At 41.2% G+C, this 72089-nt stretch overlaps 3 protein-coding genes across 7 annotated transcripts in view; all 3 read right to left on the minus strand.

Annotated features, from left to right (window-relative positions):
• Positions 1-1287, minus strand: part of FAM111A (family with sequence similarity 111, member A) — an 11174-nt gene extending 9887 nt beyond the window's left edge. Inside the window, exons 1-2 of one of the 3 annotated variants that reach the window (XM_011968416.1) lie at positions 1162-1287; positions 1013-1047 (exon numbers count right to left, since the gene is read on the minus strand). The gene's annotated coding sequence lies outside the window, so the exon portion shown is untranslated. Of the gene's footprint in view, positions 1-466; positions 676-763; positions 935-1012; positions 1048-1161 lie in introns of those variants that run through there. The other 2 variants (XM_011968417.1, XM_011968418.1) reach the window with 2 other exon arrangements.
• Positions 1288-8750: 7463 nt separating this feature from the next.
• On the minus strand, positions 8751-28112 carry FAM111B (family with sequence similarity 111, member B). Of its 3 annotated transcripts, XM_011968419.1 has the most exons (4): positions 28000-28111; positions 26583-26627; positions 25588-25754; positions 8751-11089 (listed from the first exon to the last, which is right to left on the minus strand). In XM_011968419.1, exons 3-4 carry the CDS (start codon positions 25666-25668, stop codon positions 8975-8977), a joined length of 2196 nt encoding a protein of 731 aa, XP_011823809.1. In that variant the 5' UTR covers positions 25669-25754; positions 26583-26627; positions 28000-28111; the 3' UTR covers positions 8751-8974. The 3 variants fall into 3 exon arrangements, with proteins under 3 accessions (XP_011823809.1, XP_011823810.1, XP_011823811.1); XM_011968420.1 differs by lacking the exon at positions 25588-25754 and having other exon boundaries at positions 28000-28112; XM_011968421.1 differs by lacking the exons at positions 25588-25754; positions 26583-26627.
• An 11886-nt stretch (positions 28113-39998) lies between these two features.
• Positions 39999-48894, minus strand: LOC105530751 (glycine N-acyltransferase-like protein 1). Its single transcript, XM_011968422.1, has 5 exons — positions 48817-48894; positions 48300-48407; positions 41509-41635; positions 41050-41227; positions 39999-40792 (listed from the first exon to the last, which is right to left on the minus strand). Exons 1-5 carry the CDS (start codon positions 48892-48894, stop codon positions 40375-40377), a joined length of 909 nt encoding a protein of 302 aa, XP_011823812.1. The 3' UTR covers positions 39999-40374.
• Positions 48895-72089: the final 23195 nt, after the last annotated feature.

A 72089-nucleotide genomic window follows, 5' to 3' on the forward strand; every position in this document is an offset into this window, starting at 1 on the left:
CTACAGCAAAGGGATAAAGCAGTGCGGCCTGGGGCCCATGTCCAGCCCACCTAACAGCTCCCCTTAGGAATTTCTCTGTCTCTCAATCTCTCCTTCCTTCCCTCTCTTCCTCCCCCTCTCTGCCTCCCTCCCTCTCCTCCCCTCCTTCACTCTCCCTCTCTTCCTGCTTCTCCCCACCCCAACCCCCACTTTCTGCCTTTCCAGGGGCAAGGGCAGGAGTCGAGGCCAACTCTAAGCCTCTTCCAATCTTACCACGCCGCCCCGCTACCTCCCCACGACCCGGCACACAAGGGGACTTACAGCACCACCAAAATAAAACTTGTGTCCTCCCGGCTCCCCAGATGGGTGGCGCTGTCAGTCCCTGACTTCCGGGCACCCAGCTCCCTCCCCTCCCAGTCGGGACTCGAGCCCGCTGCGGCCGCGCCGTACCCCGTGGAGCACCCCAGCGCTCTATGTGCTCTCTCACTGCGCGCCTCGCCAGCACTGGGCCTGGAAACCAGCGCTCAGTGCACGTCCCGCTCGCATTTGAGGAAGCAAAGACTCCAGAGCTCCAGCTCGGCGGGAAACGGAGCAGGTGGGGCTAGGGGTTTGAATCGCCAGCCTTTTAAGGTTGTCTGCGAACCAATTGGTTACTTTCTTTCACTTTTAAATCAGCCGTGCCTCTTCCGCCTAAACCTCCCACGTACCTCTCCCCTCTTCTGTCTCTCCTTTCTTTTGCTTCTATGCACCACTGGAAAAGCGGGGAGACTGGCCGTTCGGGGGCCTCAGGTAGCTGCAGCGTGCAGTACTTGACGCTGTGTTTATATCAGCCAGCACTGCCAGTCTGAAACAAAACTTTCTGAACTTCCTAATCCCCAGAGCCAGCGTGAGAAGCAGACTTGAGCCTGTTCTCTTCCCTTGAACTTTTCTTTTCCACGAGTACAACAAAAAACAACTCACCTGGGGAATGGCTTGTCTGGCCGATGGACTGAAAGATACTGGAGTTTGTCTTTCTCTTTAGACAGCAACTCACCTACTTCGGAAGCCGATTGGCTGCGGTGGGGATACCTGGTGGCATGCAAAAAAAGAGTGGTTGGAAAGGCAAGGCCGAGTGAGCGCGCCCATCCTACGCATCCACAGCGCTCCTCCTTGACGCCGCGAGCAGGACCCTGTCTCACTGACCTCGCTGCCCACGGCGGTCCTTGCCTCCTTCTATTCTCCGGGTTTCCCCAGTCCCGAGTATTGGAAAGCGTGAACGAAAGCGAACGCGTCCTAGTCGCGGGTAGGTTGGCCTGGGCGGGGCTGCAGAGGGAGCAGGAAATGAAAACTCAGATGTGGGAGGAGCTGAGACGTTGGCGGCAGAGCCACTGTAGCAGCTTGAGTCTCGCGCGCGCGGGAAGCGGAGGTGGAAGTCGGCGCGCAAGAATGCGCCTGTCTTCGCCTGTACATCATGGCTGGGGAGGAGGCGCGGAGGCACCAGGCTGGGGTCTGCAGCGCGCCATCTGCTGCAGCCCACAGGAGGCGCTGAGGCTAGTTGGGTAAGTGGGGACATTCAGGTTTCCCAGGGGGCGGCATCCCCAGCAGATGGGATAGGCCTGGACACTCGGACAAAATCACTAAGAAGCCGCGGATGCAGGAAGAGTAAACGTCCTTGTCATAAATCGATTCTCTAAACGTTCATCAATATGTGGAGACGTTTATGATAGTGATGAAGAAGATGATATGGGCTCTAGGAATATGCATCTGAAAGCTGATGATCAAAGAAGATTGGAGAGGGTTTTCAAGGCAGCCTGCTGTTTAAGAACCTGCATTCTGAGTAGATGTGTTTTGGACAAGGCGACTACAGTCACAAAGGGGACGACTTTTATGCAATCGACAGAGGACTATATGATGTATATAAACAGATAGGGTTGAGTGGTGTGTTGGTAACTACAAAACGCGTGGGAATTTGGAGGAAGGAACTGGCGTTAAATGCATGCACAATACACCAAGGGAAGCTAAAATTACTGCTTCATCTCCTGTGGGTTCTTTGGGGTTTGGATAGAGTAAACTTAAAACATTTGAATGCTGACTTTTTCTGTGATACTCACTTTTGGAATCTGTGCATTCCCACATTCAGAAAGGGTAATCACAGCTAGTACCCAGCATCCAAACAATGGCAGCCAAGAGTTCTACTCTGGAGACAATTTTCGTTCTTTCTTTCTTTCCTTCTTTCATTCCTTCCTTCTTTCTCTTTCTCTTTTTTCTTTTATTCTTCCTTCCTTCCATCCTTCTTCTCCTTCTCTTTCTTTCTTTCTTTCTTTCTTTCTTTCTTTCTTTCTTTCTTTCTTTCTTTCTTTCTTTCTTTCTTTCTTTCTTTCTCTCTCTCTCTCTTTCTCTCCCTTCCTTCCTTCTTTCTTCTCTTTTTTCTTTTCTCTTTGTTTCTCTCTCAATTTTCTCCCTCCCTCCTTCCCTCCTTTCTTCCTTCTTTCTCTTTTGCCTGTTTTACATTTCAATGTGTAAGCAAATGGTGATTAAAGGAAAATAGGCTTAAAATATTCTAAAACAAGGGTGTTAACAATTGAATATATTGATAAAATTTGTTTCCAAAAGGAAGGGTTATATACTAGGTGAGAGTGTAAATTAGTTCAACCATTGTGGAAAACAGTGTGGCAATTCCTCAAAGATTTAAAAAGAGAACTACCATTCAACCCAGCAATCCCATGACTGGGTATGCACCCAAAGGAATATAAATAATTCTTTCAACACATGAACACATATGTTCCTTGCAGCACTGTTCACAATAGCAAAGAATCAACCTAAATGCCTGTCAATGGTAGACTGGATAAAGAAAACTCAATATACCATTGACTACTACACAGCCATAACAAATAATGAGATCATGTCCTATACAGGGACATGGATGGAGCTAGAGGCCATTATTCTTGGCAAACTAATGCAGGAACAGAAATCAAATACTGCATAGTATCACTTATAAGTGGGAGCTAAATGATGAGAACACATGGACACACAGAGGGGAACAACAGATGCTGGGGCCTATCGGAGGGTGGAGGATGGGAGGAGGGAGAGGATCAGGAAAAATAACTAACGGGTACTAGGCTTCATACCTTGGTGGTGAAATAATCTGTACATCAAACCCCCATGACATGAGTTTACCTATATAACAGACCTGCACAGGTACCACTAAACTTAAAAGTAAAGTTTTTAAAAAAGTTTTCAATCTACGAAGTTGAGATTTACTAGAAAGGTTATTCAAATGATTTTGATATATTAAAATATTAGTGCACAAGGAAATAATAAAAAGTTATTATTATAGAAGATATAAAACATGTTCCTCTACCTAATATCTGTGCAACTAAACCTACTATGTACCAAGATATTTATCAACATTCTTTCTGAAATTTTTGTCATTTTGTATAATTTTAATCATATTTCTTTTAAAAACGTTTATGGCATGATAAGTTATGTGTTGGCTTACTGCGGAAAGGGCATAAAATAACAGTTCGTAAACTTTATATATATTTGCAATGAAATACATTTTGGCTTTGGGCAATAGGAACATAACCTGTTTTTGGATAAAAGATTACTGTCACATTTTTTCTTCATTATCCGACATCTTTGTCATTTTCTTAACGTATATTACTAATTACAGTTCCCTACATTTTCAAAAACAAGTCTAATATTGACATTTATTTCTCTGTAGCAAACTTTGGCTATTGTTTTTTGTACTAATTTCCGGCAAACATGAAGTATTAATTTCAGTTACAAAATATAGCTTAGTAAGATCTAAACCAAATAAAATTCACATTCTAAAGTCTACAAACAAGTTTTGGAAAGGTATTTTGGCCATTAAACTTATTTATTAAATTTAACTTTCGTCTTCTAAGGACCAGAGTTCTTACAATTACTGTGCTCCTATTCTATAATCATAGCCTGGGTTCGTTGTCAGTGCTTCATTAAACAGGCTATTTTTTCTTTCTTTTTTTTTTTTTTGGGAGACAGAGTCTCACTATGTCGCCCAGGCTGGAGTGAAGTGGCACAAACTTGGCTTTCACCTCCATCTCTCAGGTTCAAGTGATTCTCATGCCTCAGCCACTTGAGTAGCTGGGACTACAGGATTTCGCCATATTGCCCAGGCTGGTCTCGAACTCCTGAGCTCAGGCAGCCCACCCACCTTGGCCTCCCAAAGTGCTAGGATTACAGGCATGAACCACCGCACCCAGCCAATTTCTTAATTCTTAGACTAAATCTACAGGGGACACACTTTTTCCAACATTAGCTGCAAAGGGTTTTTTTCCTTCACACTTAAGTCACAGTCAGTCAGTAGTTTTTTGTTTTTGTTTCTGTTTTTGGTTTTTTTTTTCTGTATTTTTGTTTCCTTGTTTGTTTGCTTTTATTTGGGAAAACGCCTTTTTTGATAGTAAGAAATTACTTTTTACAATGTGAGGTCAAAAACAGCATGGGGTGATTTTTCTTCCACACCTATAGACACCTTTTTATTCCTGCCTCTTGCTGTAAATAGTTGCACAGTTAAAAGCAGAATGGACTTAACAGAGTATCATTTATATTTATAATTGCTGTATTTGTAATTCTGCTAGAAATGAATTCTGTTATAATCAAAGGTTACACTGTTATCTGAATTCTTGAAAAATATGTAAAAATAATGCTCTTTTGACTTTTCATAGGTTTATAGTCTATAAACACTAATTTTAATCAATAATTCATATCATTTATGATTAATTTTATTACAAGAAACAGATAATAATAGACGTAGGCCTAATTATTTTGTGACAGCTGGTGTGTTTGGAGTATTTGCTATCACCCTTAAATATGATACCCCGGCTGGAAAATATTAATTTGATAATGTACCTTCAAAAAATTATATAAAATATGTAAAAGCATAACCTTATGCACATTTTTAAAGCAAGGCCTTCTTGTAGGAAAAATATTACATCACGCATGAAGATGTTTTGTTTTCTATTATTATTTGAATTTATTTTAAAAGCCATTACTGCTCTGTATATGTGTGTGTGTGTATATATGTATACATATACATACATATACACACGCATATGAAACCAAAAATTCCAGGTTCATCATGTTCTACACAGATTTCCTTTTTTGTTGCCCTAACTTATTCTTAATCATTGGAAGCACTGAAAATAAATACCTGTTTGATAAATCAAGATGTGTGATCAAGGTAAAAATGCCATAGTTATTATACATAAAACTTTCTTATCATTACTTTTGTGGTAACTTTTAAAAGGGGTGGTGGTGGTGTGGGATACCTGGACAAAGTCCAACTTGGCTGCTTGACTGCTTTCACTGGCCTGGCTAACACTTATGTCTGCCCAGGGAAGGAGCAGGGAGTGTGTAGAGGGAAATGGCCTCTGCTGCTGTACTGCTTTGAGTTCCTCTCTGAGCTTGGCATTTACATGTATCTGTTTCATTTAACACTCTCAATAACCCTGTGGGGAAGGTGAGGTTATCTTCGCCGTTTCACAAAAAGCTTTAGCAAATAATTGTGCAGAAACATCCTTATGAGGATTTGTACTCCCATCTGAAACTAGAAGCCAAACTTATTCTATTGAATGATGACTGCCTCTCATATCTAACTGCAAAAAGGCACAGTTGCTTACTCCTTCCTACTTTACTGCTTTCATCCAATCATCTGTTCAAAGTATAAATTTCTGGTGGCAATTTACAAGATCCGGTGCCAGATTCTATGAAGGGTAAAATGTTGAGTCCTGCCCTCAAATAGGGAAGACAGAGAAGGTACACAAATAGTATCATTTCCACAGTGGTTTCATTCATTTAAGAGATGTGTTAATTACTACTTTGTGCCAGGTGTTGTACTGGATATTGGGGAACAGAGGTGAATGAATATGATTCTCACATTCATGGACCCAGAGCAGTTTAATGCAATATTGTATCTAAGCCTAGTGCTTTACCAGGTCACATCTCATAGCCTATCCAATATATTAAAATGCACACACATTCTACGTTAAATACACGTGTTTGCTGTTTAATCTAGTTTGAAGTACTTGAAGAATTGGAAGAACCAGTCGCCGAGTGTGGAAAATTGTTCTCAGATCTTCCCCCTTCCCTGTACACACACCGGTTGCCTGGTGAGTTTGCAGTTCCTCCCCACCCCATCAATGTTGGGCTTTGGGCAGTAGAGTGTAGACAGAACTAACACTGTGCTGAGCTCGACATTGGAAGCCACTTCATCTTTCTGTTTGCCTCTGTTCTGGTTCTGTCATTGCGTGTAAAGAACATGCCCCCGCTAATACTGTCTCATAGAGGGCATGAGGCTAAATGAGGTAGCCTATGGGATGGTCGTGGAGATGTACCTGGCACGAATGCTCCGGAAATGGCATGGCGCCTTTGCCATTATTACTTCTGTTACTACTACCGTGTTACTCTGTTTTGATGTATACTTGTCTAGATGGTTGTGCATGATTTTTAGGTTTTGGATAAATATTACCAAATTACTCAACCACTAGCAGGAAAAGGTGATGTTCATTTCAACTTGAGGTCAAAAGTGTTGCGAGATCGGGATTCCTAGGAGCCAGATCATAGACTCCAGCTCAGTCCAAGACCTGGAAGGCAAAGAACCTCTACGAGGGTAATGCCCTCATAAGGACTCTCCGTTTGGACTCTTAAGGGGGTGTCCACCCCATCAAAACTCCAGAGGCTGCTAGCCTTCCTCCTTCCAGAAAAGGAAATAACCACCGCGCCCGTCCTAGCTGTGGCCGGAGGTTCAAGCGCCCGGGCTGCAGGGACTAGTAGGGGCGCGCGATCTGTAGTGGCCTCCGTCTTCCTTGTACCTCAGGACGCAGAAACCCGCCCCGCTTTCCTCCAGACCTCACCGCCCGAAAGACCCTCCAAGACCCTCTCGGGGCGCCCGCAGTGCTCCTTAATTCGCAGCTCTACAGAATGAGACCAGCGTGGCAGCTCCCTTTCAGGACGGCTCCCGAGAGAGGTGAGAGCAGCCCCTAAAACTCAAGTAGGAAAGGCGTTTCTTCCTAACCGGGGTTGGGAGTGCTGCGCGCTGCCAGCAGATGGCGACAGAGGATGAGCCTGCGGAAAGCTGGTAAGCGGAAGGCGGAGGCGAGGCGAGGACCGACATCCCTCATGCCAATGGCAGCACGGCGTGGAAATGGTTTACCCAGTCCTCAGTTCTCTAGGACAGAGCTTGAGCCTTCTGGGAAACCGCATTTCCCTGACTGAGTGTTGGGGAAGCTCGAGTGGTTAGTGGGGGTGTCAAGTTGGGAAGCTAGACGTTCACTTCCTTGTGCTTCTCTGAGAACCATCTATTGGTCTAAAGGTGCTAGAACTGAGGCTGGTGAGCCCCTTGGGGCCACCTCAAGGGCTAATAAGATCTCAAACGCTCTTCTCTCCGTCCCTTGTGGTATCCTGGATTATTGTGAAAATGTATAGGGATTCCTGGGGAAGGCATAAGGATTAAAATATAAAATATATAGGTTTAAATATAAATAACTTTATATATATATATTTTTCTTGTAAACCAATATACAGTAGGAAGTTTAATTCCTTAACTTTCGTTTTTCTCCCTAGCCTTTTTATAGCCAACAAGAGCAAAAGCACACTGCAATTTCTAAACCAATTGCAGGCGTTTCTGCTCCTTGAAGCCTGGGAATTAATGTATATGCTCAGTCCCTTTTCCCTTAGCTGGCCATTGAAGAAATTGAACCACAGGATTGGACTGTCCAGAATCATTAGCCAGAGTTCATTTTGAGTGGATATCTTTTAGTTCTTCTTCAACACTATAACCAACCTTTACCAAAAGCAAAAACAAAACAAAACAAAAAACTGCAGACACCAGTGAGTTCTGTTCACAAAGAATGACTCCTTATGTCATCACACCAGCGAGGAATGGACCAGCCTCTGATTTTCTCTTCTTGGCTGACTTTATAAGGTTGGATGCAGCCCATGAGGATCATGCAGCAAAGACAGAAAGTGATGGAGAAGCCCCACCTTTAGCTAGTTTGTATGTTTCCACTTCATGTAGCTGTTGGAACACCAGTCTCTCTAATGTGCTCTATGGGATAGCTGTTACCTTCCACTAATTTATATCTATGATATATAAACCTAAAGTATCCTTTTAAAAATTTTATTCAGTTGGAGAAAATTTTCGTGCATGCCAGATATAGTGTTAAGCATTGGGATTGCCAAGATGAATCTAACATTGTCCTCACCATCCATTAAGTCACAATCTAGTAGATGAGTAAAAGTAAAAAAATTTAAAAACAGAGTTATAAACATAATACTGAAGTGAACAGGCTGCAGTGGTAGCACAGAGAGGGCTTCAGGGATGCTGTCACAGAGGTGGTAACATTTGAGATATAGATTCCAAATTCAGATGTGTTTTGCTGTTGCAAAATTCTAGGGTCTATGTGCCCAGTTCCTGATCATTCCAGTGATAATTTTTACCTAAAATTTAGGTGGCAAATGAATTGTATTATAACCACTCGGAACTACTGTGTTTCTGGTTCGTCTTGTGAAACCCATCGTTGGTTCAGAGGCATGGAAGCAGAGGTCATACAGCAGGTAAGCTCAAGCAGTGATATATGACAGGGCTTTCAGAATTGGGGCCGTGAAGAGCAGGCTTTATTTGCATGCTATTTAAAAACAAGTTTTTGCAACTGATTTATCCTATAACACACTTACATGAATAACTCAGTGGAGATTTATTTGCAATAGTAGGATCAGGTGATTTGAGATCTTTAATGTGTGTGGTTGTAGCAGGATTCTGAATATTCGATCTTTGCTGGATGCATAGTTTGCAAATATTTTCTCTCATTCTGTAGGTTGTGTGTTTAGCATGTTGATAGGTTCTTTTGCTGTGCAGAAGCTTTAATTAGGTCCCATTTGCCAATTTTTGGTTTTGTTGCAATTGCTTTGGGTGTCTTTGTCATGAAATCTTTGCCAGTGATTATTGGCATATTTTCTTGAAGACAGCATCTTTTTTCTAACATTCCATGGGTTCAATCTGATGATCTTGAAGCAATGACTCTTGTTTACCTTTCTCTTCATTGTAGGTCTCAAGTTTCTCATCATTTAATAATTTATACAAGCTCTCGTTTGTCTCTTTAATATTACAAAGAATAGAATCGATAGAATAACCAAACTCAATAAGGGCATGCACATTACATCCACGTTGATAAAAATGACCAAAGGTATGCAAAGCAACCAATTTGCCAGATGCATTAAACACTGGGGAGCCTGAAGACCCATCAGAGAAACAAGTATCGTAACTAAGCGTGTGCGTGTCCCAAACCTCTGATAGGAAACTTCTTTGGGTAAACATAGGGTATACATTACTGGTGGTATCACGGAGATCTACCAACCCATCTTGACAATCGTTTGGATATTTTTTCAATCGTTCATTTAGAGGAATCACAGTACAACCATCTATTTTCTTGATCTGGCCTTGGGGATGACCAATTAAATAAATCAAACCAGTAGATGGTTGAGGAGAAATCTGTCGCCATAGTCCTGGAGGAAATGCATTTCCATTTTCTTTTAGTTTTAAAATGGCATAATCTAGAGTTTTATTGGAAAAAAGCCATGGCTCAATGGAAAACCAATTGTCACGAGCAGGGCAGAACTCTGTATAAGTGAAGGTTACCTTAGCACATTTGCTAATTATATCTTGCCACAAACTTTCACATGTGTTTTCACCTGCTATAAGATGTACAACGTGTCGACAGGTGAAAATATAACCACCATTGAAGACAAAGCAAGTAGCATTGCCTGTGTTTCCATTATTGTCCCATTCCATGAACCCAACTGACTTGCTGTGATATGTAAGCTGTTCACAGGTTGCAACTGAAACAGAATTTGCAGTCATTTTTCCAAAGTCCTTTTTATATATGTTGAATTGCTTAGATGGTGAAAGATCCATTCTCTTTTGTTCTTCCTGAAAATATTTTCTTATCCACTGTGCCTCCTCCTTAAAATTCGGATAATGATGCATAATGGCTTCATTCAACATTTGAGAATTCTTTAAGAGGTTAATTGCCTCCTTTTGGACATCCAGATTAATAGCATACTGCCTACTCAGATGTGGTCTCCGCCTAACTTGTGAGTTTATTTGCCAATATTTTCGGGTCAAACTATGAATGTAATAATTTCTAATCCTGGGAATTGTCTGGCGAGTTTTACCTTTAATATAATGGCTTAGATCCTGAGGTAGGAGAATTTGCTCTCTGCTGTGTTCTACATCTTTGGTCTCTCCATCTTTCTCTGGTTCATGGACTTTTTTCTTAGGCTGTATCAGACTCTGGTGATTAACTTCATCAGTGGCATTTTCATTCTGTTTAATTTTTTTATGGATATCTTTCCGTTGTAATTTTTTTGAAATGTCCATTTCTAAGACTTTTCCAGATACTTCATCCACCATGGACTGTTTTCCATAAATTTTCTTATGACCTTCCTTTAGTTTCCATTCAAATTCACCTATGTCAGACCGAAAACGGCCATCCTTGCATAAGGCTCCTTCAATAGTCTCACCCTTCAAGGCATAAATACAAAGTTTACTTCCTTTTTCATGAAGTTCCTTTATCTTAACAATCTTCTTTATTGTCCTTCCTATAGCAACAACATGAAAAAGAATGCATTCCATGTTTGGATTTTCACATTGGCGTAATATGTGTCCATCTTCTTTGCTACTCTTTCTTTGATGAAATGTAATTTTAAAATGAGAATCACTAGGCAGGCACTTGAGAGGCATTCCTAAATTTATATGTCCATCTATTGTCTTTTCTTCATAAACAATAATATTCTTATTAAACTGATTCTTCATCCTTTCACTGAAATAGTCATTAGCACTCAGGGCTGAGTAGATACTCTCACTGGGTTTACCATATGCTGTAAACACACTACGGTCTAATTTTCTGGAGTTTTCATTCAAACTAAAGGTGAAACAACATTCTTTGTTGTTCAAATTTGGATTCTGCATTTCAAGGGCTGTTTCATGCTTGCTGACTTCACTTTCAGGCTTAAAGGTGCTGCTACACTTTCTTATGCCAGATAGACAATGATCAACAGGTGTGTCAGCACATGTCCGCTTCATGACAGTATCCTTAAAAAGGAAAGGTTAAAGAGGTTAAAAGGAATCACCCTTAATAATGTTTTATATTTTTCTGATGATAGAACTAATAGATATTCTGAATAAAAATTGGATAATATAATGGTTAACGAATAATGGAGAAAAAAAATCAATCACTGTTCTATCACCAGAGATATTCATTCTACATTTTATTTTAATTTTTATTTTTTTTCTCTGTATACTTTGATTTTGTTTTCTGATTTTTAAAAGTAGTACTTTGATTTTCAATAAGGGTCCTAAGACCATTTAATGGGGGAAATACCATCTTTGTAACAAATGGTGCTAGAATAACTGGATATCCAGATGCAAAGAAATGAGTTATACCTAACTTGAAGTGGATCAGAAATAGCCCTCTATTATTTCATATGCAGATCTAAATCTTATGTTTCTTAAATACTATGTTGCATGTGACTTTATTTTTCACTAGGCAATGTGTCACTACTTTGCGCATTAAGCAACCTTTGAAACCACAAGCTGAGGGGCTATAGAATATTTCACTGTATAATAATTTGTAATCCATCCTTTCATTGCTGAATATTTAGATTATTTCCAGATTTTTACTCTAAATATGACAAAATTTCCTACAAATATAACATTTTTGTCTGCACATCTGAATATTTCCCTAGGTCATATTCCCAGGAGTGGAAATACCACAACTGAGGATATAAACATATTTTGCAACATATATTTTGCCTAACTGCCTTCCAGAGAATTGTATCAACTCACCCCATCCCTTCTCTCCAGCTGCTCAAGGAGACCAACCACAGTCCTATGGTTGATTCCCTAAAAGGATCTGAGTGTTACTATTTTAAATGTTTGCCAATTGCTATATAAAATTCTATCTAATTTGACTGTTTTTAGAATGTACATTTATTCACTTACTAGTGAAGCTGGACTTACTTAATTTATCTTTTAGCTATTTGAAACATCACCTTTCAAGGATTCCCATTAAAAATCTGTTTAGTTTCTGTTCTGTCAATGGTTTTGATAGCACTAAGAAAATATATTAAAATGACAGATAAATAATAGGATGGAATACATAAATAAATAAATATAAATACTCAAATACAATCAGTTGGTAGTAGCCCAGGATACAAGATATTGAGAATCTGATGGCAACAGAAATGAAAAACGTAAGTAAAAAACATTATATGATAGGAGTCAACATAACTTGGAAGGAAATCATTGTGAAGTCTGAAGTATTGGATCTAGTCTATATAAATAGAGGAAAAAGCCTGGAGAGAGTAAAATCAGAAGGTACAGCTCAGCTTGGATCATTTGGTAGATGAAATGGAATGAGCTTAGGTCTCAGGAATAGTGATTTCCTTTTTGTCTTGGGACTCTCCTATCACCTCATGTTTTCAAATATTTATTGCCCAAATCTATCTCTGCAGCACTGACCTCTCATCTAAGCTCCAGATATTAATATTTTGTTGCCTCTTTGACATCTACTCTTGGATACGTCAGAGACATTTCACTCTTAGCCCCTTCAAAACCAGAGTCATAAAATTTAATTGTGCCCCTCTTCCTGTGTTGCTGAATCTGATAATGGTGTCATTACCCATTTGACTACTCAAGCTAGTATCCTGTGAATAGTCCTCAGTGTCTCCTCCTTTCTCTTACATACTGTGTTTTTTAAAAAATATAAAACATATTATGCAGGCAAAAGCAGTTTATGACACTTTATATTTCATATAATAAACATCCATGTATCTCCTTCCCAACCTAAGAAATAGCACACTACAAATTACATTACAAATCATTAGAGGCATACAGTGTGTCCCTCCTTCATCTTATTTCCTTTTCTCCTTCTCATGGACCACCACTAAGTCTGAATTTGTTTTAAAATTATCATTGTCTTACACTTATTTAGGGACATATACATATGTAGTAAAAGTATAAATAGTACACTGTTTCACTTTGCTGGTTTTGATTGTATATAAACAGATCCAGCTGAATGTGTTCTTCTGTGATTTGCACTACTTTTTTATTTGATTTATTTATTTTTTTGAGACGGAGTCTCGCTTTGTCACCCAGGCTGGAGTGCAGTGGCACAGTCTTGGTTCACTGCAACCTCCCCCTCCCAGGTTTAAGCAATTCTCTGCCTCAACCTCCTGAGTAGCTGGGATTAAAGGCGCATACCACCACACCCGGCTAATTTTTGCATTTTTAGTAGAGACGGGATTTCACCATCTTGGCCAGGCTGGTCTTGAACTCCTGACCTCGTGATTCACCCACCTCAGCCTCCCAAAGTGCTGGGATTACAGGCATGAGCCACTGCGCCTGGCCTGCATTACTTTTTTGAGGTTCATCTTAGTTGATGAAATTCTGTATCCACTTTTACAGTTAGAGATAATTCACTGAAGAAGTAAACTGTTTATACACATTTCTGTTATTTCTAGGGTTTTTCTAATAAAAGCAGTGGTTAATTTTGCTATGAATATCCTCAAATATGTTTCCTGGTGCACACGTACAAGGGTGTCTCTCAAGTATAGACTTAGAAGTGGAATTGCTCAACTTCAGAAATAGAGTTTAGCAATATTTGAAAACATGAGGCAAGGAGAAAAGGAAAATGAGTAATCACCTTTATTATAATAGATATTGCCTTATTATTTAACATAATGGTTGTACCACCTTGCACTTCCACCAATGAGAGAGTTTTCATTATTCCATGTCTTCATCAAAGCTTGGTGTTATCTGTGTTTTAATGTTTCCCTATTTTGTGTGTGTGAAATAGCATCTTATTGAGGATTTAAACAGTAGTTTCCTAATTACTAATGAAACTGAACCCCTTTTCACACTTCAATCTCTAAAATGCTTGTTTATGTCTTTTGTTCATTTTTATATTGGATTATTTGTCTTTTTATTATTGATTCTAGGAGTATTTTAAATATTGTAGATACAAATTACTTATTTATGATACGTGTTAAACGTCTATTCTGAATTTCTTCTTGATTTTTCATTCTCAGGTGTCATAAAGGAGTTAATTTAAATGTTGTCAAGTTTATTAACTTTATATCATTAGAACACCTTTCACAGGATAATTCTGTTTTTTTTTTTTTCTAAAAATTGTAAAGGTTGCTTTTACCATTCAAGTTTTTAGTCGGGAATTATTTTTTGTATATAGCTTGAAGTAGGTATCACTGTTTATTTTTTTGCATGTGGATAACTAATTACTCCAGCGATGCTGACTGAATTGTTCATTCTTTCTCCACTGATCTGTACTGCCAGTTTTGCCACATAAGATTGTTATGGGTTGAACTGTGTCCCCTCAAAACTCACATGTTATAGTCCTAACTCCTAGTACCTCAAAATGTGACCTTATTTGGATATGCAGTTCTTGTTGATATACTTAGTTAAAAATGAGGTCACACTGCAGTGGGATGGGCCCCTAATCCAATACCCCCGGTATCCTTAGAAAAGGGGGAAATATAGACATAGAGACAGACACACACAGAGTGAAGATGAGGTAAAGAGCTGTAGGAAAAACATGACCAACTATAAGCTAAGGAGAGAGTCCTAGAACAGATCTTTCCCTCACAGCCCTAACAGGTAACGAACTCTGCTGACATCTTGACCTTGGACTTTGAACCTCCGGAATCATGAGACAATGCATTTCTGTTGTTTAAGCCACACAGTCAGTGGTACTTTATTACCCCTAAGAGACTACATAGTCTGGACTTTTCTAACAAAATACATGATGCAGAGCCCTCATGATCTAATCACCCACCAAAGCCCCATCTCTTAATGCCATCACCTTGGAGATTAGGATTTAAACATATGAATTGTGGGAGATGCAAAGATTCACACCATAGCACAAACTAATACAAAGATATTGTCATATCTTGAAATTTGTGAGTCTGTCTCTACTCTCTCTGTTCTGTTCCAATGGTATATTTTTCTGTATATTCACCAAATACTGTCTTAAGTTTGAGTTTTTCTACTCATTAGTATATCTTGACATTGATTTATGTCTCATTTTCAAGTCTTCAACAAAATAATTTTCTCCATAAATGGTTAACAAATAATGTTTACATTTCTTCCTAAGTAAATAATATTTTTCTAGGCATTATAAAATAATTTTTGAGGGATTACATTTTCTGATATTGCTGACTAAGCTAAATCCATTGTTTTGTAAATATCAACCTTAAACCTAGCCAATTTCCTACATTATAATCATTCTAATATTTTATCTATAAACCTTTTTTGTTTCAAAAATAGATATGATACCATCTGTGAATATTTCATGAATATACTTTGTTCCCTTCTTTTTAATCCTCAAATATTATCTTTTACTATTTTTTATTATCACACTGTATTGGCTAAATTAAATTTTATTTACCAGCTAAATAAAGGCAGTAATAGTGAGAACTCCTCTATTCTCCCTCATTGTAAAGGAAATACTTATAATGATTCATTATTTAACATGATGTTCCCTGTGAGATTTTTGAAGATGCCCTTAATCTGGCTAAGAAGCCTTCTGGTATGTTTATATTTATATATTTGATAGTAATAGGGGCAGCCAAGATAAAGTAAGCCCATTATTGCCTATTATTTCCACTAATTAAAACTAAAGTCTTTGGAAAAATAAAAAAAGCAGCATCCTGAGCTTCTACTCTGGCCACCATGGAATAACATAGAACTAACTTATACTCCTGCCTGAAAATCCTGGAGAAATGGACAAAATACACAAAATGGTTTCCAAGACATTCAGCATTAGTCAAAGGACAGTGGTACTTGAGAAACAGAAAAACAATGATGCAAACTCTATGACTGCCTGAGCTTACTGCCTGAAAAGAGGCTCTAGGCCATGGTGCAGGGAAAAGAATCCAGACAAAGCTCAGTAGCAACTGAGTTGAGGAAAAGGAACTGAGTTCTGGGAAGCCAATGGGTTTAGCTTTTGAAGGGCAGGAGAAGACTGTACACAGAGGGTCCCCATAAGTCTTCAGATGACTAGTGGTCTGCACATGCATGTGAGGAAATCACCTAAGTCAGGGAAATCAACTACCCAAAAAGATTAGAAGGAACAATCCCTGGAGATCTTACAGGGCTGGGAATAGTTGCTGTTCCCACCAGACCTAGGGAAAACATCATAATTCATGGGGCATTGAGCACAGTAGCAAAAAGAACATTGCCTCAGCAATAGGGAAATATTAGCTCTATAATATACAGGCAAAACATTACAAGAAAAGAAAACTACAGGCCAATATAAACATAAATTCAAGAACTAATAGGTAAATACCAGGAATGCAAGGTTGGTTTAATTTTGAAAAACATATCACTGTAATAAGCCAATTAGAAAAATTAAAATTTCTATATATACATAGAATCATCTCAACAGACATAGAAAAAGCATTTGGTGAGCCTGACATCCATTTCTAATAATATCAGCAACCTAGGAATAAAAAGGAAACTTCTTCAATCTCATGAAGAACACTTATGAAAACCTTACAGGTAACATCATACTTAATGGTGTAGGATTGAATGCATTCCCAAGACTAGAAAAAAAGGCAAGAATGTCTTCTCTGGCAGAATCTCTATACCATTATGCTGGAAGTTTTAGCCAGTGCAATAAAAAACAGAAATAAATAAAAGGCATCTGTATCAGAAAGAAATTAGTAAAATTATCTTAATTCATAGATGACAGGTAATCTATGTAGAAAATTCTGACAATATATGCAAGACTTTTGTCCTAAAATATATTGTAGGAAATTAAACTGGACCTGGCTGCCTTCCCCAATTCAGGTTCTGCTGAATGATCAAATGCAGCCCTGAGGAGCCCCCTTGGAGACAAGAGGGATGCCCCAGGTCTGAAGGAGTGAGGCAGAAGAACAGGACCTGGAGGCAGGGAACCTAAGGATGATTCACACTCACTTCCTAGAACTGAATCAAAAGGAAAATCCCACCTCTCCACACTCAAGTAACAAAAGAATCAGAGGCTCCTCCCTTTGCAAATTATGCCCCCAGTTCCTGCTTTCCAGTGCATTGCAGATGAAACATGGAAGTACCTCTAGTTGGTCCCCTCCCTCAACCAATAAAACTGGTTGTGGGCCACTGCTTCATTTACATAGGGTGTAAACAAAGTAACCAATGAGAAACCTCTAGAGGGTATTTAAACCCCAGAAAATTCTGCAACCAGTGCTCTTGAGCCCGTTGCTCAAGCCTGCTCCTACTCTGTTGAGCATACTTTCACTTCAATAAATCTACGCTTTCGTTGCTTCTTTCTTTTGTTGCTTTGTTTGTATGTTTTTACTAAGCCTTTCTTTAAAATGCCAAGAAGCAGGACAACTTTTAGTGAAGACCCTGCATTGGTAACAGGAGGAGGATTGGGGAGTCACTCCTTCATTCCTAAACCTCAGAAGAAGTCGTTGCCTGGGGTGTGGATTCCTTGAGGGCCATGACAGGGTACTAAGTGGCCTGAGGATTCAGTGCCAGTCCTAGCTTGCCCTGTGAAACCTCTGCGGGAGGCGGTAGGGTCCAGAGGGAGGAAGCACACATCCAGGCTCTGCTACATGTACCACCTACTGTGTGACCTTGGGCTACTTGTTTAACATCTTTGAGCTGTGCTTGGTAAGTGAGAAAATATATGTGAAAGGCCAGGCTCTTATGGGGACCCTTGGTAAGTGTGAAGGGAGTGGAAACTTTTGAGGTAATCGTACTTGCATCCCTAAAGGAGGATTGAAAAACCTGCCCTCCTCCTAATCTCCTCAGAAGCTATCAAAAAAGCAAACATGCCAAACAAATGTAATTGTTCTTTCCACACTTTGATGGGACCTGAGTTCTTAAGGAGGCAGTACAGAAAAGTCCCCTTGCCAAAAAAGAGTGGAAGTGGAAGGAGGGTCTAGGGATAGCAAATTCCAACTAAAACATGTCTCTTCCTTTCCAGGGTTGTGGGAAAGTATGTGTTAGTGGTGGTGGGTTTTCTGCTTAAGGTATAGCAAGATTTCTAACTAAATAGGGTAAATCAAATTATCTGGCTCATTCAGAGGGCAGGCAGCTCCCCTGTGACTTTACCCAAAGACATTCAAAGCAACTGCACATAGTTTGTTTTCCCTCTAAGTGAGAAAGCGGGAAGGTTACGGTTCTCTGTGCATCTCCCATTGAGATGTTAACCTGATTCTATCACTGCCTCAGAGACCTGGTAAAAAATCTGGGGCTTATCAAATGGAGAAATGGATGCCCAGGTCCAGAAGGGCTTTGCCCATGGCCTCTCATGTTCAGAGTCTACTGGAGAGCCAGGACTCCACCTGCCTGACAGTCCCAGTCTGGGTCTGGGTTCTTGCCACCATTCTGCATCAGAATCACCTGTGGGTTTCTTGAAACACAGATTGCTGAGCCCTAACCCAGAGGATCTGACTGAATATATCTGGGGTGAGGCTTCAGTCTGTGTTGATTCTGCCATCCTAGGGGCCAGGCTTTGAGCACCCCTGAGTTAAGACAAAGAGCAGCTGACCAGGCCCAGCTACCTTAGCTCCTCTCTACTCTGAGGCCTTTCCTTGGTGGTCCTCAACTGCCTTCTCTTCAGTTAAGAGTCCTAGAAGTCAGTCACTCTTCCCTCTATAGCTCTGGGCTCCAGAAGAGGGGCACACATGGGAAACGAGGACCTGGCTCTTTTGAATGTCCCTTCACTGAGCCCTAGAATGCTCTGTGGAAAGGGCCTTTGGGATGCAGCATTTCACCTTACCAGGAGGGGAGTGTCTACAATTAAAATTAGAATAAATTATTGGATTGGGTAATCTGAATTCACTGTAGGCCTTGTAAGAGCTCATGTGTGGTCAGGCATATTTGGAGATGCCTGTTATGCTTTGTTGGTAAGAATAAAAGAGTTTTGAATCAGCAGAATTTAGAGCAATATGTTCTGTCAGCAAGTTAGCTAGAGAAACAGAAATGACTGAGGAACAATAAAGAGGAAGGGACTAAGGTCCAGGACACAAGTCAGAGTATAGATGGAATCTGAGCTGAGATTCTAAGATTCTGGAGTCTTCTATGTACCTTCTCAGTCTCGAGGCCTTGAAGCAGAGCAGGAATTGACTATATTCACAGCATTCCCACAGTGAAATTATGCCCAACCCCTGTCAAGATAGCCAAAGAAGCAAATAATGCACCGGGAGGTAAATATCCAAATGAAACAGAGTAGGGGCAGGACTCTGCCTCCACCACCAATAATGCATTTTTCCACACCCGCTGACTACCAGAACTTGCATCTCCACTGGTGCCATCTTCATTGGCTGTGAGACCTTAAAGAAACTAAGAACCATTCTACCATAAATCTCATTCAAGGGAGTTAACTTTATCACTTGCATGAACCCAGGACCAGCAGAATGACCAAACTTTACCTCATTGCTTGCCTCATTATTATGTGAAAATCCCCACCCAGGGAGGGACTTATCCACCATTTTTTGATCATGTGATATAAGTACTAACATGATTTCTCACTGTGCCTGCACACTCTACAGTCCACCCAACACATACAGTGATATTAGCATACCTCATGCTTTTCATGTCAGCTTTTTTTAAAACAGCAAAAAGACCTATCCTTAGGGAGCCATCTGGAGAACTCACTCCAGTGCTGTCTCCTTTGTATTCGAGAACAAGCCCCTAACAAAGCCTTGTCTGGGAAACTCACTTGGCCTTGTGTCAATTTCTATTGCATGGGAGACTAAAAACTTGTGACTGGTAACACAAGAAACAGAAAGTTTTAGTGTGATGGATGCCACAACAGTGGCAGAGGTGGGGAACTGGACGACAGGGTGGGACCTGCAGGTGTTAAAAGCAGAAACAGCATGGGTAGGAGTGGTGGGCTTTGGAACAGCACAGAACCTTCCTATTCCTTGACTTTCTCTACCTTTTCTCCAGATTGTAACAGACTCAACCCTTGTCTTTCCCTGGCCCCTACTTCTAAGCCTGGCCAGGACTGGAAAAAAGAATAATAGCATAAAGAAAGAGAGAAAGTGGCCCCCATCCCACCTCTCTGACCCCTCTTGTCTGATGAGGAAAACCCAGGCATGTTCCTTAGAGATTCCAAGTCTAATGGAAGGGACACAGAAACTGATTAGTGAGTCAACAAGCACTAGACTTATTGGTCAGTTAACAAGCACCCTTCTACCTCTGAACCTTTGTAATTGCTGCTTTCTCTATCTTCAATGTTGTTCCCCTAGATATTTCTAGGACTCACCTCCTCACTCCTTTCAGGTCTCAGATATTACCTTATCAGAGAAGCCGATTATCACCACTTCCAAAACAGCCTCCACCATTCTCTTTTCCCTTCCGCCCATATCAATACACACACACACACACACACACACACACGTGCATGCAAACACACACACACAATTTATTTTTCCTTGCTCCCTCTATAGTGTCAGCTCCAAGAGAACAAGGATATCACCGTATTCACTGGTATATCCTTGGTGCCTGTGATGTACCAGACATGTAGGTTTGCAAGAAATGTTCATTGAATAAATGATCAAAGTGATTGAATGAATACTATGTACTCACCACTGTCCTGGCCCATTAGAGACACAGAAGAAAAAGGCAAAGTTCCTGTCAGTGATAAAGTGCTTGGGTTTTAGGGTCAAAACTCACTTGTCATTTCTGCTCCCTCTCTGATCCCCACAGTTTAAGCCCTACATTCTCCATCTCTCTTTTCCTTCACACCTCTCATCCACTCCATCCCCTCCTCTCTGCCCCTTCAGCTCCCAGTCTCAGGCCACCCCAGGCCCCCTCCTCTTTAGCCTGGATGTTTGTGGAATAGCCTCCACTCTCAACTCTTCTGTCCCTTCAAGCATCTTCCCATCCCTTTTCCAAGGCCCATGAGGCTAGAGTGTTCTGGCCCCTGTTCACCCCTGCCTCTGCCCCACCTTCTGCTGCTCAGCTCCTCTCCCCTTGGTCCCAGCTGTGCTGCCCACTCAGGCCCTGGACAGGAAGCCCTAGACATTCTCAGAGCTTGTGCACTCACCATTCTGTTTGGCCTTCCCTTGGGTCTCTTTAGGGCCACTTCAGGGGCCTCTTGACTTCCCCAGCCAGAGTAGCACTCCAAGGCACACACCTGCCACTTTCTGTTACCTTTGTATGTTCTTGATCCACTAGCAAAAACTTTCTATTTGTCTGTTTCCTGGATAGTCTCTTTCACTCTTTAACATGTAAGGTTCACAAGAGCTGGGACTCTGTCCTTCTTTCACATGCCTAGTCTCTAAAGTAGAAGCTGGTCAACAAAGTTTGCTAACTGAGGGGCCAGGCTTCAAATGCATTCTGAACAAATACCTCCCCTCTGTTTTCTGTCAAATTGGAAAACATTTCCCTCCAGGTGTGGTGAGACTCCCATAAGACGTGTATAATGTGTCCAACAGACTGTTGCATCTGGCATACATAACTTATGATCTTGACCATATAGTTTCCAGGGGACTCTAAGTGTGGGGGACGCTGATGGAGTCATGACTCCGTCTGGGGGATGCTGATGGAGTCGTGACTCCATCTGTGCAGAGCTTTTGTCTGGAGAGGGAGATTCCAGTGCTAGAGGTTTCTCCCTTGAGGAGTTTACGTAGGATGGAGGAAGCAAGGGTTTCTCGTCAAAGCGGCAAGACACACTTCAGAGACCCAGAGGTAATAGCAGAAAGTCTGCTAGGAGGAGCCACTCACAGTTCTCTGGACAATCTTAAAGCTGCATAATGTCAGGATGACTAACCTCTGTCACTTGTGCCTTGTACTTCTGATCTTTCTAGTTCTTATCTTGTCTGGTGACCTTGGAGAAAACAGTGCACCAGTCATATTGCCCCTTCAATCACCCACTCCCTGCTCTGCCTTCATGCACCAGGTTTGCCTATTCTCCCAGGCACCCAGCAGCAAAATAAATTAAACAAGACCAAAATGAATAGAGAATATATCTTGTTCAAGATTGGAAGACTCAACATTGTTAAGATGCTAATTATCCACAATTGTGTTAATTTTTTTACACAATTAACACACAATTCACACAAACACACAAACTTTGATCCAGATATAGCACCATACAAAAAATAAATAAAACTTAAAATCAATTGCAGACTTAAACCTAAAACTACAAAACTCTGGAAGAAAACTTAGAAATGTTTTGTGATCTTAGATTTAGCACAGTTCTCTGATGTAAAAAACAAAAGCATGATCCACAAAGAGAAAAATAGAGACAGTAAACTTCATCAAAGTTGAAAACTTTTCCCTCCCAAACAGGACTAAGAGGATGAAAAGACAAGCCACACAGAGATAAAATATCAGCAATTATCACAAATATTATGAGAAAAGCAATATGACAAAGGACTTGTTTCCAAAATATGTAAAGCCCTCTCAAAACTCAGCAATAACCAACCAGGATAAAAACGGGCAAAATATTTTAATAGACGCTTCACCAAAGAAGATATGTGGATGATATAAACACATAAAAAGATGCTCAAATCATGAGTCATTAGTGAAATGCAAATTAATACTACAAAAAGATGCCATTACATACCTATGAGAATGAATAAATCAGAAAAACTTTGTGTTGAAAAGTGTATGAAACAACTGGAACTCTCACACATTGGTAGTGAGCAAGTGAAATCATACAGCCATTTTGTAAACATTTTGACAATTTCCTATAAAATTAAAGTTATGTCACACACTTTCCATGACAGCAATTCCACTGCTAGGTGGACCCAAGAGAAATGAAAACTAATCTTCATACAAAAACCTGTATGCAAATGTTCACAACAGCTTTATATACAAAGTCCCCAAATGGGAAACAATTCAAATTCTTTTCAGTGAGTGAATGGATAAACAGATTTTGATACATTCACACAGTGGAATGCTACTCAGCAATAAAAAGAAAAACCTATCAATGCATGAACAACACTTATGACACTTAAGTGGAATGTTCTAAGTGAAAGAAGCCAGACTCAAAGGGTATGATTCAGTGTATGTTCCATTTACATGATGTTCTGGAAAAGGCAACACTAGAGTAATGAAGAGATTAGTGGTTGCCAGGGACTGGGGTGAATAGGGGATTAGTGGGGAGAACAGGGAATTATTTAGAGTGATGGAACCACACAAGGAATTATTTAGGGTGATGGAACGGCTTTGCTTCTTGATTTTGGTCATGGTTACATTACTGTAGGCATTTGTTATAGGCCATTCAACTGTATACCAAAAAGATTGAATTTTACTGTCTATGAAATAAATAAATTTAAAGGAAACAATAAAAGTTAAAGCCTTTCAAATAATCTGTAAGACAATTAATTGGGTGTAGGGGTTTTTGTGTTCATTTCTATCACTTTTTTTGTATCTTCTACTTTTTCCACTTTTTCTAAATTTATATTCCCTTGCTTTGTTGCCTCTTTTATTTTGACTTTTCCCTCTTGTTCTATTTTCCAGACAAATAGTTTGGCAGTATTATACCCTCATTCTGTTCTATCATTGGATGCCCTAGACTAGTACTGCCCAATAGAATGTCTGCAGTGATGGAAATGTTCTACATCTGTACTATCTAATTCCACAGCCACAAGTGCTTGTTCTTAAGTACTTGACATGTGATGTAACTGAGAATTTGTACTATTCACCTTTTTCATTATTTGATTTTAGTTAAGTTGAATTTAAATTTAAATTTACATAATCACATGTGATTAGTAGCAACTGTCTTGAACAAAATAGCCCTAAACATTTTAACATTAATATTTAACTTAACAAAGTCCAAAGTGAATTGAGTAACTCCTCCTAAGCAACACAAAGCTAAAGTCTATAAACACATCTCCTTTATTTACAGAAGAAAATCCAAAGACCTACACATGGAATTCAAAGAAAAAAAAGATACTGTAGCTATTCTCCAGAAAGCTATTCTACCTCTCTCCCACTTTTTAGGAGCCATACATGTATGGAAATGAATTCATGCCAGCTTAAGAATATCTATATGTGCCCTCTCAGTCACAAGGTTTTGTGCTGAAATGGGTGAGCTACTTAAACTGGGACAATTAGATGGCAAAGAGAAGTTTCCTCAGGAAACCAGGATAGACTCATTATTGGGAGAGTAAAGTACCGGATACTACTGCAGCTCTATTTGTCACTATGCAGAAAGCCAGTCGGGGATAGCAAGAAAAGCAGAACATAGGAACTGAACACACAAACAAGTCCTTAAAGAAACTGTATACCACTGAATGAAGAGCTCAGCTGAATTCTGGAATGTCCACTCATGTGAGCCAATGAATCCATTTTATTGTTTCACAATTAGAAAATATTTCTACTGGAAATATGGAAAGCTCTTATTGATATAAAGCCTATTTTGATCTTGGCACCATACTACCTTATCAGTACAGAAAGCATTATTTGCATACCACATTCTTGAATTCTCCTTGTACAGCATCAAATAAAGCTATCCTGTCCCCCAAATATGTTTTCCTGTGTACATGACTATACTCAGGCCATTCCTTCACCCTTGATACACTAGTGAAATGTCATTCATTCTTTTTAAAAAATAAATTAGTGTTAGACATACAGAATGCATAATTAATGTACATACTTAATGTATACAACTTGATGAGTATGGAGATACATTATTACCACAATCTATGCCATCAACCTATCTATCACCTCCCAAAGTCTTTTCCTGCTCTCTTATTATTTTTGTAATAAGAACACTTAACATAAGATCTATCATTTTAGCAAGAATTTGAGTGTACAATAGTGTTAACTATTGGCACCCAGGCTGTACAGATCCCTAGAACTTATTCACCTTGTATAAGGAAACTATGTACCGCCTGACTAACACCTCCATTTTCCGCTCTTCCCAGCCCAACAACCACTTCTACACCTGAGTTTGACAATTTTAGATTTATTATTCATTAATAAATCATTTCTCATATGACACTGCTGTAGTTTCCTAAGTCTGAATTAAGCATTCTTCTCTCTGTACTCTAAAATCACTTGTTTATGTCTCAAATTAGTATTATCAGTTTGCATATTTTGAGCAAAATAGTGTGGGTCAAAAACCAGTCTCTGCATTCTGACGGCCTAGGTTCAGATCCTTGCTCTGAAGTCCGTTACTTCTGCAACTATAAGCAAGTTGAGCTTCAGTTTCTTCTTTTGTAAAGTAAGTATGATAATAATACTTACTGCATAGTTCTATTAACTGTTAAATGGAATAATCAATATAATGGGACACAATTCCAGGCCCACAGTGTTTCCTCAGTAAACATTAGCTGATTATTTTTGCCTGTCTACACTTTCCAAGATTTTAAGTGCCTATATTGTTTGTTAGTCATCTTGTTGTCTTAAGACACGTTTAGCACTGTTAACTCATACCCTATCATTTTGCTTTCCACAAGCACTTATGTGTATGAGCTCCCCAAATATAAACTACCTAAGAGAAAGACTTATAACTACCATTGTTTAAGAACTTATCTCCAAGAACCTCATATGGCACTATGGTTAGACTATCACTCCTGTGGGGAGTTGTAAAAAAGTAGACACACCTCTGAAACTTCAGGTCTAGTCCTCTGGTCATCTCCCGTGGCACTAAATGACTTGTTTTCTTCAGTCTTCATGGAATTCATGATGAGTTCAGAGAGAATATAACTAACTTCTACTAGTGGATAAGATGGAGAAACAAGGATTGAATTTATTCTGCCACGTGAAATGTCTAAAAAAACCCAAAAAAACAAGATCTATGAAATAACCACTTTCAAACACTGGACATCAGGTGGTGTGGGACCTCATCTCTAATATCTGAGAAGAAAATCATATGAGGTAAGCCCTATGGACATTTAGCTTACTGTATGCAGTTTCCAAGGCATATCTTAGGAAGGAGAAACAGGCAGAGTCTCACAGTTTCCCTGAGTTGAGAAGACAAGGTGGGAGTTTGGGGAGGCCAGGATGACTGGAACTTGTATGACAGAGTACTAGGGAGAAGAGAGCCACAGGAGCACACAGTATCAGAGATCTGCAGTGGGTATCCCTTGAGGTTTCAGCTTGGTCAATGCATGGGTGGAATGAAACGGTTGAAAAGGAACAGGAAAAGAATTACCCAAAAGGAGTAGATGTAACAATTTCTGAGGCTCATACAGGACTGTGTATAATTTCAGTTCACAAAAATCTGACTAGAAAGCTTCATAATTCATGAAGTATCAGGGAGACTACTCAGAAAGGTATTTCTTCCATAGTGGGACAAAATTAGCACTAGTTCTTGTCCCACCTAAAAAATAAAAGCAAGCTTTGAAAGTATAAAATGGTTTCCATGTAAAATATCAACGTACTAGAATAAAGCTCAAGAATATTGACAGAAATGTAAAAATTTCTGGCATCCAATGTTGTGAAATTAACAACGCTTGATAACTAATAAAAAAATCAGCAAGCACTTAAAAAGTGGATAAATATGACCCATAATGACAGGAAACATCAGTGAATAGAGACAGGTCCAGAAGTGAGAGAGATGATAGAACTGGTAGTCAGAAATATTAAAAGTCATTACCTTGAATTTCTGGCCAAAAAGGAGTAACAGGGACTGGATTTCCACCTAGTCTGAAAATAAAACAAAACAAAAAAGAGCAAAATATATGAAACCATGGTTTGCAAGGAACTGGACATCATGCAATTAAGGACAGTGACAATTGAAATGCATCCTATAATCCACGTTAGCAGACTACCTTGAAGGATTCCAGGCCAGTGTTGCAAGGAAGGGCGGCAAGACAAAGCTAGTTGGAATTCCAGATTTCAGGAGACAAAGCTGAGAGACCAGGGTGACAAGAGGTCACAGGCCACAGACCTGGCGGGAGACCCGCACAGAGAGGGAACTCCAGATAAATGAAGAGGGTTGCCCTAAAGCATCCAGCTGTGTACTGATCAGAGCAGCAGCTGAGAAAACTTCCTAAGGCCAGGAAGGAACCACCCTAAAACTGTCATAGTCGAACTTTCCTCCAGCCCTCTCCCTGTAACCCTTTTAGGGATCCCCATTTCCTCATTTCTAAATTAAGGACTTTGGCTCAGATCAAACTTTTATTGTTCGTGTGAACTGGTTCCTCTCAGCTTTTTAAAAAGGATTCCAGATCCCACCCTCACAGACTCTGATTCTGTATGTCGGGGTGTGGCTATGGAATCTGCACTTTTACCTGCCTCATCCCGCAACTCCCCTCTCAAACGCGCACCACATTGTTTGAACAGCTGCCTCTGTCACCGCAGGATGACCTCAATGCTTTCCTAAAGTCCCAGAACCTATGAAGGTCACCTGTGCTTGAAGCTGTGCTTGCTTACAGAAACAGACTGCATGTCAGTAACCACCATGCTACAAGATGGGAAACGAACTTAGAAGCGCTACCCTAACCTGAATCGTTGCTAATTACCATACCTAAATCTTTGCCCTGGGGAGAAATGCAGCTTGCTAGGTACATGTAGTGTTGGGGTGCACAGGAAATACGAGACTGCCGCACTCAGCGCTTTCTGGAAAGCCCCACCTCTTTCCAGGAATCCTTGCTCTCCAGCTACTTGCCCTAAAAGACCTTAAGAAACACCCCCACACTACACCCCAGGCACTTTGAGCAGGAGCTCCCCTACTCCATCCCTTGATCAGTGAATAGTTTCTGCTCTACTTAAGGGAACCTGGTCTCGTTCTATGGGCGTGAACGGCACTGGGCAGGGATAGGACCCACCAGGGTCAAACGACCCTCTTGAGATTCAGGAAAACCCAGACGATCTCCAGGTATCTTTTCAGGAGTAAAACTCTTGGTCTTTGAAGCTGAGGGGCGGGGAAGGGAATTACCACACTGGCGGCTGCCCAGCTCCCCATCCAAAACCTCCTTGAGTTTGGGCTGAGGTCCTTCTGCCTATTGCTTTTGTCAGCCATCTCCCTAAGAGAACTCCAGGTCCGACCCAGAAAAAGAAAAACCACTCACAGAACCGGAGAGTCTGTCCACACAGTGCACGTGCCAGTCAGCGCCCACCGCTCTGGATTCGCAGGTGCCGGAAAGGCTGCTCTTTTGTAGCTCTCAGCTGAACTTTTCCCGCCTAGAAGGGCGCGCCGGCGCGCGGCAGGAGCCTGGGAATTGACACTCTCGCTGGCCAATGGACGAAGAGTCTCTGAAGGCTATTTTTCTCTCATTGGATGTAAATGACTCATCTCTGGCCTAGGGGATTGCGCGCCAACCCGCCCACCCTCCCTATTTGGCTGGATGACCCACGCGGGTCTTAGCGATCCCTTCCCCCTCACCACTGAGTCCAAGGCCAGCTCCCACCTCCCAGGATAAACTAAGCAATCACTGCCCTGCTCCTTCCCGCTCATAGGCGTCCCCTGTCTCCCAGTGGAGGCCAAGGAGGAGCTGCGCGGCAGCTGGGCCGAGTGGGAGGCGCCTGGCGGTTTCGCGCTTTCCGACTTTTGATTGCCAGCGGGAGCAGCGCGCTGGCGGGAGCTGCAGGGCAAATAACCCGCCAAGTTGCTTCGGTGTGTGGTAGTTGCTGTCGTTCTGCAGCTGCGAGGTGGGCGACGATGGCGGGACGAGCATCCAGGCGGGATCCGCTGACCGCAGCAGAGAGAGCTCCACCTGTATGATGCAGAGACCCAGTCTCAGAGCAGGCTGCACCCGCGTCTGCGTGAAGTCTACAGATACCTGGCCTGCTCTGCAAATGAACTAACTTCGCAGAGGGGCTGGCGAACACAGACAGTGCCAGCCTGGACGAGGAAGTGGCCAGCACTGCTTAGGCCGGGTTCTCAGGACGCGCATTACTGAGTGAGGTACTTTACCCTTCGAATGAAGACTCCAGAGTTCGGCCTCCCCAAACTGATATCAAAGAAGTGCTTTGCATGGGGCTTGAGAAAACATGTTACTGTTTAAGAAAAGAACGTCTTACTGTCTGAGACCCTGAATAGAGAGAGATGCCTTTAAGTATTGGGTGTTATTTTTGAGAAGTTGGTCAAAGAAGGGGAGAAGATGGTTGATTAAGTGGGAGTGGTGACAATTATTTTGTAATTCATAGAAGGACAGATGTTTATGTAAAAGTTGATAGTTTTGGTGGAATAATCATGAACATGTTTCTGAACTTAATGTAAAATATACAGAGACCTCTAAAATCACTGCTTAAATTACACGGGTCTTGTGGTTTTCAGAAAGAGCAAACTTTAGAAGTATAATTGTAAAAATAATGTCATACAGACAAAGAGAAGAGAAAACTTAATGACAGCTTTCTCAAATCGCTGTTATTCCTGAATCATCTGAAAGCAGTACACGTGACTGGCACCAACATACATCAGCAAGTAAATCGTTGCAAAAGGATTGATCTTCTTTTTTGTAGAATCCGGAGGAAAAAAATCTATGAAAAGCAAGAAGTGGTAGAGAATGATGTTGTCGAAATTGCCTGACATCATTGGAGATAGAGAATTTACCCTGGAAAAAGGCACTCCTTAGGGAGGAGCATCTGCACATTCCATTAGCGTAAAGCACCTGGTCGGCCATATGAAGAAGTCTGGATTTTGTCCTAAATGTGAAATTTATTTTAAATGGAGGATTTGAAGCAAAGGAGTAATATAGCCTGACATATTTTTAAAAATCACCCAGGCAGCTGTGCAGGGTACAAACTCTGAGAGGACAAGAAGAGATGTGGAAGGGAGAAGGCAGCTAAGAGTCTATCCCAGGATGGCAAAGATGTTGGAGCCGGCCTCAGATGGTAATGGTGGAAGTGTTAGAAATGGCTGGATTCCACATTTATTTTGAAGGGCCAGACCATGGAATTTGCTTATGGATGTTCCATAAATAAGAGAAACAGAGGGCTCAGTGATGATTCCTGGGCTTTTGACTTGAGCAACTAGAAGTACAAAGTCTCCATTAACTGATATGGGGAAGTCTGAGGAAGGAGATGCTGTGTGTGCCAGGATGGGGTGTGTGTGTGTGTAATTCTTCTTTTGACATGTTGAATTGGAGATGCTAATCCACTCCAACTGAAAAATAAGGAGGGAAGTGGACATTCAACACATGATGTTGCAACCTCCACCTCCTGTATTCAAGCAATTCTCATACCTCAGACTTCTGAGCAGCTGGGATTACAGATGCCTGCCACCATGCCTAGCTAAGTTTTGTTTTTCTAGTAGAGATGGGGTTTCACCATGTTGGCCAGGCTGGGGTCGAACTCCTGACCTCAGGTGCTCTGCCTACCTCAGCCTCCCAAAGTACTGGGATTACAGAGGTAAGCTACCGCGCCTGGCCTGAGAAATATAATTAAAGTACAGGGAAAATTAAAAGGGAGAAGAAAGTTCACAGATATCACAGCAAACGATAAATACAAAAGCCTGCCTTGTTTCCTAGAGCCCCTGTGTCTTAGGTGCCCTGAATTTTACCTCCCAGTGGACCACTCTTGTCCCTTCATAATGGCGCTCCAAGCAGCACCGCTGCACACCAATTCCGAAGCTTCCCTGCTTCTTGAGTTTAGGAAAAGTTATGCTTCTACTTCCTCTTTATTTGCTTATCACTGGAGTAGCAACTGAACCACGCAATTGGGATAAGTAACCTGATGCCATTTTGGGGAGCAATCTTTCATTTCTTCCTTACGTATACAACTGACCCTCACAGAGAAACTGTCTAGAGCAATAGGTCCAGAGTAGAGCTTTAGCTTTGCTTTTCACTTTGCAGCTGTGCTCTGTTGGGCCACCAAGGAAAACTCACTTTCGGCTAATGCTTATATGGGGCTATGGAAGTTGTCTAACATCCCTGGGGACAGAGTGTTTGCCCTGAAAAGGAACATTCCCTTGGCACAGAGCATCGTGTTGGCTGGATTTTAATATAAATATGACAAGAATACTTTTGGCCAAGTAACTGGTGGTTGGGTCATTTTGTGGTTTGCAAACCCATAAAGAGGAAAAGGCCTCTCACGTGGTTGGGAGAGGTGGGAATGGATCAAGCACTAAGGTTAGGTCTGGTGAAGTTAGGGAATAAGGCCAGTGTTTACGAAGAGTGATTCCTTCATGAGCCCCTGAAAGATGCTATTGAACCCTAACAACATTCTGGGAATACAGAGGAAGGCCCCACTGCCTCTACCTTGAGAGCATATCACAGAGAAAGATTTATATTTGGACTAAATTGATGAGAGCTGAGTAGGAGTTTGATAGAAGAGAACAGGGAACTGTCTGAATGTACAATGGCAGAAGTGGCAGGAAAGGCTGAGGAGAATTGTCCTCTGGGAGTGGGTTAGAGATATGGGCCTGGGCACCACATTCTGGAGCTTGCAATGGGGTATGTAAAAGCTTAGATGGGATGGTCTTTTCCTGTCCTGTGACTTCGTAGTGGGCTCACCTCACTCACTGTTGCAAACAAGCTGCCCCCATTTGAGAGAGAGCTGGCGTGGGGTCTCTAAGCCTCCAGCAACCACTTGGGAGCCAGCCTTGAAGCCCTGGCAGCTAACTCTTCCCATGGAGACCCCATAGTCCATTCTGTCTTGGGAAGACAACACAAGCTTGCGGAAGGTAACATTCCCCCTCCAGACTCCAGAGGCTCCAAGGAGACTCGCTATCTTCAAGAAAAGAAATATTCACTGAGCTGCGGATGGAGGTGAACATGGTTTGGGACTAACATGCGGCTGGATGGTTTCACCTCCATGGCCACACAATGGTACTGGGAGATGAATGGGGTAGGGCGATCAAGATTTAGTTCAACATCAACTTCCGGTGGGGCGGTGATTGGTAGTTGACTCATTTTGGCCCAATTTGATATTCACAGTCACCAGTTGGGGTAGGTGTGACTGTTGCTCCCATTTCACAGATGAGGACAGGATAGTTTGCTAGAGGTCACAGGACTAGTTGGGGAAGGGAAAGGGTGTCAGGTAGGATTTTAACCTTAGAACCTCACGTTTTCTTAGGATCTTTCAGGGAGACCTTGGGGAAATTCCTTTCTGTCTTGCGGGGGGGTCTCCATTCCTTATTTGTAAATTAAGGAGTTCTTCCAGTTTGTGATTCTCTGCACTTTAACGTTTAAACGTATCACTTGGATAGGTTTTTAAAAATAAGGATTCTGGGAACCCCAATATGTTTAAGTAGAGTAGGTCTGGGGTGAGGCCCAGGAATCTGCAGCTTTTAACTAACCCCGGCATCAACAAAACTGGCTGAGAAGCTCAGGCAAAGTTTATGATGAGTGAAAATCTTATTGTGAGCTGTCCAAAACACATAACGCTGAGCTCCATCTGCAGAGATCCTGTTTTGATATGCTTGGTTGGACTGTGTCTTGGTAATTTGCATTTCTCAGAAGTGAGGCCAGTCAGCTGGTCAACCACCCCGCCTGTCGCTCTGTGACCGTCCCCGATCGTCCGCGGTGCTTCTTTACTTGCATCTTGTGGGAATGACATCTGCGCAGGCAGCCCCTTTTTAAGCACTGCCACGGGCACGTGAGCCTAGCCCTTAAAATCCCAGCCCAGCCCTGGATTTGCAGATACTCAGGGCAGGGCAAGGCGCCTTTCCGCGTTTGGTGTAGTCACGCATGCTGCCATAAGATGGCACCAGAGAACGCGCCTACCGGGATAGGGCAGGGCAAGGAGGCGGGAAAGAAAAAAAAGCGACGAGTGAAGATTGACATCCCTTAAGTTCAATCTTTGGTTCTCTGACTCCCAAGCTTCCCATTCTCTTAGGAGGCTGCATTTGTGGCGCTAAAAGAAGGGATGGGCGTGGGAGATGCCGGGACATGTGCTCGCTGAAGATACACCTGTTAGTCCAAGGTAACTCCCGCTCGTAGTGGCTCAACCATCTTTGTTAATTCCCCTTCCTCTCAGTTAACTAGGGCTGCTTCACCTGTCTCTAGGCAAACCTACTCCCCATCGCGCTGGGTGTTTTGGAGTTTTTAAAAGCGTCACAGGGTAAAGTCAGCTTTGTGCTTTTCCTTTTCTCAGCAGGTAAGAATTTCTGGCGCTGACAGCGGGGAGCTGCAGGGCGGGAGCGGGGTGAAGAGAGAATAGGGTGAGAGATAACAGGTGTGAAGCGTCTGTCAGTGCCAGGCATCGTGCTTTGGCACCTTCCATTAGTTTGTCCCAATCATCTTTCTATTTAATTCATTTTCTGTTCACAGATTAGGAAACCTCAACTAAGTGGCCCAAGGACAGTTCTTGGATAATTTTAGCTTCTGTCAGACGCCAAAGCCTAAGGTCTTTTATTTTGCAGAGGCTGCTTTGGCAGGATTTCAATGCGCGCAGGTCCTGCCAATCACTGCTCCTCACTCACTGGTCCATCCCGCTGTCCATGCATTCATTCAACCATTCATTTCTTAGGGGCTCCTCTGCAAGGCGTGGGGCTAGTTGCTACTAAAAATACAAAAGAAAAGGGACGCTGATGTCAAGTAGAAGAGATTTTTTGAAAAGGTTTACACAGAATTGAGGTGCTCAGCATGGTTTCGAGCTTTCCCCCCAACATGCTACTGATTCCTATTATGTTCCACATAATATGATGGATTCTGAAGATACAGAGATGGGTGAAATCTATCCTTGCCTTTCAGGAGCTCGTTGTCATAGGCAAGAGTAATCTCTGAGGTTTAATTTTACATACCTACTTTTTAACAAATTGAGCATCAACTATGTATATTCTACTGTAATTAATATATTAAGTAATTAAATATTACACACAATTTCTTATTTTTTAGTTGAAGATTAATCTAAATGGTGCTTCAAGTATGTCCTTTGTTCACCCTAGTGGACCATCGTAGGAGCTTCGTGGATTGCTTCCTCAGACTGCAACCCTACCCCCTTGGTATGTGCTTGGCTCTATTCCTTCTTTCTGTAGCTTTCTGTCAAATGCCAGGCTTTTAGGGAGACTGGTCCTGACCCCTTCCTGTTTTCTCTCCTTTTTACTTGCTCCTATCTGAGGCCTCTTTTCTTGTTTCTTTGTTGTTCTTTCTCCTTCCATCATCCTCTGTGGTCATATTATGTGTTGTTTTTCATACACCACATCTGAGTTTATAGGAAATATGTTTACTGCTTTTTAATAATTTTTGGTTTAGTTTCTGCCTCCCTGCTCCAGAATGTAAGCTTCAAGAGGGGCAGTGAGGAGTTCTTAACACCCATCCCTGACCGAGAAATGGTCCAGGATGGAGCGAGACAGCTTTGCCCGGTACATCCTGAAATCCCCTGAGGTGGGGGTGGGAGTGGAGGGAAGATCAGGGAATGTCCATTCATTTTATGAAGCTGAGGTTGGGTTAAGTCCTATTATATACTGTGATGTTGGTTGTTAATCTCAACCTGAAACCCTCATCACTAGTCATTCACTTTTTACTAGCTTTGTGACCTTGAGTGAAGGTTCAAGTTTACCTTGTTCCTTTGCACCTCAGTTTCCTTATGTATAAAGCAGAAAAAATGAAATTTGGTCATCCTAAAATGTGAGGTCATAGGGAATCAGTCCCTTGAGGGTAAAAGACAAACATTTGTGGATTTATAAGGCGGCAGAAATGATATTCTTCTGAGGGTCAAAGAAAGATATTTGTGGATTTGAGAGTCTTCAGGTATTATATCAGTAGCATATTTACATGCAGAAAATACTGGATAAACAATTTTAACTAATCAAATAGGCACAGAGATCTCAGATAGGAGCAGATAATAAGGTGAGGAAACAGTGGTGAGCAAAAACAATCTGATGAATTTTATGTAGAGGGTTAACTCTAAATGGACAATGATAGGCTCTCTGGGAATGTGTAATAAAAGTTTTAAAGAAGGATTCTTTAAATAGTTGTGACACACTGTAAGGGAAATTCTATGACACCTGGAACTAAAACACCCAGGGATTGGGTTCAGGGGGATGAGGGGTAGAGGAATAAAAGCATTTTGTATCACTTAACACACTCATCTTAATGGGAGGAGGGAGCAAAACAGGGAAATGATTCTACGGAAGATGTCAACTTATTGAGGTGAAGGAGGAAACGGCTAATAACTGTTACTTTATTTTATATAATAGTAAAGAAATTTGTGTTCAATTATGAGCACTAGAAACAAACACTAGTGAGTGAATAAAAAGATAGTAAGGGATTATGATGGATAAGTCAGTTAATAAGAGAACTTGATGGATAAGCAAAGTAATAAGGGTCCACAGTGGAGGCAATTTCCCTTTTTGAAAAACATTATCTTTGGAATATACACAGGATATAATTTTCAAAAGAAACAAAGTGTATATAGGGGAAACAATTTTCACTCATTCTCGAGACACTCAGTCCTTTTCCATAGATAATCTATGGCTATACAAGCATAATAATTCTTTTTCAATATATTTTCTCAGCAACTAAGAAGTTCAGTGTTTGTAATAATAATAAGAAGAGTGCTCATCTGGCCTGAAATATAAAGTTTTACCTTAGATATTTGTCTCATAAATAGTTTTTAAGAAGTCAGGTAATATGCTTACAAGGGGATTACCAAGGCCCTATACAACATGAGTTTGGGGGCACAGGGAGATCAAGATTTAGAACAAAGTTAGGTGAAATCTAGGGCCAAAGGATAGCAGAAGGGTGTGTGTGTGTGTGTGTGTGTGTGTGTGTGTTGGGTGGGGCAGATGGGAACCTTTGGAGAATGGCTGTAGGCTGCTAGTGAGGTGCTATGATCTCTAGGCCTTGGTAGGTCCTTGTGAAGAGACACGGTTCTGAAAGTTTGGCACCCTTATAGGGTTTTTAATGTTTTTGATATCCACAGGAGTGACCCTGGACATCATTACTAAAACTTAAAAATTTCACCCCTGGGCACACAGGTTACCCTTCTTGTGGTGGCATGGCAAAGCTCGATTTGCAAGAGTTTCTTTTGGACTGTCCCCAGTGTATCCCTTTAAAAATAGGAGCTCCTTCAGGGTGAGGAATGAAGAATAAAATATCCCCTTGTAACCTATTTTCTTGTCTTCATTCCAAGGACTCTAGAAAGGCACAGCAGGTTGGTTTTGAAATCTGGGTAATTTTAGTGCTGTCCATTCTCCCAAGTGGATGCCTCTAGTAAAGGTAAAAGGAAATACTGTTTTCTGTGTCAAGGGAAGATTTATATGCAAATTCCAAGACTCAGATGTTATTTCAGAGGAGTTGGTGTCCCTAGTAAAGTAGAACTGGCCAGGTTCATCTGCCAACAAGGTCAATGGTATGAGGCAAATATGAGGAAACTGGCAGATCAGGAGGGGTGGAATCTTGAATTCTAGGTGGAGAGAGGATCAATGTGTTGAGCAAACACATGGCTGCCTTCTTATTTCCTATATGAAATCATGGAAAAGACTTTAGAACAAACAATAAATAAGTTATAGCAGGAAAACAAAGAGCAGTCTTTTGGCCGGAAATAGAAACTGTTAAAAAGAAAAACAAAACAACAGAAATAAAAAACACCTTTAAGTTTGAAAGCGACAGAAGTTAAAAAGTGGAAAGTTGCCTGGAATGTGCTTTTATTGCAGCCTCTCTAATAAACCCGTCCCCACTCTATCTTCGTGTCCTTGCTTATCCTAAGCAGCATGGTGGCAGCCGTGGCATTCATCAAGCTAAAGTGGTCGTTTTTGGCACTTGGGCTTGAGATGGCAGTGAAGTGGCATCGCTTGTCTGGGGAAATGCCAGAGGTTTGTTATCTCACACTATGGAAATTGAAGATGTGGACACAAAAGGAGTGGGTTTAAGAGCGAAAGTTTAATAGGCAAAAGAAAGAAGAGAGAGTTTCCTTGTGCATTGGAAGGGTGTCTGAGCAGGTTTCCGGGTATGGGGCGAGTTGTGGTTGGTTTTATAGATCAGCTTGAGGAGGCAGTGTCTGATTTACATAGGGCTGAGAGGATTGGTTGGAGCAGGTGTGCCGTTGATGCGATACATGAAGAGGCTGGCCATCCCACACTAATCTTTAGTATGCAGATGGGGCCTCTACCTGGCCTGTGCCATGTCGCCTGCACACGTGAAGACAAAGAAAAGGGAATAGGAGGCCAGGTGCCATAGCTCATGCCTGTAATCCTAGCACTTTCAGAGGTCAAGGACGGTGAATCATGAGAGGTCAGGAGTTCAAGACCAGCCTGACCAACATGGTGAAACCCTGCCTCTACTAAAAAAACAAAACAAACAAACAAACAACAAAATTAGCCGTGCGTGGTGGTGGGCACCTGTAATCTCAGCTACTCAGGAGGCTGAGGCAGAGAATTGCTTGAACCCGGGAGGCGGAGGTGGCAGTGAGCTGAGAACGCGCCACGGCACTCCAGCCTGGGCGACAGAGCGAGATTCCGTCTGAAAAAAAAAACCCAAAAAATCAAAACCAAAACAAAACAAACAAAACAACAACAACAACAAAAATGGAAGAGGAAGCCTCCATGTTGAGTATGCCTGGCTTCCAGGTACCCCTTTTCTATTTATAGGTGCCGGCATTTAACTATGCAAGCTTTTAGCTTGCTTATCTGTGCTTGTGGCTTGATTTTTCAGGCTCATTTTTGTTAGAAAAGAAAGTATATGGGGGCTGCTTTTTCATTAAAAGAAAACCCTTACCGAGGGCTCCCTTACCTACACTAACTGCTTAATAATTTCTTTTAACTCCTGTATCAGCAGTGCTTGCTCCTGATAGGTGATGATCATGAGGGGGAACAGGAGCCTCTAGGCTTAGAGACAAGGGGCCAGCGCTCTCCTGATGGAGTGTTTCCCTCCCCAGCACCCCCTGCTGGTCAATTTGACAAACAGATGAACAGAAGTTCTCAAATACACAATAAACAGCCCCAATATCACCAGAAATATCAAGTTGGGATGGCATTTTTTCAAATTGTCGTTATATTTAGTCTGCATCATTTGTTGCTTTCTGAGGGAAGTTTTTTGAGTTCTCCCACTAAGACTGTGGATTTGCATTTTTCTTTTTGTATGTCTGTCAGCTTTTGCCATATATATTTTGTAGTTGCGTTGTGTTGTGAGGCAGATTCATGATCTATGTTGTGGGAGAATTCTGTATTTAGCAGATGTTCATCTTACGTTCTATTTTGCCTAGTATTGATGGTATTACTTTGCTTTTCAATTTCACATTTATTTAGTGTATCTTTTTCCTTTGCATGAACCCTAGTGTGTTATTTCAGATATGCTTACTTATGTACTGACAGTGACCCCCAAATTCATATGTTGAAGACCCAACTCCCAATGCCCTTGGAGGTGGGCCTTTGAGAAGTAATTGGGTTTAGATTAAGTCATGAGGGTGGAGCCCCCATGATGGAATTAAGTCCTTCTAAGAAAAGGGAGAGAGTCTGAGTTCTCCTCTGTCTCCACTATGGGAGGGCACAGAGAGCTAACAGCCATCAACAACCTGAGAGAAGTGGACTGAGAAGAAAACCTCACTAGAGCCTTGTCATATAGCTTCCCAGTTTCCAGAAGAGTGAGAAATCAATTTCTGTTATATAAGTCACTCTATGAAATTTTGTTATGACAGCCAGAGCTGATTAATGCATGTTCTTGGACGTTGTTTTTAACTCAGTATGAAAAACATATATTTTAATAAGAAAATTACCCCATTCATTTTTAGTGTGTTTATTAATACTTTTGAACTTATTTGTGCCATATTTAAGAACTCCTCTTCCTCTTTCCCACACTTGTTTTTTTAATACAAGTGCATGATAAGGTTTAGGAATCACTATCTTAACAGGACCATGAAGGGCTAGATAAGGGAAGCTGGCTTGCATTCAGGGAAGAGGCAGAGGAGGGAAGTTGCCAGCTGGGCTGTGCTAAGATGACCTGAGCCCCAGACCCCGGATGTACAGCCTCTTCTGGACACAGGACATGCCAGAGGCAATATTTTGAAATAGGCAAATTTTATTTCCTTTGTGTCTCTCGTCATCTGTATTAGCTTTTGCCTCTTAAGTGCCAAAATATAGCTGTTTATATATTTCCCCAAGTTCTTGAGTTTATTTTTTGTGTGAGAATTTTCCACCCTTTGAAATCCCAAATGACATGTTTCCTCTCTTTCTCAGACCATGCTTTCATTTCAGTCAATGTAACATTTCAGCCAGGTCTTAGGAGTTTAGAAATCTGATTGGATTGATTCATACTAAGCTGTAACAGATCTACCACAGCCTTCCAAGATGAATTGGAGTTTTTAAAAAACTCCATGACCTACACAATTCTTTAGGTGCTGGAATTGCACACTTTCAAATCGCATCAAGTATAAACATTCAATTGTGTGGAGGTTTATTTTTTAAGGAGAGATGAGGATAGGTGTTGGTTAATACTGCTAGACTTTATTACAAAAGACAATTCTGTCAAGATTTCTTTTGTTTTTTAAATCTAGACAATCAGAAAGAGTGAAAATGCCAATTTTTTTTTTCTTTTTCCTATAGCTGCAGTGTTCACAGCAATCCAAGTTCCCATAATAGGGTGGGAGAGCAAAGCCAAATGAGGCCATGGCTTTTTTGTGAAGTGTATTTCTTTTTTTTTTTTAGATCAGGGATTCAGAAATTTTAATATAAGTGTTCAATTAGAAAGTTATTATGATAGTGCATGGCACGTGTCCTTTCCATCATCTGGATTCTTCCGCTTTTTTTGTCTGGCTCACTCTTACTCACTCTCCAGTCTTCATCTTAGTGGTCACTTCTCTCCAGAATGCCCGTGACCCCTTAAGATAGCAGTGCTGCAAATACCAAAAGCTGAACTTATAACCAGACTCACAGGCAACACCTTGTCCTGTGCCATGCTTCACTAATGATGAGGAAATGAGAAAGGGTAGGAGAAAGGAGGCAAAACAAATGTCATTTCCATCGCAGAGGCCTCAAGGCCAGCCCACTTGATTCTCTGGAGATCCTATTCTGCATAACAATGATGAAAGGTAGCCTGGGAAAGCCATTTGTCTGAGGCTTCACCTTTGATACATTACTAGTTACTAAACTAAGACACAGATTCCATTCTTTAGTGTGGCCATTGCCTCATAAATCCATACATAGCAGGGCTATTCATTTCCAATAAAGTATCCATATAGATTAGGTATATTCTATTGACAATTTTATTAAAGTTCTTCATTTATCTTCCAGATAGTAGATTCTATCAACCAAGTTACATAAAGAGTTCTGATTCCCAGAGGTAAGAACTGAGCCTGGCTTTCTGGTGACATGTTTACTGGTAACCCCGTCCTTCCCTACAACGCTTAAGCATATTTAAAGACTATACCCTCCCCTGCCTCCAGCCTGGATTGTGAGCTCCTCAAGAGCATGGCTGCGTCTTTTAACATCAAGTCTCCATGTGCGAAAGAGTTCCTGCCGTATCACAAATGCCCAATCGACATTTGTAAGTGAAGAAAGCTATTCTGTGGTGTCTGCTTTAATATTAAGAGATGGCTTGCCCAAGATTGCTAAGCAGCTTCATTGTCTAAAATGGAACTAGATTCTGTGGGTAGCAGGTCCATTGGTGCCACTCACAGGAGGCCTCAAAGAAACCCGCCAACCCCACTGATCTGCGGGAGTCTTTATTGTCTTCCAGTACAGAGACGTAAAATGGTATATTCTTCTGACACAGATACTTCTGGTGTCGCACCAGCAGCTGTGCCATGTTGCCTTTCTTTCGGTATTTTTTCATGCAGTAGCTCATTACTACTTCACAAGAAGGGTCCATGGTTATCCATGAGATTGGGGTCCCCTCTGGGCCGAGCACACAGGCTGCTGGCAGGACTTCTATGCAGCGCTTGATGTAACGCAGGCTCCTCTCATTCTTCCCTCGCTTCCAATTGTCATTTACCAGCCCGGAATAAGAGCTATCCAGCTGGGCATAATTAAAGTTGGGAGTTTTCCTGTAGAAAACGTAAAGAAAGACAACAACTTTCATCCCCACTCTTGTAATTTCTGGGTATCATTCCATTCTAGAGATCCCAGGCCGTCTTCTTGTTTAAAGACCCACCAGTGCAAAGTTGCATATTTTGACCATTGGTAACCTTTATTCATCCCAAGCAATGCATTCATACTCTCTTCACTCCAAAACTGATTTATGTGAGTTACAAAAATGTACAAGGAATGGCAATTATAAATGATCAGCACATGATTTTTGTACCTCTCAAATTCATCATCTGGTTGGCCTATCTCTGCCCAGCTTCCAAGCTTGCTTTTATTGGAGGCATGGAGTTTCAGGAAATTTTCTGTAATGAAGAGGCCTGCTCTTGAATGCTCTACCTTCACTGAATTTGAAAATGCAGCCGCTCTTATCTCCTCACCCAAACTTTCTTGAAGACCTGGGAAGAAAGGCAAGAAAGCAATATTGTCAGACGTGGAGTTCTCTACTTACACTGCTCCCACCTACCTGATTAATACCTCAGTGCTTAGTAGTTCTCAGACTTGAGTTTACACCACAATCAGATGGAGTCCTTGTCACACCACAGATTACTCTACCTCTCCTATCCCCCAGTTTCTGTGAGTTTACACATCTAATGAGCTCTCAGGTGATGCTAATGCTATTCATTGAAGACACAATTTGAGAGGCACTGCTGGTTGCCCATTTCTTCAGACTTGTTACCTTGGATTTGGAGTCTCTGTTTCCAGTTTATGATCTCACAATTTTTCAAAACTTCTTGTGATTTTTGAGGGTCTTTGGAGAATATACGATATACATTTGTGTATGAGTCCATGTCGTCTGTCATCTCCTGTATAGGGTGGTGAGAGGTCAGATCATTCCCTTGAACTTTTTCTTCACCTCTCGCTGATTGTAATTATCAGAAAAATGAAAATTGAAAGGAAATTTTTAACACTGGCCCATGATGGCTGCAGTTGGGCACACGGACAATAAAACCCAGGCCTATAAGCTACTGCTGACCTCTTAACTGTGTAACTGGAGTTTGTTAAATATTTAACACTGACAGGTACTGGTTATAAACCTGCTTATCAGATGCATAACAAAAACAGGATGAAAGCAGTCACCCTCCACCAGGCCTTAAGATACCTCACCTTTCTTCCTACCCACTCAACTGCACAGTTACCTTATTTTATATATAGCATCACTGAGAACCCAGCAGAATCAAAGGAATGCAACAATTCCTTCTCTCCCTGCCTCACTTACCCCGTTTGCCATGCGTACCCCCCTGCTATATATACTGTGCCCCATGTAACCTCCTGTGGGACATATTCTGGGTTGAACTCAGTCTGTGTTGCTAGGATTAAGTCCTTAAACTTGAATCAGAATAAATTTAACTGGGAATTCTCTAAGTTTTAGGGCCTACTGTATTACCAGACACCTAGAACCTATAGTGTCCTAGAATCTACAGTGTCCAGGGCTTGAGCAAGATACTTTAGTGAATATAAACATTAAGGAGACATTGCCTTTTCCCAAGGCTACAGGATATCAACCTATTCGAAGAGTGACATTGCCTTTACAGCCAGAAGCCCACAAAATAGAATGAAGTAACTGAATTTTTGGTAGCACTCTGCATAATTTATGTGGTGTTAGACTCAAGGGTTTGAAAGAAAGAGACTCATGATCCCATTCTGGCAAGCCACAAACTTCATGGGACGATGAGTATCTGTTTCTCAGGGGAAATATAAACAATAAGCGTGAGAGTTTTAGCAGTGAATATATTAATATTATGTTGAAAATTATATTGTTAAGAGTAAAATGGAGGATAGTGTAAGTAATTTTAAAGAAACCTTCAAGAATTTGAGGGTGCTTTTATAAATGCAAGTTCCTGAATATGCCCAAGACCAACACCTCAGTGACTTTAAAAGAGCAGATGTTTTAAAAGACCCGATTTTAAAAGAATGACTGAAAATAGCCAAGTAGATAGTCAAGAAATTATAAAAAGAATATCAAACTAGAAAATAGCAAATGGAACAATTTGTAAAAATGAAAGCCATAATTAATGAATTGTAGAACAAGACAGAGTGCAAAGGATATATAAAGCCAAAACTTCATTTTTAATTGGCAAAAATAGAAAGAGGAGAGAGAGAGATAAACTTCTGGTAAGGGTTTTGAAGGAAATACATGAGAAAGAGAAAAAAGAAAAAAAAAAAGGCATGGCGTATGAGCTCTGAGAATGGAAATAGAAAAGAAAAGAAGACTTATAATAGCAGATTATATACTACTCCAAGGCAACATATTTACTGATAAAGAAATGGATGTTATCCCTCAAGAATAAACTATCAAAATTGACTTTCACAAAATAGAAAACTTCAACAAACTAATAGAAAATATCAGAAATTGAATTAAACTACCATTTGAAAAGTGAACAATAATGATGGCCTCTATCTCCATTCATGTTGCTACAAAGGACAATATTTTATTCTTTTCTATTGTTGTGTAATATTCCATAGGAATATACATACCAAGTTTTTTTTTTTTTTTTTAATCCAGTCTACCTCTGATGGGCACCTGGGTTGATTCCACGTCTTTGCTATTGTGAACAGTGCAGCAATGAACATACTAGTGCGTGTGTCATTTTGGTAGAATGATTCATTTTCTTTTGGGTATTTATCTAGTAATGGCATTGCTGGGTCGAATGGCAACTCTGTTTTAAGTTCTCTAAGACATTTCCAGACTACTTTCCACAGTGTGATAATCCTAAGCAAATTAATGATGTAACGGAAAATCAAATATCACAAGTTCTCACTCATAACTGGGAGCTAAGCATTGACCATACATGGACACAAATGTTGGAACAATAGACATTGTGGACTCTACAGGGTGGAGGGAAAGGGGCTGGCTTAGAAAACTACCTATTGGGTACTATGCTCACCACCAGGGTGATGGGATTTGTCTGTACTCCAAGACTCAGCATCATGCAATATTCACATGTAACAAATCTGCATATGTACCCACTTTATCTAAAAGGAAAGTTGAAATTAAAAAATAAAAAGTAGCCAAAATCAGATTATTTTACATTTAAATTCTACATAAGCCAAAACCAAACACATAATTTTAATAGTAGACGTTGGTAACAGATGAAAAGATCCTAATTCCAAGTCTGGTAAAGAAACAACAAAAAGAGAGTTACTGACCATATTGGCTTTTGAATACAGATGCAAAAATTCTGAATAAAATATTCAGTAGCATATGAAAAGAATGTGAACATGAACAGTTTGTTTTAGAAAGGCCAGAATGACTCTGATCAGAAAAGATCTCTTAGTGTAATAAATTAAAGGAGAAAAAAATTACATGAGTATACAAATTGCCACAAAAAGACAAAAATGAAATAACATAAAATTTGCCCTTCATTCTAAATATAATTTCTATGAAAGTAGGAACAACAGTAAAGTGCTCTAGTGAAGACAGAATTAAATGCAATTCCAAATGTAAGTGGTTATAGCTATTTCATTAAAATCAGGAATGAGACAAGGATAGAACTATTATTATGGTTAGTTGGTATTGTTTCTTAGGTTGTGCATTATTCAATAAGGCAAGAAACTAAAAACCCATACAAATATTGACAAAGAAGCAGCAAATTACTTTGTTTGTAGATTACAGTATTACACATTTAGAAAATCCAAGAAACTTCAACAAAAACAAAAACAAATAACACAAACAAACAGGATTTTAAAGAATAGTGTGACATATTTGGAAATCAAGAGTATAAATAGAAAGAAATCACAAAATAATAATCCTCAGAAATAGAAAAGGAAAAATAATTTAAGAATCTTAAAAAAATTTATAAAATATGAGGGTAAACTTAATGGGAAATCACGTAGTTTACCACAGGAAAACATTAATATTTCACCAGATGGCATAGAACACAAAGTGAAAAACATGAGAGAAAGACCATATTTATTGATAAAAATATTTAGTATCACAAAAATATTAATCCTTCCACAATTGTCTAAAAAAGCTCCTCCAATACAAGTCACAATTGCAATAGTTAGTTGGGGTAGTTGGGGAACTGAGAATTTAGTTTTTGTTCATATAGCTCTTAAGTTTATAAGAAATAGGAAAGTAAGAAAATGATTAGTGAAGTGTGATTTGCTTTATTAGATACTAAAACTTGCCACAAAACAGAGAAATAGCATGAGAAAAGACTAGAAACAAATACAAAAATAGCTACAAAATATATAAAAGTGTTATATGACAAAATAGACATTTATGTTTCAGTAGTGGAATGATTTATTTACTAAGTAGTACTGACATAATTAGCCAGCCATAAGGGAGATAAATATAAAAGAATGTTAATTCATGCTATTCAAAAATATATTCCAAATAGAATGAAGTTTGAAACGTCAAAAGTAAAAATTAATTCACTGTAAGACAAAATACAAAAAACTTGTATGATCTTGGATTAGGAAAAATCTTCCTAATTATTAACGAAAAAAAAAAGAAAAAAACAAAGCCTCAGAAATCATAGTGAAAAACATAATGTATTTGATTACATGAAATTAAAAATTTCTTCATGTGGAAATCTCTATCAATAAAATAGAAACTAATTCTAAATTGGGCAACAAATTTGTAGCATACACCTTGTGTTAGTATCCCCAGTATCCAAAACACATAGAGAATTTTAAGAATGACACATAAACCCCTGCGTAAAAATGATCAAACAATATAAACAATTTAGAAGTAAACCCCAAATGACTGACAAACATATGAAAATATATGTTGAATATCACTAGTCAGGGAAATGCAAATTAAATCTACAATAAGATGCCACTTTTCACCCACCAGTTTGGCATAAACTAAAAGATGGATAACATTCAGTGCTGGTGAGAATGTGGGAAACAATTCTTCCACAAATTGCTGATGGAAATAAAGCTGTGGAATCCTTTGGGAAGGTAATCTGGCAGTGCCTACTTAGGATAAGATAAGCTCTGACTTGAAGGTATCCCTTTTGGAAATCAATTGTACGGAGAAAAGTTTCCAGGATGTCAAGACATGTATACCAGGATGTTTATTGAAGCATTGTTTGTAGTGGCAAAGAAGTATGAACAATTTGAACCCAACAGGAGGAGAATGACTGAATAGCATTGCATAGACTCTATGGAATGCCACAGTTATTAAAACGAATACATTAGTGCTGTATTGATTCACTCAAAGCAATGTCCATATGTCAAGGGCAAATTAAAAAGTATGACAGAAGAGATCATAAGTGAATATCCGTTTGTGTGTTAATATGGGCAAGGACACTGATTACCCCAAGGGGTAGAAATGGAGGAGAGGAGGGGAAAGGAGGTGAGGTGTTATTAAATTCTTAAAATCATGCTGGATTTTTCCACTTGTATAATCAGCATATATTATCTTTGTGATTAAAACCCAACAAAGAAAAAGTTAAGTTTTTTCTACAAAAATTCTCCTGCATCTCACCCTAAAAAGTTCTTACTCAAAATCGCATTGACTTTCAATACTGAAAGAAACGTGTTATAATATGGAATCAGACTAGATGAATGTATTTCCAAGTAAATTGCAGCATACTTCATTCTTTCCATTTTTTTGGTCACATATGTGTGGCATGGAACTTCTATATTTTAATATTTTTGTTTATTGACTCACTTTTTTTTTTTTTTTTTTTTGAGACGGAGTCTTGCTCTGTCACCCAGGCTGGAGTACAGTGGCACAATCTCGGCTCACTGCAACCTCTGCCTCCTGGGTTCACGCCATTCTCCTGCCTCAGCCTCCCGAGTAGCTGAGACTATAGGTGCTCGCCACTATGCCCGGCTAATTTTTTGTATTCTTTAGTAGAGACGGGGTTTCACTGTGTTAGCCAGGATGGTCTCGATCTCCTGACCTCGTGATACACCCTCCTCGGCCTCCCAAAGTGCTGGGATTACAGGCATGAGCAACCACGCCCAGCCTATTGAATCACTTTATAAAAACTAGCCTTGTTCAAAGCAATGCATATATGAAGTTACGGTTTAATGGTACAGTTACGTTGCTACAATACACATAGCAACTACAAAGTTACTGAAGTAAAGATATTTGACTTCATACAGTTATTTAGCATATCACGCTTTGAAGAAATTGGACGATGGATTAAATAAACTGAGCATTAATCTTCGATCCCACATTGTCAGGAAGCCAGGAGATCAAAAGAACTCCCTGGGGAAGGTGTTAGGCTCAGCTTATTATTATTTGGGGGCTCAGCGTCTATAACCACATGAAGCTGGGCTGGCCATGAGGCTTCAGTTCACTAACCAGATGTGCATGAAACAGACACAAAAAGGGAAAGTCTTTAGGGCAAAAAAATAGACCTAGGTTTGTATTACTATTTCAGCTTAATCGTGTATTCCTTGTGTGTCCTCAGCCAATAATGGCTAATTATGGCAAATACTATTTAGAATTATGTGCTATGTACTAAGGGTTTGACATATGGGTTCTCATTTATCCTGAGACTACCTTGAGTAATCCTCTGAAGAAAGTCCTCTTATTTTTCCCATTTTAACAGATGATAAAACTCAGAGAAGGGCCTATGGTTATATAGCTAGTAAAAGTGGCAGAGTCCACTGAACTTGAATTCAGATTGGGCAATGCTTTAACATCTGGTATCCAGCAGCTACATGACTCAATATTTCTCAGTGTGGTTTCCTTATCTCTAAATTGAAGATATTAATGCTCACTTCATAAAATTGTTCTGAGGATGACAGTCACTAATGAGTGAAGTGCTTCCACATAGTTGACACACAGTAATTTTGTGTCCCTTCCCTGGTTCCTGAGAAGTAACTTTTTTTTTAAGACAGGGTCTCACTCTGTTGCCCAGGCTGGAGTACAGTGGTGTGATCTTGGCTCACTGCAGCCTCGACCTTCTGGGGCTCAAGCCATCCTCCCACCGCAGTCTCCTGAGTGTCTGAGTATAGGCATGCGCCACTACACCCTGCTAATTTTGTTTATTTTTTGTAGAGATGAGGTCTCACTATGTTGCACAGGCTGGCCTCAAACTCCTGGCCTCAAGCAATCCTTCTGCCTTGACCTCCCAAAGTGCTGGGATCACAGGTATAAGACACCATGCCTGGCCCTGAGAGGTAATTTTACCGGTAGACTTCTGCTCTGGTTTTTGTTTTTAAGTCACTGTTCTGATATCTCAGACACCCAACTTTCCCTGTAAAGTGGCCTCCATTCAGCCCCTGCAGGTAACCCCTGCCACCTCAAAGGGCCCTTAATCTGTGAGCGTCAGCCTTGTCCTTTTGCTCCCCTTCCCCCTCGAACCCTTTCTCAAATGTTTTATGCTTTAGAGGAAGAATAGGAATATGTGGCACTCATGTAAGGTGCCAAGTACTGAAGAAGTGTTTTAAAATACTCACTTTTCCTTTCACCCTATAAAAGCAGCCCTGGTGTCTGAACTGGTCAGTTCCTCAGGCCCTTTGGACCTGCCTGGATCCACCAGTCCCTGTCTGTGTGCCTACCTGTTTTTGAGGCCGGGTAATAACCATCTGATAGTCGGGCCAGGAGTCCACCAACACCTCCATGTTGAAGGGGTTCCCGTGATTGATGTGATACACAGAGCCGTACACCTGACAGAGGGATGAAAGGGAATAAGAGAGGTTGAGATTCCCAGAGATGGGGATCTGGATGTGAAGAGGAAGAGAAAAATGGAGGTCAAGAGACAGTACTGGGACCAAGACAGTGAAGGTGACATGAGCAGCATCTCCAGGACCATGTTGATGGATGTGAAGTCACCAGCAAGCAGGCAGAACTCACAGGTAGGTGTCCTTGTGATGCCAAAGAGCTACTGTGCACTAGCTGGGCACTTGGCAATGCTCTTAGCACTTATAATGTATGAATTTATTTAGTGTCCACAACAACTTTAAGAGGTAGGTGCTAATATTTTTCCAATTTTATTGATGAAAAGACCAAAGGTAAAGGCACAGAAAGGTAAAGAAACATGCACAAAGCAATCCGACACTCCCATTGTTCCCTCACCTTCAGGGACTCAGGGATGCTCCCGGCCAAGGATTTGTATAGGGCCAGCAGCTTCTGGGAGTTATTCAGTAGGATCATATTGTGGGATGCTTCAGACCTTGAGCCCTTCAAGAAGAAACTCTGAAAAGAAGTGAAGGGAAAATGGTAAGAGACCAAATGTGTAAAATGTACTTTATACATTTCCGTTGAAGTAGCACTCATGATGCAGATACTGTTAGTGTCGTCTTCATTTGGAATACACCAAAGCTCAGACAGACTAAGTAAATTTCTCAAATTCTTACAGAGATAAATGCCAGAGTCAGATTTTGAAACCATATATGAATGACTCCAAAACCCATGCCCTTCCTCCCTGCTGGAATGAAGAATCCCATTTTTACCTAAAATATTGGGTTTACTCTCAGCTTCTCTTGATTAACTTAGCCAATGATTTTTTCCCACCTAGGTGCACAAGAAAAATGAAACAAAGGGGGTAGAACACAAACATCCCTGTGAATTTTCAAACGCCAAATTTTATAACTCCTACAATGTTACTGCTTACTACCAGTTCTTTCTGACCCAGTGAGATGTAAGAGGCCTTTAACTGGATCCAAGCCAGTTAATTCCAAGACCACATCCATTCCTAGACCCAGTCCATTTTCTGTTGTGACTCCAAACCCAGTTTGGATCAGAAATTTGCTCAAAGCAACACAGAGCGCTCAAAACACAAATGTGTGAAGCTCCAAAATGCGAGAGGGAGCTTACTTATGATCCTCAGCCACTCTGAGAGATCAATGGACACAGTGGATCATGCCGGTACCTTTCGTGTTTACTCAGTGCTCCTGGAGATACTGGAAGCTCCACTTCAGATCCTGCTTCTGACACCGTCTGATAAGAGAAAAACTTCAGCTGAATTAAATTTAAAGGCATTTAATTGAGCAATGAACAATTTGTGAATCAGGCAGCTTTCAGAATCACAGCAGATTCACAGAGGCTCTGGGGGTTGCCTCGAAGTAAAAACCAATTTATAGACCAAAAAAAAAAGGTGTAGTGACATACAGGAACCGGAAGTGGTGTACAGAAACACTGAGATTGGTTACAACTGGTCGTTTGCCTTATTTGAACACAGTTTGAACAGTCAGCAGTCTGTGAGTGGTTGAAGTATGGCTGCTGGGATTGGGTAACACTCAAGTATTGTTAGAGGTGCACACTACTAGATTAGGTTTTCAATCTTGTCTGATTATTAAGGTAGGTTACAGTTCACCCACAAGGACTCAAATGAAGAAGTACAGAGTCCTTCTCAGGCCATATTTAGTTTGCTTTAACACTTTGTAGCAAAATTCACTGGAAGGATTGTCCAGACATGCTATCTCCAAACCCCCTCCCAATCTTATCTAATTGAGATTTTGCTGGTACCATTCTACTGAAACACTTTTTAAAGCCATCAGTGATCTCTATGTTATTAAATCCAATGGTCAATTATTGCTTCTCATCTTAAAAGATCATCCTTTAATGGACTTTCTTCAGTTGGTTTCCAAGACAACACTGTCTTGGTTTCCTTTATCTTCACTGGTTACTTCTTCTCAGTCTCCTCAGTGGACCCTTCTTTTCTACCCAGTTTCTTAATTTTGGATCACTTCATGGAGTCCAATCATTGGTCCTCATTTGTATCCACACATACTCCCTTGTTATCCCATCTGGTCCCATGGCTTTAAAATCAATCTACCTGCCAATGACTAACACATTTATATTATTACTCAAACTCCTTTACAAACTCAAAACATATATATCTATTGGCCTCTTCGACATCTCTTGAATTCCATCCAATAGCCATCTCAAACGCATTGTGTCTCTGATCAGACTCCTTATCCACCCTCTCCACCCAGGCACCTTCACTGGTAGTCTTTCTCAACTTAGGGGATGGCAACTCCATCTTTTCACATGTTCAAATAAAAACACTTGAAGTTATTCTTAAGTATATTTTCCCCTTTCACTTTACATCCAATACATTATGACATCCTCCTAATTCTGGTTGGGAGAAAATTATTCATGACCTCTCCCATTTCTGCATGTTTTAGGAGCAGAGACATTGACAGCCTTTGCTGCTAAGTTTTCAAGGATGTTTGTAAAGAGGACAGCTTGGTAGCTAGAGATATTGCTTTCTTCTGAAGTGGAGGGCAGGTTTGCTTACTGTTCAGTATGAGAAAGATAATGTCTGTGTCTGGAGCAAATTTCAGACAGCTTTGCTTGCAGCACATTGTAAAACATCTAGGCTCCCTAAATTCAGGGTTCCTTGGCTGCCGCACACATCTGTTGCATTTGCAACATTAATCTGCTTTTCTGTATTTCCTCTGTATGACTTGTGGAGCCAGGAGGACGGACACAAACACAAAAATCTTTCTCCCTGTTTAGTGAGTCATAAATTAGTGTCTTTGACCCAGGAAGTTTGTGTCACCTGCCAGCATTTACAAAACAATGCCCCAAGTAGGGCAAACTTTTAGATGCTTCACAGTTCTTGGCAGTGTATTCTGGATGCAGAATGTCTTTAGTCTTTTATCAGTGGAGAACCAGAATGCTCCTTTTAAAACAAAAGCCAGATTTCCTCATCCCTTTGTGCAACTCCTGCAGTAACTCCCAATCGCATTCAGAAGAAGAGATATAAATCCCTATAACAGCCCTCTAAGTTCTCCACGACTTAGACTCTAGTCACCTCCCTGACATCCCCCCAGTCACATCCGTGACCTTACTCTCTTTGGCCACTCTGCTTCAGGCACTTGGCTGTCATTTTTCTTTTGCCTGCATTCTGTTTTCTCAAAAGACCTGGAGAAACCTCTATTACCTTCTTTAAGTCTTCACTTAAAGCCACCTGCTCAATGAGGCCTCCTTTGACCATCCTATTAAAAATTACAACTGCTCCCCTAGTCTCTCTGCAATGCTCCTGTACCCCATTGTCATTCTCTGCCTGTTTTCATTTTTTGTTGACAGGGTCTCACTCTGTCACCCAGGCTAGAGTGCAGTGGCTGAATCATGACTCACTGCAGCCTTGACCTTTCAGGCTCAAACAATCCTCCCACCTCAGTCTCCTGAGTATCTGGGACTACAGGCATGAATCACTGTGCCCAGCTAATTGTTTTATTTTTATTTTATTGGGATGGGGGGATCTTTGCCTCCCATACTGGTCTCATAATCCTGTTTATAGTTTTATAACCTTCTGTGCCAAATTCTGATGCCTTAAAATATCGAGCAGTGAGAAATATAAAACCCAGACAAAAATGTATGTTGACAATTCTGAAGACATTTCTATTTTTATTTTACAATAATTTTAATGATAGCTTGCTAAAGATTTCCTTAAGTAACATGAACATGAAAAAGACTTTGAACTTATTAACTTAATCTATGAGCACTCTTTTATTTATAAGCCAATTTTGTAGTGACAACATGTAACGTAATACATGTGCCTACACATAAACACATCTAGATGCATATACACACAAAGACCCAATAGCGTTTACCTGGGAACTAAAGCTATAGCAATACAAACTTACCAGTCTGCAAACATGTCCACATGGCTGAACTTGGTTAACCTTGATAGGTAATCCACTGAAGGCTGTGAATCAAAATTTTAGGTAAAGCCGTTTCTGTGGCAGTTTAATCTTTAAAGGCCAAACTTCTCCAGACTCCAAAGAACACGGGTCAAACAGCACCACAGGAGAACACCACATACTAACCTGGTCCAACAGCAGCACAAAAGCCTGGATACATGGAATTTCAATCCGCTTTCCCATTCAATAGCAACTCCAAATTCAAACTATACTGGTGCCAAACAGTCTTACAAAAGAGTTATCAGTTTATCAAATTCTAATTTCCCATGACTATGCAAACAGACACATGCAAACAGTCACTAAAACACTATGCAACTGCTTCAGGATCAAACAGCCCCAAAAGTGTGCAAACTGAAAGAGTTGGGGTGCTTCATCTCTCCATTGGTTAAACTCAATAAACCTGTAAGTGAAAATTCCTTCAGAATTTCTCAAACGGAGAGGAGCTGATCCCATTGTCTGGTACCCACAAAAGACACTCACTTGCCTGGATACACATACAATGAAAAGCCCCCAAGGGTGTCCATACTGGAACAATCAGGATACTTCCCTCTCTTCATCAGTTGGGCTTGTTCAACCTGCAAGTGGAAATTCCTTTAAAAATTTCTCAAATTGAGAGGAGCACATCCTTCTGTCTGAGCCCACAAAAGACAGTCACCTCTCTGGATGTCAAATTTCAAAGGCAGTTTTTCCAAGGCAATCAGGAACATGGAGAGAGAGGGAACTCATCTCCAGCCAATATTGGGTAAGTAGCTGCTTAGGAGAGCTTTGAGACTCCTGGTCCATGGCAGGCGAGCCAAAGTGTTCCTGACTGGAGAACCAAAATCTTACTGAAACACCAGGGGTGTGGTCTAGGTCCTGCAGCTCACTGCACAGAAAACCAATCAATATCACCGCCAAGGAAGAAGACTGAATTGGATGCTGTAGCAGAGGCGATGGGAGCTCAGTCTCAAATCAATCTCCCTGAGCAACTAAAATTAGGAGTTTACATAGCACGGAAGAAATGTAACAATGTGTAGCAAAACAGGAACTCAAGAGACCTAAGGAAGCAATCATAATTTATGAGAAGCCTGGTGTCCCATTGTCTGAATGGGATCATCTGATGAGTTTCAATTCTTTGATGCTTTTTGAGGGAGGTAGGTGTCCTTTACTAAGGAAGAAATTCATATAAAACAAATGAAAGTTTCAAGCTTTAAGACCAGAGAGGTGAATTTCTATGTTTATGCAAAAAACTGTCTACGGGACTACAAGGGAGGTTTCAATCCAGTGCCAGTGCTAGCTCCAGTCTGCCGCAAATCTGCCTATTCTTCTGGCAAACTCTGTGTCAGGACCTTGGCCAGGAGAATAGCTTCCTCTCCCATCTGTGGGCTCCTCTCCCATCTGTAGGGCTGCTGAGCTTGGCAGTTTCTTAGACCACTTCAGTTCTGAGCAAACTTTCAGACCAGCTCTGGAGTCTCTCTAGAACTCAGCCCGTGCTTATAAGGTGCAGTGGGATAAGGCTGGAACTAGATGCCTTCCTCTCAGAAACACAAGCTATCTGACAGAGTGGTTACTCTTTAGGACTCCAGCAGGGGATTCTCCAAGTCCACTTCTCTGATGTGTCTAGTCTGTGGATCAAAACGGAAAGGTTTAGCCTTATGTGTCATGGCCTCAGACTCTCTGGGCCTGGCTCAGTTCTGGTATCAGTCCCACCATACTCAGTATTAGTCATAAGTGACTTCCCGAAACACTCATGGCAGCTTGGATTCTGGGACAGACATGGGCTCTCTGAATGGAAGCAATGAATTCTGGTTTCACAGGTGCTGAGGTTATGCTACTCCGCTTTGGGCTTTTCAGGCTGTGTGAGAGACCTGTGATTCTAGGCATCTCCAGCTGGCTACCCCTGAATGTTCTTCCGTCATTTGGGAGTCTGCAGGTACATCATGAGGTCATGGGGAGTAGACACCTAGGAGAGCCATTTGCGCATGGCCCCACTTTCAGAGAGGGTCCCAAATTTGAGATTTCAGCGTTATCACCCAATGGTACAGAAACGCAAGACAGAATGGAGGAAACACTTTCACCATAAATTACACACTGCCAAGAGTCCACTCTGAATTAATTAATGTTTTTTAATTCTTGTTATGTTTTTGTGAGTAGAACAATAGTATTGCATGGCATTTTTGTCATCATAAGCATTCATTTATAAAATATACACATTTTAAAACTATTATCAGTGTTTTGGTCTATCTTTGTTGGTATACTTTGTACTACAAAATGGCAATGAACCGGCCATCTTTGAACCCCTGTAACACCCTGAAACTCTTGTTCATGGCAGAGAATGGGGACTGCATGGCTATGGGTCTATGGGAGGCTGGTGGAGCCTCACCCTCTGAGTACTCTAACAATGGGTCAAGGGTCACTGGGATGCTTCATTCATATCCATGTTCTAACCTTTAGCAATGTGCAACTAGGATGCAGCAGCCATCTTAGGAAGACATCTGATAGCTGTTGGCACCTATCCATAAAATCTTAAAACCTTCTAGGGTTTTTGTGGAGACTTGCCTTTATGGGCAAAAATACTGACAGCACAATTTAAATGGATCCCAGAAAAGGATGAGGGTCTCTGGAGTTTGAGATAAACAACATTCTGCCTCTGTAGAGAAAACCTTGACACCAAGGTGGAATCTTGAAGCTTTTACAGAGGAAGAAAGGGGATGTTTAGGTACTTCCTGGAGACAGCAAGTCATGCCAAACTGTTCTGGGTTGGTGATGAGGTTTCAATGCCTCCAGAGAAATCAGAAAGTGGTATATGGTTTTAGTTAGATCAGGGAATTGGGAAGGTGTAGGATCCACAGGACACACTTTCTTGGTTTGGGCATCCTAGAACATTTGAAAGCTCTCTGATATGTTCTAGTTCTCTTAGAGTCTGAAGAAGAGAAAAACAGAAACTTTGGCTATACTATGAATCAATAGGGGACTCTCATTATTGCTCCTAAATATTTTCCTTCTGATTTTTTAATCTCCTGTTCCCGATTTTTTCTACCCCAAATTCAGCTTTCATTATTTTCTTAGTCCCTGCTAATGCATTCTCTAAATCCGTGTCCTAAAACTGTGGTTAAGAAAGACACCCTATGCCTTCTTTCTTTATCCTTTGTGACCAAAAAGCTGATCTGGGCACCTGTCTAACTTCCTGAAAGAGAGGAAAATCAGATGGGAGGTATATTAGAGATTGTCTAGTCTCAAGAAACTAAGTCCTGGAAAGTGGACACATGATTGCATGTACAAAACTGAGAACCCAGACGTTCTGTATCCTAAGCCATCGTTCTTTGTTTTGTAAGATTCTGGTTTCTGCTTTGTGGTGAATTTTGCATATTGTGCCTCCAGATATTTCATCGTGATTTCTTCCTCTTGAGACTTCAGTTAAATTAGTTTACAGAAATATTTGATCTGGAAACTGTTCTCTCCCTCTGGCCTGGTACTGGTTTGAATATCTCGAACAACAAGTTCTATTATGTTAAGGAAAAGTTTGATTGATTCATCATGAAATGTTTTTTTTCCCCTTTCTAGCCCAACATATTATTTCTCTAATTATACTTATCATCAGAAAATGTGGAAGTTCAGTAACCATCAGAAATCTGAAATACAAGTCATACTTCATGGAGAATGACACCAACAGTATTTTTCCTGTATTGCATTTATCTTTTTTTTTTTTTTGTAAAACTCCTTAATTGAGGTACGATTGACATACAAAAAGCTGTATGTGTTTAATGTATAAACCTTGATGCATATAGAGGAACACATACTCATGAAAGTATGACCACAACCTATGTCATAAACATACTCATCACCTCCAAAAGGTTTGTCTTCTCTATTTTTCATCTTTATTGTGCGTATGTATGCTTGCGTTTGATAAGACCATTTAACATGAGATCTGCCATCTTTCTTTCCAAATTGGCAGGAGACCTGTCTCTGATGCTGCTGAGGCACTTTAAAAATCACTATATAGAAAAAGTGGATGCTGTAAAACTGGACATCAGCAAAACGTCAGAATGGGACTTTCTAGCACTTATCCTCATACAGAAACATCAATTTAACCTACTAGCTGTGCAATTTAACTACTATCCTGTGAAATGCCTTCACAGGAGCTAAGTAAACCAGGTGAAATGGTACAGAATCTTTGTGTAGCAGAGAAATAAGAAAAGATGAATTGAAGAGCATAAGAAGAACAATTTCACATTACCTGTGTCACCCCTGCCACACCAGGCAGCAGAGCACAGAGAGAGGCAATCTTTGTGTAGAAGAATAAAAGGGAAGTGGGCACTGAACTTTGCCTTGGACTCCAACACAGAGCCTGCTTCAGTAAAATCCAGTAATAGGTATGCCCCTATGGCCCCAAACTCTAGGCTGGTACCTGCAATCTAAGCCAGAGCAGATCCCATAGCCCAGGCTCCAGGCTGGCCTGGTGGACTTGGGTTTTGGGTATATCCTAATGTCAGGTCTACCCCAGTGCCGTAGGTATCAGATTGTCCCTGGACCAGGGCAGCCACAGTGACTCTAGGCTCCGGACTACTCCCAGGACCAGTCTTGCCTCCACAATTCCAGGTTTCAGATGTAGCCAAGGACCAGGCTGGCCTCTGCAACTTTAGTCACCAGACCAGTGTCCATAGATCCAAGCTATAGGCTGGCCCCTGTGGATACAGGATCTAGGGCAGCGTAGCACTAGGCTAGCCCCAGCGGTCGAAGGCCCCAAGTCAACTGTAGGTTTCAGTCCAGCCCAGAACTAGACTGTCTCACACAAATCCAGGATTCAGGCACACCCCAGTTCAAGGTTGGCAGCCCTAGACCTATCCCTTAGCCAGGTATCTGGCAAGCCTTGACAGATCCATGCTCCAGGCCTGCCTAGGGCTAAGGGAGTTTCTGCCACCCCACTCTCCAGGCTAGTTCCTTGATCCCATGCTCCAGCAGACCCAGGGTCCAGGCCCTTCACAGTTGACTCCAGTATTGGGCTGGTGCCTACAGACCCAGTATCTAGGACTGCCTCTGTGGACCTAGGTTCCAGTATACTTTCTACAGCCCTAGGACCCAGACAGTCTTTGTAGAGTTAGTCTCCATGCTAGCTTCTGAAGACCTTGTTTCTAGGCCAGATCTTACATACCCAGCCTCCAGACCATTCCCCAGACTGTAGGCCAGCCCCTGTGGCTACAGGCACCAGTCTAGCACCTATGGTCTCAGGCTCTAGACTGGCCCCACCTGACCCCAGCGCTAGGCCAGCTTCAGGCTCCAGAATGGGTTTTGTGACCCAGGATCCAATATACTCAGGTCCTAGCTGTGCTCTAAGCATACCCAGGTAAAGGCCGACTTCACCAGACTCTAATGCTAGGCTGACCATCTTGGACCAAGGCTCTACGACCATCTCTGAAGACTCAGGCTCCAGGTGAGCCCCTGTCTACCAAGATCCCAGGCCCATTTCTCCAGATTCAGGCTCCAGTCCTGTACCAGTACCAGGCCAGTCCCCATGGATTCAGATTCCAGGCTCATCCCAGCAGACTCAGACACTAGGCCCATCCCAAAACCTGGCCAGCTGCTGTAGGCGCAGGCTCAATGCCCACCTCATAGCCATGTTAGACCCTGTGGACCCAGGCTTCAGTCCAGCACCTAGTGGTACAGCCTCTATGCCTGCCCTTATAGACATAGGCTTTATGTTCATCCCCCATAGCCAGTGAAAGGATCCACCCCAGTGGATCCAGGCTTCAGGCCCAACTGTACAGACCCAGGAACCAGGCCTACCACATGCTGACACAGGCCCCAGGCCAGCCTGCCTGAGCACTTTGGCAACAAGTTCACCTGCAGACCACAATGGACACCCTACCAACAACTGCTGAATGACTGGGAAAGGGATTTTCCAGACAAAGCCACTAGGCAAAGACTAGAATAAGTTTCTTGTTTTTCAAATGTGCAGACACTAATGCACAGCCTAAAAATCAAGATCAAGAACAGAGAAAAAAATGATACCACCAAAGGAAACAAATAGTAACCAATAGCTGACCCTAAAGAAATAAAGGTTTATGAACTGTCTGACAATGAATTTAAAATAATTATCTTTAAAAAGCTCAGTGAGTTACAAGAGAACACAGATAGATGACTAAAAAGAATCAGAAAAATAACACATGAACTAAACTTAGAAGGAAATTATTGTGAAGCCTGAAATATTGGATCTAATCTATATAAATAGAGGCATAAGCCTGGAGGGAATAAAATCAGGAGGGACAGCTGGGCTTGGATCATTTAGTAGGTAGGTGTAATGGAATGAGCTGAGGTTTTAGGAATAGTGATTTCCTTTTGCTATTGGTGCTCTCCCATCACCTCATGTTTTCAAATATTTATTGCCCAAATCTATCTCTGCAGCAACGACCTGTCATCTAAGTTCCCGATATTAATATTTTGTGGCCTTTTTGACATCTACTCTTGGATATGTCAGAGGCATTTCACACTTAGCCCCTTCAAAACCAGAGTCATCAAATTTAATTGTGTCCCTCTTTCTGTGTTCCTGAATCTGACAATTGTGTCATTACCCATTTGACTAGTCAAGTTAGTATCCAGTGAATAGTTCTCAGCTTCTTCCTTTATCTCATATACTGTGTTTTTAAAAACTGTAAAACATTTTCTACATGCAAAAGCAGTTTATGACACCCTATATTTCATATACTAAACATCCATGTATTTCCTTCCCACCTTAAGAAATAGAACACTACAAATCGTTAGAGGCGTACAGTGTGTCCCTCCTTCATCTTATCTCCCTTCCTCATCCTCATGGACAACCACTAAATCGAAATTTGTTTTAAAATTATTAGTGTCTTACACTTATTTAGGGACATATACGTATGTTGTAAGATTATAAATAGCAAACTGTTTAGTTTTGCTTGTTTTGATTTTATATAAACACATCCAGCTGAATGTGTTCTTCTGTAATTTGCACTACTTTTTTGAGGTTTATTGTAGTTGATGAAATTGTGTATCCACTTTTACAGTTAGAGAGAATTCACTGAAGAAATCAACTGCTTATGCACATTCCGGGGATTTCTACTAAAAGCAGTGACAAGTTTTGCTATGAATTTCCTTGAATATGTTTCCTGGTACACATGTGCAAGGGTATCTCTCAAGTATAGACTTAGAAGAGGTAATGGACAACTTCAGAAATAGATTTGAGCAATGAATATTTGAAAACATGAGGCAATAGGAGAACAACAAGAGAAAACGAAAATGCGTAATCTCCCTTATTATAATAGATATTGCCATATTATTTTACAAAATTGTTGTACCACCATTCACTTCCACCAGTGAGAAATGAAAGTTCTCATTATTCTACATCTTCATCAAAGCTTGGTATTATCCATATTTTAATGTTTGACAATCGTGTGGGTGTGAAATAGCATGCTATTGAGGGTTTAAACAGTAGTTTCCTAATTACTAATGGGATTGAACCCTTTTTCACACTTCATTCTCTAAAATAGTTGTTTATGTCTTTTGTTCATTTTTCTTTTCTTCTTCTTTTTTTTTTTTTTGACGCAGTCTCCTCTGTCACCTGGGCTGGAGTGCAGTGGCGTGGTCTTGGCTCACTGCAACCTCCACCTCTTGGGTTCAAGTGATTCTCCTGCCTCAGCCTTACGAGTAGCTAGGAATACAGGCACACACCACCAGGTCTGGCTAATTTTTGTATTTTTTTTTTTTTTTTTGTAGAGACGGGGTTTCAACATATTGGATGCGCTGGTCTGGAACTCCTGACCTCCTGATCCACTGGCCTCTGCCTCCTAAAGTTTTGTTCATTTTTCTTCTGGATTATTTTTCTTTTCATTATTAACTCTAGAAGTATTTTAATATTGTAGACATAAATTGCTTATTCATGATATGTGTTAAACATGTATTCTGAGTTTCTTCTTGATTTTTCATTCTCAGGTGTCATAAAGAACAGGAGTTGTTAATTTTAATTTTGTCAAGTTCATTAATCTTTTTATACCATTAGAAAACCTTTCATAATATATATATATATTTTCTTTCTTCCAAAAGTTGTGAAGGTTTGCTTTTACCATTCAAGTTTATAATTGGGAACTATTTTTTGTATATAGCTAGAAGTAGGTATCACTTTCTATTTTTTGTATATGGATAACAAATTACTCCAGGGATGCTGACTGAATTGTTCATTATTTCTCCGCATATCCGTACTGCATGGTTTGCCACGTAAGACTGTTATGGGTTGAAATGTGTCCCCTCAAAATTCACATGTTATAGTCCTAACCCTTACTACCTCAAAATGTGACCTTATTTGGATATACGGTTCTTGTTGATATATTTAAAGTGAGGTCACACTGCAGTAGGATGGGTCTATAATCCAGTACCCCTGATATCCTTAGAAAAGAGGAAAATTTAGACATAGAGACACACACAGAGGAAGGATGATGTAAAGACCCATAGAAAAATCATGGCCAACTTCAAGCCAAGGAGAGAGTCCTGGAACAGATCTTTCCCTCATGGCCCTAACAGGTCACCAACTCTGATGACATCTTGACCTTGGGCTTTGAACCTCCAGAACCGTGAGATAATGCATTTCTGTTGTTTAGGCCATACAGCCTGTGGTAATTTATTACCCCTAAGAGACTGTCAAGTCTGGATTTCATGATCTAATCACCCAACAAAGCCCCATCTCTTCATGCCAGCACTTTGGAGATTAGGATTTAAACATATGAATTGTGGGGCATGCAAAAGATTCACACCATAGCACAAACTAATACAAAGGTATTTTCATTTAATTTGTGAGTCTGTTTCTACTCTCTCTGTTCTGTTCCAATGGTATATTTTTTCTGTATATTCACCAAATACTGTCTTAATTTTGAGTTTTCCTAGTTATTAGCATATCTTAACATTGATTTATGTCTCATTTTCATGTCTTTAACAAAATAATTTTCTCTATAAATGGTTAAATCATTTTTACATTTATTTCTAGGTAAATAATGTTTTTTTATTTTAGCCATTATAAAATAATTCTGGGGGTATTACATTTTGTGATATTACTGACTAAGCTAAATTCATTGTTTTGGAAATATCAACCTTAAACCTAGCCAATTTACCACACTACAATCATTCTAATATTTTCTCTATAAATCTTGTTAGTTTCAAAAATAGATGATGATGTCATCTATGGATATTTCATGAATGTGCTTTGTTCCCTTCTTTTCAATCTTCAAATATTATCTTTTACTAATTTTTCTTATCACACAGCATTGGCTAAAATAAATTTTATTTATCAGTAAATAAAGGCAGTAGCAGTGAGCACTCCTCTATTCTCCCTCATTGTAAAGGAAATACTTATGCCGATTCACTATTTCACATGATGTTCCCTGTGAGATTTTTGAAGTTGCCCTTAATCTGGCTAAGAAGCCTTCTGGTATGCTTATATTTATATATTTGATAGTTATAGGTGCAGCCAAGATAAAGTAAGCCATTTATAGCCCATTAATTCTACCAATTAAAGCAAAATCCTTTGGGGAAAAAAAAAGCAGCATCCTGAACATCTACCCTGGCCACTGTGGAATAACACAGAACTAATTTATACTCCTGCCTGAAAATCCTGGAGAAGTGGACAAAATGTACTAAATGGTTTTCAATATACTGAGAATTAGTCAAAGAAGGACAGTTATCCTTGAGAAACAGAGAAACAATGATGCAAACTCTATGACTCCCCCAGCTTACTGCCTGAAGAGAGGCTCTAGGCCATGGTGCAGAGAAAAGAATCCAGGCAAACCTCAGTAGCAACTGAGTTGAGGAAAAGGAACTGAGCTCTGGGGAGCCAATGGGTTTAGCTTTCGAAGGCAGGAGAGGACTGTACAGAGAGGGTCCCCATGAATCTTCATATGAGTAGTGATCTGCACATGCATATGAGTAGTGATCTGCACATGCATGTGAGGAAATCACCTAAGTCAGGGAAATCAGCTACCCAAAAAGATTAGAAGGAACAATCCCTGGAGATCTTACAGGGCTGGGAATAGTTGCTGTTCCCACCAGACCTTGGGAAAACATCATAATTCCTGCGGCATTGAGTACAATACTGAAAAGAACATTGCCTCAGCAATAGGGAAATATTAGCTCTATAATATACAGGCAAAACATTACAAGAAAAGAAAACTACAGGCCAATATAAACATAAATGCAAGATCTAATAGGTAAATACCAGGAATGCAAGATTGGTTTAACTTTTGAAAAATATATCACTGTAATAAGCCAATTAGAAAAATTAAAATTTCTATATGTACATAGAATCATCTCAACAGACATAGAAAAAGCATCTGGTAAGCCTGACATCTATTTCTAACAATGTCAGCAACCTAGGAATAAAAGGAAACTTCTTCAATCTCATGAAGATCACTTATGAAAAATTACAGGTAACATCATACTTAATGGTATCGGCATTCCCAAGACTAGAAAAAAGGCAAGAATGTCTGCTCCAGCAGATTCTATTCACCATTGGGCTGGATTGTTGGGATTCACTCAGGAGGATGACAGAAATATTAAAGGGAAATATTAGGGAAAGTTATAGGCAATAGTCACAAACCTTTTTGGAAGACCAAAAGGTTATATTGCTCATAATAATTGAACAGGCTGAAAGCAGCCGGTTTTTACCTTAGAGCATTAGGTCATAGGGTAAATAATAGGAAAAATCGAGGCTTCCCCAGTTAAGTCTGTTTACTCTACCTCCATTAACTAATCTGTGAGCCAGATGGCCCTTTCAAGGGGAGGTTGACCAAGGTTGTTGTCCCCTAATGGTATTTGCTTTAAACCAGGGCACCTGGGCTTTAATCACTAGTAGAACTACTTTATTCACCATGTTAATTATCCACAAGTGTGGATAATTATGACTCAAGTCATAGGATCATGGCAACACCTGGTGGCACACTTGTCCAGGCAACTAGATTCTGTGGCACTTGGATGGCCTCCCTGTTTCAAGGTGCTAGCTGCCACCATCCTACTGGTGCAAGAAGCGAATACACTGACTTTAGGACAGCAACTGACAATCTGGGTAACACACTCAGTTATAACTTTGATGGACCAAAGGGGGAACCACTGGTTATCAAATCCGAAAATGACTCGATACCAAGGGCTCCTACGTGAAAATCTCAGCTTAACTTTAGAGACTGTGAACACCCTAAACCCGCCTTCCTTGATCCCCGTTGAGTCAGTGCCAGGAGGCCACCTTGATTGCTGTGTGGATGTGCTAGATGAAGTGTCCTCAAGCAGTAGAGATTTGACAGACTGACCCCTTGGGGACCTGGACATTGAGTATTTTACTGATGGGAGCAGTTTTACACTAGAGGGGGTCTGCCGAGCGGGGCATGCAGTGGTGACTTTGGACTCAGTAGTACAGGTGAAGTCTTTGCCTACAGGAACTTCTGATCAGAAGGCAGAGCTGATAGCTCTGACAAGAGCTCTCTGGCTAGCAAAAGACCAAAGAGCAAATATTTACACAGATTCCAAATATCCTTTTGCCTCTTTGCATGTTCATGGGAGATTTACAAAGAAAGAGGACTCTTAACTGCAGGAGAAGAGGAAATAAAATACAAGGAAGAAATTCTACAGCTCTTAGATGCTGTATGGGTCCTAAAACAGGTGGCAGTAATGCACTGCACAGGGCACCCAAAAGCAGGAACACTAGAAGCAAAAGGAAACAGGAAGGCAGACGAAGAGGCACAATGGGCAGCAATGGCAACTCTGCCTTCTAGAGTAGAAGCCTTAGCTATGCCTCTCCTCCCGGAAATCCCCTCCTGGAGACCCCAAGCTACACTTCAAATGAAAGAACCTGGTTTGCCCCAGAGACTGGGAATTACATTAGAGGAGGGTGGTGAAAATTCTCTGATGGGAGGCTAGCCACACCTGAAATGGTGGCCCCCAGGTTTGTGAAACAGTTCCAACAAGGAACTCGTATGAAAACAATGGCACTAGAAAAATTGCTAAGACGCCATTGCTATGTGCCACAGCTCACTGCCATTACCTGAGGAGTTTGTGAACAATATCTAACATGTGCCAAGAACAACCCTCAGCACAGGCCTACCCAGCCCCCGGGAATTCTGGAGATGGGAGCCACATCCTGTGAAAATTTGTTTCTGGATTTTAACGAGCTGCCTTGAGCAGGGGCTCTCGGTACATGTTGGTGTTCATTTGCACCTTTTTGGGGTGGGTTGAGGCTTTCCCGACCTGGATAGAGAAGGCACGAGAGGTAACCAAGGTGTTATTAAAAGACCTTATTTCCAGATTTGGACTAACCCTTACTCTGGGGTCAGAAAATGGACCAGCATTTATGGCTGAAATAGTTCAGGACTTCACTTGGCTATTAAAAATAAAATGGAAGTTACACACAGCCTACTGGCTGCAGAGCTGAGGAAAAGTGAAGTGTACGAACTGGACACTCAAGCAGCTGCTGAAGAAACTTTGTCAGGAAACTCATCTGAGGTGGGATCAGGTCTTGCCCATGGTGTTCCTCTGAGTCAGGTGCACCCTCACCAAACAAACTGGGTATTCGTCCTATGAGATCTTATTTGGCCCGCAAACCCCAATTATAAGTCACATTATAGGTGATCTCCATGAGCTAGGAGAACTAACCTTTAAGGAGGCAAATGCGGGTTTAGGTATGGTCATGCAAAAACTGCATGGCTGGGCATGGGAAAGAATGCTAAATTGGAAAACATTTTCCTCCCGCTGTGGTGAGACTCCCATAAGACTTGGATAAAGTGCCCAGCAGACTGTCGCATCTGGCATACAAAAGTCCCAATAACTTTTCATCTTGACCATTCAGTTTCCAGGGGTCTATAAGTCTGGGGGCCCCTGATGGAGACGTCACTACATCTGTGAAGATATTTTGTCTGGGGAGGGAGACTCTAGTGCTGGAAGTTTGTCCTTTGAGGAATTCAGGGAGTGTGGAGGAAGCAAGGGTTTCTGGTCAAAGGGGCAAGACAGTGCAGACACACTCCAGAAACCCAGAGGTAATAGCAGAAAGTCTGCTAGGAGGAGCCACTGACAGTTTACTGGACAATCTTAAAGCTGCATGATGCCAGGATGGCTAACCTTCTCGGTCACTCGTGCCTTATACTTGTGGTCTTTCTAGTTCTTGCCTTGTTTGCTGGCCTTGAAAAGAGTAGTGCACCAGTCCCATTGCTCCTTCAAACCCCCATTCCCTGATCTGCCTTCATCCACCAGGTTTGCGTATTCTCCCAGGTGCCCCGCAGCAAAAGAAATTAAACAAGACCAAAATAAATGGAGAAATATACCTTGTTCAGGATTGGAAGATTCAACAATGCTAAGATGCTAATCATCCACTATTGAGTTAACTATTTTTACACAATTAACACACACTTTACACAAACACACAAACTTTGATCCAGGTATTGCACCATACAGAAAAATAAAAATAAAACTTAAAATCAATTGTAGACTTAAACCTAAAACTATACAACTTCTAGAAGAAAACTTAGAAATGATTTTTGTGATCTCAGATTTAGCAGAATTCTCTGATATAAAAAACAAAAGCATGATCCACAAAGAGAAATATAGAGAAATGAACTTCATCAAAATTGTAAACTTTTCCCTCCCTCCCAAAACAGGACTAAGGGGATGAAAGGACAATCACTCCTGTGGGGAGTTGTAAAAATGTATATATACCTTTGAAACTTCAGGTCTAGTCCTCTGGTCATCTCCCGTGACACTAAATGACTTGTTTTCTTCAGTCTTTGTGGAACTCATGATGAGTTCAAAGAGAATATAACTAATGTCTACTAGTGGGTAAGATGGAGAAACAAGGATTGAGTTTATTCTGCCATGTGGAATGTCTAAAAAAAAAACAAAAAAAGACAAGATCTATGAAATAACAACTTTCAATCATTGGACATCAGGCTGTGTTTGACCTCATCTCTGATATCTGAGAAGAAAATCATATGAGGTAACCCCTATGGCTATCTAGCTTCCTGTATGGAGTTTGCAAGGCATATCTTAGGAAGGAGAAACAGGCAGAGTCTAGCAGTTTCCCTGAGCGGAGAAGACAAGTTGGGAGTCTGGGGAGGCCAAGATGACTGGAGCTTGTATGGCAGAGTACTAGGGAGAAGAAAGCCACAGGAGCACACAGTATCAGAGATCTGCAGTGGGTATCCTTTGAGATTTCAGCTTGATCAATGCATTAGTGGAATGAAACTGTTGAAAAGGAACAGGAAAAAGAAGTACCCAAAAGGAACAGATGTAACAATTTCTGAGGCTTATACAGGACTGGGAATAGTTTCAGTTCACAAAAATCTGACTAGAAAATGTCACAATTCATGAAGTATCCGGGAGACACCTCTGAAAGGTATTTCTTCCATAGTCGGACAAAATTAGCACTAGTTCTGCTCCCACCTGACAAATAAAAGCAAACTTTGAAATTACAAAATGGTTTTCATGTAAAATATCAAGGTACTAGAACAAAGCTCAAGAATATTGACGGGAATGTAAAAATTTCTGGCACTCAAAGTTGTGAAATTAACAAAGCTTGATAACTAATCAAAAAATCAGCAAGCACTTAAAAAGTGGATAAATATGACCTATAATGACTGGAAACATCAGTGAATAGAGACAGGTCCAGAAGTGAGAGACATGATAGAACTAGTAGTCAGAAATATTAAAAGTCATTACCTTGAATTTCTTGCCAAAATGGAGTAACAGGAACTGGATTTCCCCCTAGTCTGAAAACAAAGTGAAACAAAAATCGGCAAAATATATGAAACAATGCTTTGCAAGGAACTGGACATCATTCAGATAAAGACAGTGACAATTGAAATGCATCCTATAATCCACTGTAGCAGGCTACCTTGAGGGATTCCAGGCCAGTGTCGCAGGTAAGGCAGCAAGACAAAGCTAGTTGGAATTCCAGATTTGAGGAGACAAAGCTGAGAGACCAGGGTGACAAGAGGTCACAGGTCACAGATATGGTGGGAGACCCGCACAGAGAGGGAACTCCAGATATATGAAGAGGGTTGCCCTAAAGCTTCCAGCTGTGTACTAATCAGAGTAGCAGCTGAGAAAACTTCCCAAGGCCAGGAAAGAACCACCCTAAAACTGTCATCGTCGAACTTTCCTCCAGCCCTCTCCCTGTAACCCTTTTAGGGATCCCCGTTTTCTCATTTCTAGATTAAGGACTTTAGCTCAGATCAAACTTGTATTGTTCGTGTGAATTGGTTCCTCTGAGCTTTTTAAAAAGGATTCCAGATCCCACCCTCACAGACTCTGATTCAGTATGTCGGGGTGTGGCTATGGAATCTGCACTTTTACCTGCCTCACCCCGCAACTCCCCTCTCAAAGGTGCACCACATTGTTTGAACAGCTGCCTCTGTCACTGCAGGATGACCTCAATGCTTTCCTAAAGCCCCAGAACCTATGAAGGTCACCTGTGCTTGAAGCTGTGCTTGCTTACAGAAACAGACTGGATGTCAGTAACCACCATGCTACAAGATGGGAAAGGAACTCAGAAGTGCTACCCTAACCTGAATCCTTGCTAATTAGCATACCTAAATCTTTGCCCTGGGGAGAAATGCAGCTTGCTAGGCACATGTAGTGTTGGGGTGCAACAGGAAATATGAGACTGCCACACTCAGCGCTTTCTGGAAAGCCCCATCTCTTTCCCGGAATCCTTACTCTCCAACTACGTGCCCTAAAAGACCTTAGAAGCACCCCCACACTACACCCCAGGCACTTTGAGCAGGTGCTCCCCTACTCTATTCTTTGATCAGTGAATAGGTTCTGCTCTGCTTAACCGAACCCGGTCTCCTTCAATGCGCGCGAACAGCACCGGGCAGGGAAAGGACCCACCAGGGTCAAATGACCCTCTTGAGATTCCGGAAAACCCAGACGATCTCCAAGTATCTTTCCAGGAGTAAAACTCTTGGCCTTTGAAGCTGAGAAAGTGGGAGGGGAATTATCACAATGGGCAGCTGTCCAGCTTCCCATCCAAAACCGCTCTGACTTTGGGCTGAGGTCCTCCTGCCTACTGCCCTTGGCAGCCATCCCCCTAAGAACTCCAGGTCCGACCCAGGAAAAGAAAAACCACTCTCAGAACCAGAGAATCTGTCCACAGAGTGCACGTGCCGGTGCCCGCCGCTCTGGATTCACAGGTGCTGGGAAGACAGCTCTGATGTTTCTCTCAGCTGAACTTTTCCCGCCTGGAAGGGCACGCCCTCGAGCGGGAGGAGCCTGGAGAGGGACGCTCTCGCTGGCCAAAGGACGAAGAGTCTCTGGAGGCTGTTTTTCTCTCATTGGATGTAAATGACTCATCTGTCATTCACGTGGAAGCCAATTAACATCGCCCCAGATAGTGACGGAAGCAACCGGAAGGGATGAGAGGGAGGGCCTGCGCGCGGGTGGGTGTGTCGGAAGGCCGGGCTGAGGGAAATGCCTGCCCACCCTCCCTATTTGTCTGGAAAACTAAGCAATCAGCGCCCTGCTCCTTCCTACTCATGGGTGTCCCCTGTCTCCCGTTGGAGGCCAAGGAGGAGCTGCGGGCAGCTGGGCAGGAATGGGAGGCGCCTGGCGGTTTCGCGCTTTCCCCGACTTTGGATTCGCGCTGGCGGGAGCTGCAGGTCGAACAGCCCACCAAGGTGCTTCGGTGTGTGGCCATTGCTGCTGGTCTGCCGCTGCGGGGTGGACAGCGGTGGCGGGAAGAGCATCCAGGCGGGGTCCGTTGGCAGCAGCAGAGAGAGAGCTCCACCCGGTTGATGCAGAGGCCCAACTTCCAGTGGACTGCAAGTCTCAGAGCAGGCTGCACCCGTGTCTGCGTGAAGTCTACAGATACTTGGCCTGCTCCGCAAATGAGCTAATTACGTGGAGGGGCTGGCGAACACGGACAATGCCAGCCTGGAGGAGGAAGCGGCCAGCACTGCTTAGGCCTGGTTCTCAGGAGGCGCATTACTGAGTGCGGAACTTTTCCCTTAGGATGAAGACTCCACAGTTGGGTATCCCCAAACTGATAATCAAAGAAGTGCTTTGCATGGGGCTTGAGAAAACATCTTACTGTTTAATAATAGAACGTCTTACTGTCTAAGAAGCTGAATAGCATGAGATGCCTTCAGTATCGGGTGAGGGATGGTTGATTAAGGGGGGATGGTGACAATTATTTTGTAACTCATAGAAGGACAGATGTTTATGTAAAAGTTGATAGTTTTGGTGGAATAATCATGAGCATGTTTCTGAACTTAACGTAAAATCTAGGGAGAGCCCTAAAATCACTTCTTAAATTACATGGGTCTTGTGGTGTTTGGAAATAGCAAACTTTGGAAGTGTACTTGTAAAAAGAATGTCATACAGAAAAAGAGAAGAGGAAACCTAACGACAGCTTTCTCAAATCACTGTATTCTTGTATCTGAAAGCAGTACACGTGACTGGCACCAATATTCATCAGAGAGTAAATCATTGCAGAAGGAGACTTAATCTACTTTTCATTATAGAATCTGGAAGAAAAAGATCTATGAAAAGCAAGAGGTGCTAGAGAATGGTGGTGTCGAAAGTGACAGACATCACTGGAGGTAGAGAATTTGCTCTGGAAAAATGGGCTCCTGAGGGAGGAGCCTCTGCACATTTCATTAGCATGAAGCACCTGGTTGGCCATATGAAGAAGTCTGGATGTTGTTATAAATGTGAAATAAATTATAAATGGAGGATTTGAAGCAAGGGAGTAATACACCCTGACATTTATTTTATTTTATTTTTTATTATTATACTTTAAGTTCTAGGGTACATGTGCACAATGTTCACATTTGTTACATATGTATACATGTGCCATGTTGGTGTGCTGCACCCATTAACTCATCATTTGCATTAGGTATATCTCCTAATGCTATCCCTGCCTCCTCCCCCCGCCCCACGACAGGCCCCAGTGTGTGATGTTCCCCAACCCGTGTCCAAGAGTTCTCATTGTTCAGTTCCCACCTATGAGTGAAAACATGAAGTGTTTGGTTTTCCATCCTTGCTATAGTTCGCTAGGAATGATGGTTTCCGGTTTCATCCATGTCCTACAAAGGACATGAACTCATCCTTTTCTATGGCTGTGTAGTATTCCATGGTGTATATGTGCCACATTTTCTTAATCCAGTCTATCATTGATGGACATTTGGGTTGGTTCCAAGTCTTCACTATTGTGAATAATGTCACAATAAACGTATGTGTCCATGTGTCTTTATAATGATTTATAATCGTTTGGGTATGTACCCAGTAATGGGATGGCTGGGTCATATGGTACTTCTAGTTCTAGAACCTTGAGGAATCGCCACACTGTCTTCCAGAATGGTTGAACTAGTTTACAATCCCACCAACAGTGTAAAAGTGTTCCTATTTCTCCACCTCCTTTCCAGCACCTGTTGTTTCCTGACCTTTTAATGATTGCCATTCTAACAGGTGTGAGATGGTATCTCATTGTGGTTTTGATTTGCATTTCTCTGGTGGCTAGTGATGATGAGCATTTTTTCGTGTGTCTGTTGGCTGCATAAATGTCTTCTTTTGAGAAGTGTCTGTTCATATCCTTTGCCCAATTTTTGTTGGCGTTGTTTGATTTTTTTCTTGTAAATTTGTTTAAGTTTTTTGTAGATTCTGAATATTAGCCCTTTGTCAGATAGGTAGATTGTGAAAATTGCCTCCCATTCTGTAGGTTGCCTGTTCACTCTGATGGTAGTTTGGTTTCCTGTGCAGAAGCTCTTTAATTTAATTAGATCCCATTTGTAAATTTTGGCTTTTGTTGCCATTGCTTTTGGTGTTTTAGTCATGAAGTCCTTGCACATGCCTATGTCCTGAATAGAATTGCCTAGGTTTTCTTCTAGGATTTTTATGGTTTTAGGTCTAACACTTAAGCCTTTAATCCAACTTGAATTAATTTTTGTATAAGATGCAAGGAAGGGATCCAGTTTCAACATTCTACATATGGCTGGCCAGTTTTCCCAGCACCATTCATTAAATAGGGAATCCTTTCCCTATTTCTTGTTTTTGTCAGGTTTGTCAAAAGTCAGATGGTTGTAGATGTGTGGTATTATTTCTGAGGGCTCTGTTCTGTTCCATTGATCTGTACCAGTACCATGCTCTTTTGGTTACTGCAGCCTTGTAGTATAGTCTGAAGTCAGGTAGCGTGATGCCTCCAGCTTTGTTCTTTTGGCTTAAGATTGTCTTGGCAATGCAGGCTCTTTTTTGTTTCCATATGAATTTTAAAGTAGCTTTTTTCCAATTCTGTGAAGAAAGTCATTGGTAGCTTGATGGCTATGGCATTGAATCTATAAATTACCTTGGGCAGTTTGGCCATTTTCTCGATATTACTTCTTCCTATCTATGAGCATGGAATGTTCTTCCATTTGCTTGTGTCCTCTTTTATTTCATTGATCAGTGGTTCATAGTTCTCCTTGAAGAGGTCCTTCACATCCCTTGTAAGCTGCATTCCTAGGTATTTTATTCTCTTTGATGCAATTGTGAATGGGAGTTCACTCATGAGTTGGCTCTCTGTCTGTTATTGATGTATAGGAATGCTTATAATTATTGCACATTGATTTTGTATCCTGAGACTTTGCTGAAGTTGCTTATCAGCTTAAGGAGATTTTGGGCTGAGACGATGGGGATTTCTCAGTATACAATCATGTCATCTGCAAATAGGGACAATTTGACTTCCTCCTTTCCTGATTGAAT

This window comes from Mandrillus leucophaeus, unplaced genomic scaffold (assembly GCF_000951045.1).
Source record: "Mandrillus leucophaeus isolate KB7577 unplaced genomic scaffold, Mleu.le_1.0 Scaffold842, whole genome shotgun sequence".
In the NCBI taxonomy this organism is placed as follows: domain Eukaryota; kingdom Metazoa; phylum Chordata; class Mammalia; order Primates; family Cercopithecidae; genus Mandrillus; species Mandrillus leucophaeus.

Coding starts and splice junctions, on each gene's coding strand:
- FAM111B (XM_011968419.1), bottom strand. CDS start 25,668: ATGAATTCCATGAAGACTGAAGAAAACAAGTCATTTAGTGCCACGGGA. Junction 11,090..25,587: donor CTAGACCTGAAGTTTCAGAG/GTGTGTCTACTT, acceptor TTCCTTTTTAAG/GATACTGTCATGAAGCGGAC.
- LOC105530751 (XM_011968422.1), bottom strand. CDS start 48,894: ATGATCCTACTGAATAACTCCCAGAAGCTGCTGGCCCTATACAAATCC. Junction 48,408..48,816: donor GCATCCCTGAGTCCCTGAAG/GTGAGGGAACAA, acceptor TCCCTCTGTCAG/GTGTACGGCTCTGTGTATCA. Junction 41,228..41,508: donor ACAGAGACTCCAAATCCAAG/GTAACAAGTCTG, acceptor CTTTCTTCCCAG/GTCTTCAAGAAAGTTTGGGT.